At 44.9% G+C, this 72,089-nt stretch overlaps 2 protein-coding genes across 2 annotated transcripts; both read left to right on the top strand.

The window, feature by feature from the left end:
• The first annotated feature begins 17,774 nt into the window (after positions 1-17,774).
• Positions 17,775-19,357, top strand: LOC146200044 (uncharacterized). Its single transcript, XM_084592262.1, has one exon. It carries the CDS (start codon positions 17,775-17,777, stop codon positions 18,933-18,935), a length of 1,161 nt encoding a protein of 386 aa, XP_084448388.1. The 3' UTR covers positions 18,936-19,357.
• Positions 19,358-57,984: 38,627 nt separating this feature from the next.
• On the top strand, positions 57,985-63,867 carry LOC146200043 (uncharacterized). The gene is made up of 4 exons (XM_084595327.1): positions 57,985-58,120; positions 58,449-58,496; positions 61,925-62,064; positions 63,257-63,867. Exons 1-4 carry the CDS (start codon positions 58,015-58,017, stop codon positions 63,569-63,571), a joined length of 609 nt encoding a protein of 202 aa, XP_084451453.1. The 5' UTR covers positions 57,985-58,014; the 3' UTR covers positions 63,572-63,867.
• The last annotated feature ends 8,222 nt before the right edge of the window (positions 63,868-72,089 follow it).

Raw genomic sequence — 72,089 nt, 5'->3', positions numbered from 1 at the left:
TCTGCGGCCCGAACATTTGCAGCAGACTTTGTGAACAATCCGTTTGGACTCATGTGTATTGTGCGAGAGACTATACAGCGCATTGCACTATTAGAGGCGCGCTGTAGAATGCTGCTCCCTGCTAAACCGCGCATTTCTCGCAGTTCGAATTTCGCACAGAAATAAAATTTTGTAGTTAGTATTTTTAATAGCAAATTTGTTAGGGTGCTAACCTGATTCAATCAGCAGAACTTGGATGTTCTTACTGTATGCGGTGGTGTCGGCGAAGCAAAAGAAAACGTCGCGCCAAAGCTAACACTAGAGGTGACATCTCCTAACCTTGCCACAACAAAACAAGAGGTGATGGATATTTGAAGAGGGATATTTTGTTATAACTGCCATAAAGAAGGGCACATGGAAAATACCTGCCCTAATCCGGCAGCTGTGGCTGAAATGAATGAACCAACAGCTCTTTGTGCCCTATGCAAATCGGTGGACCATGACATACGCTCCCACGCTTGTCCAAACAAGAAACGAACGAGGCCGTCGCGCATGCCGCCTGGAAAAACAGATATTCCTATAAGTAATCGTTTCGCTGCTCTTACATGTGGCGAAACAGACTTCCCTGCACTTCTTTTACTTGACCCACCTACTCACCCTACGTCTTCTCAGCATCGTTCATTCGCAGAAGCGACTCACCCTCGTGGATGAAATGGTACCCCAAAACGGCCAGTGCACCAATCACGTGTGGATGCTGCAGATGAAGACGCTGTTTTAGACAATGCCATTGCTTGATGAACATTTAAGTAGCCGCACTGTTTGTTCCCATTTGGCGGGAACTACTGTACTTCCACAGATTTTTTTCTTTTAGAACCACCAGTATAAAATGCTTTGCATTGCTTGTATGTTTCATATACTGCGAAAAACACCTGTAATGTGTGTTCACGTAGGCTTTGCTTTTTTATGAAAGCGTGTTAGCTTCAAGTTGCATACATCGGGAAACCATGGCGGAAGTAGATTAGATGTCTGTGCAACATTCGGAAGAGCATTCAGTATGTTCAAATCTCTACGTATTTCTTCAAAGCGGAGGATTAGTGGTCTGAAAGCATGATGTTTGTTGCTGAATAGTGTTCTGTATGGTGCTGTTGTAACGAAGTGTAACAGAGGTTTTTCGGGAGGGACCTTATTTTTATTACGTACGCACAGGTAAGCATCCTTCTTAGGTAAGGGGCGGTTCATCAGTTTTTACATACAGACTACTTAAGGGGGACGTTCTGTATGCAACGGTTGACAGTCGAAGGCCTACGTTATGTACTGGGTCCAGTCTTTTTAATTATGTGTTGTGTTGTGTTGTGTTTTGTGGCACATAGGCAGCTAAGGCCATCATGCACCAAACTCGGGGTTTACATATCTGTTTGGTGAAAGGAAGCAAGCGATTATTTCAATACAGTAGAGTAGGTTTAGGATGTTGGCATGTTTTAGGGAATCAATGACAGAAGACGTTTTAACCAGCGATTTTTCTCCTAAGAGTAAGCTAGGATGTAGTGGAATGTAGTTGTCATAGAACTGTGGGAAATGCTTGGTGCTAAGTTGATCGAGTTTTATACAGAATATTAGGATGTGGTTTATGGTGACCACCTCTCTGCAGTTTTCGCATATGGGTTTGTCTTTCTTTGCTCGAATGAAGTTTTGATTCAGGTTTGTGTGTCCGATACGAAGGCGGCATAAGATTACTTCAATAAAACGTTCTTGATGGCTGCATGTTTTCCATTCTTCTATAACTGGCTTTACTAGGTGCAGCTTGTTATTAACTTCATTATCCCCTGCAGCCTGCCACGTTTGTCTCAGTGTTCTTCGTATTAATTGTATGGCATCATTGTGTGGAATTTTAACTTTCTGTACTTTAGCATTGCAGGCGGCCGCGGCTCATGCATCAGCCCTCTCATTACCGCTGATTCCAACGTGGCTTGGCACCCAGCAGAATCTAATATTAAGTCCTTGTGTTTTTGCTATTAATACATAATGGACTATGTCCCCTACTAAAGGTTCTGTAGCATTTTTTTGATGGGGTGATGCGAGTACGCTCAGAAGGTCTGTATAGATGATACTGTTTTTGATGTTTTTGTTGACTATTTTATCTATTGCTAGGGATACGGCGTAGCATTCGGCAGTAAATAGTGAGGCACACTGTGGTAACCTTACTATTTTTTCCTGTTTGTCTTCTATTACTGCACTGCCTACATGAAATATTGTCTTCGAATCATCTGCATAAAGTGCCTTGTGATCACTGTATTTCTCATTTAATGACAAGAACTCTTGTATAACGTGTTCATTCGGTGTTTGCGCTTTGCGAAATTGAGTTAATGTGAGGTCACATACAGCAGTGAAGTTCTATCAAGGTGGCAGTGGATCAGGTCTCCGTGCAATATCAGGATGTGGATCCAGCAAGTGGAGTTCCCGGCTCTGCTCTTCAAAACGGAGTATGAGAGGTCTGATGGATCAAGGTTTATTGATGTACAGGGTTCTTGAGGGGCAATTTGTAAGTATGGAGTAGCAGATATGTTTCGGTAACGAACGAATTTTCAGAAGCTATGAACGTGTAAGCATTGTCCTTAATTCTAGTGGCGGTTCGTTTGCTTCTACATGTCACCGGCGATGTCCTTCCTATATGCACCGATCGAAAGACGCAGGCCTAGGTTATGTGCTTGGTCCAGTCGTTTAAGATATGACAGTCTTGCTGACCCATAGATCACGCACTCGTAATCTAAACAGGAGCGTAATACTGAGCGATAGATATGGAGAAGACATGTCCGATCAAAGCCCCAGTTTGTCCTTGAGAGTACTTTAAGGATGTTGAGAGCTCGAGAGGCTTTGCCTTTCAGGTTGTTTATGTGTGGGAGGAATGTGAGCTTCTTGTCAAATGTTAGTCCTAAAACTGTGTACTTGCTTTATTGGGAGTATGGTTTCATTTAGGTGCAGGGTGGGATTGAGCTGCAGGCCTCTCCTGGGAGAGGAAAGAACGACAACGGTTTTCTGTGGTGAAAACCTAAATTCATTTTTTTCTGCCCTATTACTAAGTGTCTTTAATGCTAGTTGCATCTGTCGTCCACACGTCGATAGGCTGAATGATGTGCATGCGATTTGAAGGTCATCAACACAGAGTGAGTACAAAAGAGACTGTGGGATTACTTTGGCTATGGAATTCGTTTTTACAATGAGAAGTGTAGTACTTAATATGCATCCTTGCGGTACTCCGCTCTCTTGTGTGAATTTCCTCAAGAGTGTAGAACCGAGGCGTACTTGGAACGAGCGGTCGGACAAAAAACCTTTTAAGCAGTTCAACATTCTGCCGCGGATTCCAAGGTCTGCCAGATCGCGAAGTATCCCAAATCGCAAGGGGGTGTCGTATGCTTTTTCCATATCAAAGAAAACTGCTAGACAGTGCTGTTTATGTATGAAGGCTTCTCGGACTGTGTTTTCAAGCCGAACTAGATGATCCAATGTTGAACAAGTTCTCCTGAAGCCGCACTGGTGGGAATCGAGGAGCTCACGAGCTTCAAGAATGAACATTAACCTTGTATTGCCTATGCTTTCGAATAATTTGGCAAGGCAGCTAGTTAGGGCTATTGGCTTGTAACTAGTAGGAGAATTTGGCAGTTTTCCAGGCTTCAGAAATGGTACAATGACAGCCTTTTTTCAAGCATCGGGCATTGTGCCTGACACCGAGATTTTGTAAAAAAATTCAGGAGTGCTTCTGCTGCAGGTTCGGACAGATGGGCTAGCATTTGATAGTGTATCTCCTCGGGGCCTAGTGCAGTTTTCTTGCCATTAGTTAATACTCTATGGAGTTTCTGAACTGTAATTACGTTATTGTAGGGTTCGGTGGTGTAACCACTTGTAGGAAGTCTGTTTTTCTGCTGTGTTTTTATACTTTAGGTAGGAGTCTGTGTAGCGTAGGGAACTAGAAACATGAGAGAAGCGTTCTCCCAGTAGGTCCGCCTGCTCGAGAATACTTGTTTGTGCATCAGGGGGTGTAAGGAAAGGAACTGCAAAAGGAGAGAATTTGCCATAGAGTTTGTGGACTTACTCCCACATTTTCTTTGCTGTGACGGCACTGTTTATTGAAGACACATAACCTTGCCAAGATGATTTTTCAGCATCACGTCGGATATTTCGAGCCTTAGCCCTTGCCTTTTTATATTCAATTAAGCTTATCTGTGTAGGTATCGACGAAAAATTCCCCAGGCCTTGTTCTGCTTCTTTTTGGCCTGTCTACATTCTTCAGTATATCATATCTTTCCATTCCTTCGTACTACTCCCGAAGTCTGGAGGATGGCTAAATAAGCAGCGGCAATGATACATTCTGTGAACTTTTCATTTTGCTCGTTAACATCGAGGCTGTCCGAAAAGAATTTTTCTGAAGCGGCGTGTTTTTGGAAGAGTGCCCAGTCGGCTAGATACAGTTTCCAACACCGTGGTTTAGTAAAGGTGATTGATGGTGACGATGTTAGACTGATAATGATGGAAAGATGATGGCTTCCATAAGGGTTGTCTAACACATTCCATATAAAATCAGTGAAAACACCCGGTGAACAAAAGGACAAATCAATGCAACTCATTTTTCCAGTGCTTGAAGAACAGTAAGTGTGTTTGCCCGTGTTCAGGAGGCAAACGTTGTTGAGAATAAAATCTAAAATCCGACCTCTGGCGTCCGGTTTTTCACTTCCCCAAAAGGATGAATGAGCATTAAAATCCCCTGCTTAAATAAATTACTCCAGTAGTTGCCTTAAAATTGCTTGTAAATCAATAAGTGTAATAGTGAAATCAGGTTCGATGTATAAAGAACTTATTGCTATTGTTTTAAAATGCACAATGGTGACTGCAACAGCTTCAACTGAGGTTTTAAGGTTGATTCCTCGTGTCGCAACGCCACCTTGGACCACGAGAGCAGTGCCTCCAGAGAGCCTGTTTGAATTCTGTCGGTCACAACGGAAGGCTTGATATTTTTTAAGAAAACTTTTGTTCTGTGGTCCGAGATTGGTCTCCTGGAGACGCAAAGCAAATGGAGAAAATGAATTTAAAATGTCAGTTATATCAGTGTAGTTGTGTAAAAGCCCGCGACAGTTCCAGTGAACTAGAAATGCTTGGTGGCGGATTAGTTGGGGATAGGGTTGAAAATCTATGTTGTTGGGTCTTTTGAACACGTTATTGGGACTTTGCCCCTTCTTTTATGCTCAAGAGAGCTTTGCCGCCGCTGCTGCGGGGGCGAGGGGAGCGACGTTTCCATCACATCTTGAAATGTGCTGGACCTTCGTGCAGAAGGCACGGGTACACTTGTTTTTCACCTCGCCCCTTGCGATAAGGCCTTTAGGCCTGCTGACCTGGGGGTCGGCGTGACCTGTTTTGGGGGTAGTGGAGTAGCACTAGCTACATCCACAGATGGTCTAGTGTAGCCATAGACAATGCATCCATAATCTAAACAGCAGCGCAGTAGAGCGGTATATATGTAAAAGGCAAGTCCTATCAGAGCCCCAGCGTTTTCATGACATTATCTTCAGAATGTTAAGGGCTTGAGAGGCCTTTTTGTTTAGCTGGTTTATGTATGGCAAGAATGTAAGCTTTCTGTCAAATGTTATACCAAGAAATTTGTGCTCTTCTTTTACTGGCAGTTCAGCTTCATTTATGTATAAAGTTGGGTCCTTCTGTAGGCCTCTCAAGTGAAAAAAGGACAGCTACTGTTTTTTTAGGGGAAAATTTAAACTCATTCCTGTCCGCCCATGTAGCTAACTTATTCCATGTCATCTGTATTTTTCCTCTCACAGGATGATATGTTGGATGATGCACAGGCAATTTGCAAGTCATCAACGTAAAGTGAATAAATAACAGACTTCGGGATTGCTGCTCTTATACAATTCATTTTTACAACTAACAATGTAGTGCTTAAAACACATCCCTGTGGTACGCCATTCTCTTGGATAAATGTTTTTGATATAGCTGTGCCTAGACAAACATTAAATGAGCGGTTAGAGAGGAAGTCCCTCAATATGTTTAACATCCTCCCATGGATGCCCAAGTCTGCAAGGTCACGCAATATTCTGAACCTCCAAGTTGTTCGTATGCCGTTTCGAGATCGAAGAAGACCGCTAGGCAGTGCTGCCTGTGTATGAATGCTTCTCTGATGGTATTTTCCAGACGAACAAGATGATCAGTCGTACAACATGCCTTCTTAAAACCACATTGATGAATGTCAAGAACTTAGGATTCTAGGGTAAACAATAATCTAATATTAAGAATTCCCTCAAATGATTTAGTTAAGACAGGCCGGTAATGATATTGGCCTATAACTGGTCGCCGAAGTTGGCGGCTTGCCAGGCTTCAGGAATGGTACAACAAGAGCCTTTTTTCACGCCTCCGGTATTTGTCCTACTACCCATATCTTGTTGAAAAACTTTCGAATTTCTACAGATGGCTCAGAGTGGTGGGACACCATTTTGTAATGTATCTCGTCGGGGCCTGGGGCACTTTTTGCCAGTAGATACAACTGAATGAATATCTTGAATTGGGATTAAACTCTTCATCAGTTCATTGCAGCCACCGCTAGTTGGGAGTTATGTCTTAGGAATGATTCCGTGCAGTGACTAGAACTAGACTCTCAGCAGAAATGCTCCCCGAGTATATCTGCTTGCTCCTCCAAGCTAGTTTGCACACCTGGAGGTGTTAAGAGAGGGACTGTGTAGGCGGAGTAGGTACCATTTAGTCTGAGAACCTGTTCTAGTAAAATGAAATTGCCTACATGAGTAAAAACACACCTTACGAGCAATATTCGAATGACGCACGCAGGAACATGCACTGGCAACAATTTTCGCCTGCGCAAGCGAATCTAAAATAACCTCTTCTCCAAGAAGTGTGTCCGAACGGAATGCTCTTCCTCCTCATAGTTTCAAAGCGAATGCTTTATAATCACTCCATTAGAAGAAAATTTGGCGGCCAGCATGTGAACTCGACGGTACCTCAAATTTACGGCGTCTTCATGCCGGTTCTGACCGGCGGCGACTGCGTTTCGATGTTGTTGGGGCTGTAAGAAGAAGGGAAAGAAAATGCATGGGCCTGCTACTGGTTCTGTAGCTGAGCCAACTCCGCTTAGATCATTTTTATTAGATCACATTAGATCACTTTTTATTGTTTTGCCGCCGCTTTACTACGTTGAGAAAACAGTTGATGGAAAGGCCATTGCAACAGCTTGGCCTTAGTTTAAGCAGTTTTTACCGCCATGCAAAATTTTTTACTGGACTCAAATCGTTTGCCTTGCTAAATATTTAAACATCAGTTGTTCTACAATTATAGTGTCAATCTCCCGTGAGTGTTACCACTTTTCATTTTATATTTCACTTATTTCCCGTTTTGTTTCCTTTCCTCTACCCCTAAAATCATTTTTTTTATGCAAGTATATTTAAAAAAAAACTTTGCTACCCAATTCTTGGCCGATCCCCCTCTGTGGGTATGTGCCATAAGTTATTTGGACAACAACAACAACAACTCCGCTGCCTTGTGCGGACAGAAGAAAGAAAGTAGAAAGAAAAAAATACGAAAACGGAGAGAAAGACCCGCGCCGCAGCAGCCGTCGTTCTCCACCTAAGCGGTGGCCGGCGCAATCAGTATTGACCTCAGTCCCAGCCTCGTAGGTCCAGGAACAGCCACCCTTCACCACCTCCCTGCGTTTCGATGGAGGAGGAACCAACAACCGTCCGTTTGCCGTGCGACGTCAGTGCACGCTGTAATTCCACTTTCACTACCGCCTTCCTCCCACACATTACGGTGCGGTCCACCGAGAAATCTGACAGGTACTGCACCATTCCTTCCTGTAAACCAGTTATTGAAGAGAAAGCTTCACTACGCCAGTGTTTCGAGCCGTCAGCGTTGTGTTGTGTTGTGTTTTGTGGCACATAGGCAGCTAAGGCCATCATGCGCCAAACTCGGGGTTTGCGTACCTGTTTGGTGAAAGGAAGCAAGCGATTATTTCAATACACTAGAGTAGGTTTAGGATGTTGGCATCTTTTAAAGAAATCAATGAGAGAAGACGTTTTAACCAGTGAATTTTCTCCTAAGAGTAAGCTAGGATGTAGGGGAATGTAGTTGCCATAGAACTGTGGGAAATGCTTTTTCCTAAGTTGATCGAGTTTTATACAGGATATTAGGATGTGGTTTATGGTGACCACCTCTCCGCAGTGTTCGCAAATGGGTTTGTCTTTTTTTGCTAGGATGAAGTTACGAGTCAGGTGGGTGTGTCCGATACGAAGGCGGCATAAGATTACTTCAATAAAACGTTCTTGATGGCTGCATGTTTTCCATTATTTTATAACTGGCTTTACTAGGTGTAGCTTGTTATTAACTTCGTTATCCCATGCAGCCTACCACTTTTGTCTCAGTGTTCTTTGTACGAATTGTATGGCATCATTATGTGGAATTTTCACTTTCTGTACTTGAGCATTGCAGGCGGCCGCGGCACATGCATCAGCCCTCTCATTACCGGTGATCCCAACGTGTCACGGAGGTTTTCACCTTCAAGTGCTATTGACAGATACATCGCCTTTCCTTCTTATATACCAGTTTATAATGCAAGCGGAGGTTTCACGCTAGGTATTGCAGGTGGTCTTCGTGTGGCACTGAACATGACCTTCAAGTGGCTTGTCCTATTTTACGTGCAAGTGCCCACGACTTCGTGGTGTTTTAACCAAATGTATACTGCGCGTTCGCATCCCCGAAACCGAACTTAAATGAAGAGACAGTACTGGGTTATGCAATATCTGCGGACGTTAAAGGCCCAGAGGCGGCCAAATTGCTCCACAGCCTTCCACTATGGGGCCTCTTTCTCTAGCTCCGCTTCCACTCACATTTTCCTTCATTCAAGTCTGGCATATACTGCGCCTACCCATTTTTTATAAACCGAAGTAATATACAAGAACAATAAGAGAAGATTATGTTGACCTGGTTAGGTGTAGGTGTCCAGAATTTCGTGGCATGCACTGTAAAGTATTAGGCTCCTTACTTTGCCAAAAACGTAATTTAAATACAAATTATGAACTTGAACAAAACGTTGCGGGCTAGTTTGCTCATCGCAAGGAGGAACAACGCAAGCTACACACGTTCCTCCTTACAAATTATTAAAAAAAGCCGCGGATTGAAAAGCCGGTTTTCACAAGGCCATCGCAGCAACACACAACTTTCGCTCTATCGATAGGTGCAAGCAATGCTTAAACCCGCACTATTTTGTTAGAGCGCAGCTCTAATTTAGCGTCCGTTTCTGCGTTTCGCGTCGTTGCCGTTGGCGTCGCCATCGATGTTGTCGTCGGCCTGGTAACAAGCTCCGCACCCCTCTCTACTTCAAATTCCTCCGCGGCACTAAGCAGTATAAAAGGCTAATTCAATAACTAGTACTGACTAATGATTAACTAGTTATTAACTACTTCTAATTAGTCATTCGTTATGGCTAAATATTGATGAGTAATGACAGATTACTATTACTCCAGCACATGGTGACGTCCTCCGCCGTGACATGACCGGATATACGTCACACCCGTCCATTCCTTATAATCGGAAGGGATCATGACGTCATGACTGGTGATGACACCAGGAGATAAACGCATATACAGTGTTCTGCAACTTCATCAAACCCCCGTTTGAAAAATTATCTCGCCTCAACCGGCGGCTCATATGCCCTGAAACTGCCTAGAAAGCTTGTGCGTTTTTTCCCGTTCTTTACGAGGTACGTTTGACCTTGGTGCTTACTTGGTTTGGCCGCGCATAATTGGAAATCAGAACCGTCTGCGAAGAGACTGAGGAGCAAAAGACGCAAACGTAAATTTTCCGCCGAGAGGCAGCCGTGGCGCAATCTAGCACCATTACAGAATAGATAGATAGACTAAACTTTAATGTCCAACGGATAAGACGACATGCTTACCCCTGACGCGCAGGTGAGGGGGCGGGTGCCACCGCCTCAGATGCAGGCTTGAAGGCCTTGGGTCCCAGCAGCCTCTTCAGCCAGTTGGCCGAGTAGGAGTTGGAGCTCAGGGTCCGAGCTGCGCAGCAGGGTCTCCCAGGTGTCTACTGCCTATATTGTGCGTCCTTCTGGGAGAATACGGGCATTCCCATTTTATGTGGTCGAGGGTCCCTCTCGCCCCACAAAGAATGCACTTATCTCTCCTGGCCTCAGGGAACCTGTGGTTCGCTATAACTGGGTGCGGATATGTTTACGTTTGCAGTCACCTCCACGCGACTGCTTTTTTTCTGTTTAATTTCGGGTCTGGCGGGGGTGCGAGTCTAGGATCCAATCTATATTGCTGCGTGATCTCGCTATATTTTAGCAAGCTCACTCCACTCCCTCGATCATCAAGGGGCCATGTAGCGGCTCGGCAGTAGAGATCTCGATCCAGCTTGTGGGCCACCTCGTTGCCGGGGACGGCTTCGTGCGCAGGAGTCCAAATTATTTGAATTTTTTTATTCAACTTTTTCTGGCCTAGGATTCTGGCTGCTAAGGACGAGAACCTGCCCTTGCTTGCCTCGGTGGTTTTTAACCGCAGTGCTTTGCTCCAGAGGCGTCATATGACGTCACAGCTGTGTTTTGCAAGAAACTTTTCGCTGCCGTTTTTTGTCCTATAAACTTTGTGCTGGTGTTTTTCTCCTCAGTCTCGTCGCAGAGGGCTCTGTTTCTCATCATGCGCGGCCAAACCAAGCACCATGGTCAAACTTACCTCGTAAAGAAGTGGACAGCAACACGCAAGCTTTGTGCGCAGTTTAAGCGCAAATGAGCCTCCGTTTGAGGCGGGTAAATGTTTCAAAATGGGGTTCGATAAAATTGCAGAACACTGTACGAAGCTGACCCCGCCTGGCGTTCGATCCAGGCGTCCGTGCGGCGCCTTTGATTTGGCGCTCCTTTGAACGACGCAGCACACAGGGCACATAGACATAGACGTAGTACGGCAGGCATCAGCGGCGTTTAAAATTCGTTGACAGTAAAGAGAAGGCGTGTATCTGTCATAATTCTGCGCGAACATCTTAGTCGAGCTTTCCTGTAAAGAAAAAGAGAAAAGTGACAGTGAAAAAAGATAGAATGAGGTGCCGGTAATGAAAGGCTTCGAACGACCACACAGCTTCCTTCATGCCGGTCAAGAATTACTACTGAAGCCTCTCTTGAAGGAATGTGTGTGAAAAATTAAAATAGTTGTGTGTAAGTGTACATACATGTCCCCCTCGAAATCTTGACCTCAGGAGAAACAGCTGATGTTGTGCGCTCAAATTTTGCACAAGGAAGTAACGTAATTGTCCGCAAATTTTTATTAAATAGATGAGTTCTCTCCTAGTTTCTGCGCCCTCCCCAAGGATGAGATACGGTGCCAAACACTCGCGCAGAACAATGTCTATCACTCGTGACAAGGGCCACTTGAACAGCGTTCGGCTCTTTGGAATCAATTCTTTTATTGTGTTCCGGCATCAAACGCCCTTCTCTATCACTTGGATGGCAAGCACTCGAACACATTTCTTCTACCTTCATGTGTAGCCAACGTCTTTGTTCTCACTAACATTTGCATAACTCTGCATTTTAGTGCCGCCTTTTTCAGAGCTGTGTACGCTGGGAAATGGAGCCTGAAAAGCTGCGTTGAAAGCGTCTTGCTCAAATCGATTGGTCTCCACCAGGTGCACGCTCAACAGATACGTGGTCACTCCTGCCGACAACATCTTGATTATGCGACCGTCCACGAAGGGGACTACGGTGGCAAATACCACAACTAACTACCTGAGCGGCATCACTATTGTCGTTTGGGTTGTAACTGAAAGGAGGGAAAAAAAATGCACGAGCCCGCTACTAGCTCTGTAGCTGAAGTACCTTCTCTGTTTCATCAACACCTTCTCGACTTTTACCCTCATGCGGACAGAAATAAATTATAGAAGAAAGAAAAAGGGAAAGGAGAGGAAGGCGCGCGGCAAACAGCCATCGTCCATCACCGAAACCGAAACCGTAGCGGGTGCAATGGCGGCCTACAGCAGATAAAAAATCGGAGAAGTCTAACAGGTACTCAACTCCTTCCTGTGAACTATTTATTAGGGAGTTTTATTGTGCACGCTCTGTTACCACGCACTCCACTGCGCAATCCCAGATCCCCTTGACGCCGATACATGGCGCCACGTATTGGATGCCGGCTCATAGGCCTGCCGCGACAGGACCAATCGGCGCGTGCGCGCCACCGTGCTCTATAGAGGGTAACGGTGGCGGATCGCAAGTCACGGTATACTAAATCTCTTATTTCAGGCGATCGCTTCAACGCGAAAATAAAACCATGTGAAATACGCAGTGCACGCTTCTCTTTTGATAACATCTGTGGGGTTTAAGCATAGCTTGAGCCACGAGATACGCGCTATATCTCTGGAAGTATAAACGGCATCTCTATTATAAATTGTGTTTAAAAGGAGGGTACACACTATGTGGGGACTTGAACAACAACACCTGGCGCTGACCTGAGCCGCGCTGTAAGGCAAATAGGAATATGCCAGCGAAAAAGAAAAGAGAAATAGGTGCCGCAGGTGAGGGCTAAGGAGTATTTTTGATCACTTGGACATTATTAACCTCCACTGACATCGCATAACACACGGATGCTCCTCTGTGGCCCCTCCAAACCGCAAACGCCAGCTGTCTCGTTTGAACTCTGGTATTCCGCAACAGTAGTCGGGCGTCTTAACCATTGAGCCACAGCGACAGGGCACGTGTTTTGTTTTTCTCTTGGCTGCGTCACGCCGCGAGCAACAAAAACGTCGCCGCTGCGTTCAGCGCCACTGGTGTTCACTTCTGAATTCAGAGTGGGAAAGCGCCCGCAAGTAATACATGTGCACAAAAGCCTTAGAAGCATTTTTCTCACTTCACAGAGCAGGTACGACTTGGGGCCCTTCATTAAAAAAGGCCTAATATAGCCTATAACAGTATGAAAAATTAATGAACCTGTTTTCGAACGCACAAGTTTTATACACGTGAGCGCGTTGTAGTGCACCCAGAAGCCGGCACTGGAGGGGAGAGTAATGCATAGAGATGTCCAAAGAAACGTTAGTATATGCTTTACAAAATGCATCGATAAAGTATGCAATGGTATTTAAAATTTGTTTTTTTAACTGCCCGAGCAGCATGCTCCGAAGCGAGGCATAGCCCTAATTAGGCGCTGTAATGTTTTGTCAGCTGGGAGTTTCCGAATTGCACAATTTCCTGGATTCAAAAAAGCTCTCACCTGTGCTAAATTGATTAATATAGTGCTTAAAACTGGGCAGCCTGATACTCAACGCGAAAAGCAGTTCTAGGCCTCAACAGGCCTAGAACTGCTAGAAAAAGTACAGGTTTCGAACGCATTACAACGCGGGAGCGGATTCTGAAAGTGATCGTACTTCGCAAACTACATAAGAAATGTTGCCATTTTGAATGCATTGTAACGCTGACGCAGATCCTTAAAGTTGCCTGAATACGCACAGCATATTGAAAATTTTAAAAGAAAAACATTTCTTGGCGCATGGTCAAAATTTTTCGTGCTCAAGATCTGTTTGCGAGAATCCTCGAGATGTGCTTTCCTTGTCTAGCGTTCCTGGCATTTTCAATACCACAGCTGAACGCGCGCCAAGGAACGCCACCCGACAGGCCTGACTGTGTACCGTCCAAACACTTGCCAAACAAAACTAATATATACGCGCCTTTCCCTTTAAGTAAACGAATTATAAATTCAGCATGGAAACGAACCCGCGCCAAGCAAAATAAATTTGTACTGTCGTGCACCAGCCCTGGCCTTGCTAGCAAAAGCTCTCCAAGGAGCAGCGACATACTGTTTGCAGTAGCAACGGTCTGGTCTTAGCGTTTCTCCAGTGCGAAGTCTGCAGCGCTCTCGATTTTTTTTTCGCTTAGAATGAAGTGTAGTGCAGCCCCTGACCATTACAATCATCTGCCATGCAAAGTACAATAGAAATATTTGCCTGTAGAATTCAATGCCACATGGCCACAGATACTTAAAGCGCACTCACTCCACACAGCACACAAAACATGTTCGAGTTTTTAATGCATTGGAACGCGTTCGCGGGCACTAAAGCGATATGACTTCGCAAAAATGAAACCTTTTTCGAATTCACTACAAAGCGGTGAAGGATCCTCAAAGGGCACACAAGCGGCGCGGATGGCCCTAGCGGCAGGCTTGAACATGGGTGCTCCTTTCCCTTAAGAGCGTTTCAAACGAACAGTGTACGCGAAGCTTTCCAGGGCAGTTTAGTTCTTTGGTTAGCGGACGATTCTATGCAGCTATGAATGTAGTCTCGAAACCTTTGCGATTACTTTGAAACTCTGCGCAAGTTGAAGTAGTGTCAATTTTCCAAACTTCCGGCTGTAAGGGATGCTCTAGGGGAAGGCTGCGGTAGTTTGTAAGACTTCTTGCACACTTCTTACGTGTATTAACAGCTCATGGCAACCTGTAGCGCTTCGACTCCATCCACATACCGGAAATGGTGCGAACTATTGTACTACCATTTAGTAGGCAAACGCCCTAACCACCGAGATAGCATTGTTGGGAGCCAAAGCACTAGGCTTAATTGTTAGGGCCAAGCCTGGGCAAAAGGAGTCGTGCTCATTAGGAACGCTGGCGACAAACGCCTGCGCAATGGGATACCCCCGATTTCGAATCCAAAATGTACTCCCTCTAGTCGATATGAAGGCTATGCATTGTACTATCTGGTTGAATATGAGCAGCGAGGCCCGATACACGGTTAGAGCTTTGTTCTACACGATTAGAGCTTCGTTCTAGTCTCAAAGGAACCATGATACTACGAATCTCTCTACTTCACTGCCAAATATGGGAATAAAGACACTTATTTTACTATTTAAACAATCTTTTGTGAATGCCCTTCGATTCCACACACAGCGGAAGCTGTAACTGGTTCACTCGAGATGCGTTTGAAGGCATGAGCGCGTTTCCATGCATTCATATTCCTACATATAGCTAGACAGCCGCTAACAAACGCGTTAGATAAGGCAGCCCCTCGGTAATATTTTGAACTTACTGCTGAGAAAATAGCAGGCCCATAGCATTTCCGTACACATATTTCTACTGGGTTCTACCGCACTGTTGAGAAAAGGAAAACTTCAACACGTTGTCTGCTCCGCATTTTCCGAGAAATCTACAAAGCAAAATGCATTGCAGAACGCGTTCAGCACCTGGCCAGTACGCTCATTTTAATAGCAGCTGGAAAGCAATCGGTACTCACTGCTTGAAGCCCCTCTTCCAGCATTGTCGCTGAATGGGTCGAGATGCGACATGTCGACATGGGTCTGCAAAGTAGGCTTCCAACTCAATAACTCACGATCTGCTAGAGAGAAACAGCGTCTGCTCGTGTCTCGTGCCATTCCCACTTTGTCACGTGCGCCTCACCACTATCAGAAGCGCCACTACTCTTGTATCAGTTATGTAAAGGCATACGCTTCGCAGAGGGAGAAAAATTATAAAATTTATATGATGTCATACAACTTTCTGTTCATAATAATATTAATAATTGGTTCAAAGGAAGGAAGAGGCGCATTATATGCCACACTTGCTCAGTGGAAATGATCGATGATTTATAGGAACGAAAAGGCGCGGGAACTGTTGATTGATTGGTTGGTTCACAGGGAGGGAAAGGCGCAGTATCTGTCACACTTGTTTCTGTGGACACCTGAACTGCGCCGTAAGGGAAGGGAGGAAGGTGGGAGTGAAAGAGGATAGAGAGAAAGAGGAGCCGTAGTGGAGGGCTACGGAGTAATTTCGACCACCTGGCAACCTTTTTGGATTAGGGTTGCCACCTGGGGATCTTTAACGTGCGCTGACAACGCACGTTTCACCTGTTCTCCGTGGACGCCTCAACCGCGCCGTAAGGGATGGGAGGAAGGTTGGAGTGAAAGCGGAAAGGGAGAAAGAGGAGCCGTAGTGGAGGGCTACAAAGTAATTTCGACCACCTGGGGGGATCTTTAATGTGAGCTGACATGGTGGTACTGCCCTGATGGGGCTGGGAAGGCGGTGTTGGCTGGGACAGGTATAGTTCACCGCCGCTTGCGGCTGGGACTAGCCCAACACCGCCTAGACTAGGTGGTGTTGACTAGCCTGCAACCGAATATTTATCTGTAGTAGGCCGTCATTGCACCAGCCACCGTTTCGGTGATGGTGGACGACGGCTGTTGTTGCGGCGCGCGTCTTTTTCTCCCTCTTCCTTTTCTTTCTCCTCTATTTTTTCTTCTGTCTGCACGAGGCAGCGGAGGTGGCTCAGCTATAGAGCCAGTAGCAGGCCCGTGCATTTCTTTTCCTTCTTCCTACAGCCACAACAGCAACAAAAACGTGGACATCGCACAGCACACGGACGCCTCTCCGTTTCACCTCCACGAAATGCAGACGCAGAGGTCGGGTTCGAACCCGGGTACTCCGGCAAAGTAGTCTCTAGTCGGCAAAGTCCCTCGTAATTTTTATTCGTTCCTCTCGAGTATGTGTCTTCATACGTGGCTGTGTCTAGGGCAGCATATGCTTTCTCAATTGTCTAGACCTGCGGTTACTTTCTGTCCTAAGTAGCCATATTTTGACTACAACTTGCAGTGCTTCGCTAAGTATTGTAATCTGCTGTTCCTTCCAGAGGCTACTGAATATTACCTTATTGCCTAAATATTGATTTTCAAAACTATTACTCTGCTATTCCTATATATGCCATCAATCACTCTTTGCAGTTCATCCCCTGAGTTACTTAGCAAGGCAATGTCACCTGCGAATCGCAGATTACGGAGGTATTTTTCATCTACCCTTGGTGGGCTCGGTAGCTGTGCAAAAGCGCAGACTACTAATCCGTTTGTCTTCATAATGCAGGCGCTTACAGTCACCGTTCACCTGCTGCTTGTTACCCTGCTGCATGCTTCACCTGGTTCCCCGCTCCACGTGGCCACTCGCCATCATGAAAATGCAGCTTTCCTGCCTGCTACGTCACCGGTCCCGGACCTACATGCGCCGCCGCCGCCGGATTACCTCATCCTGGATCCATGGCCATCCCCAGCGAGACAATCATCATCGACTGAAGCATCTATAAATGTGTCGCATCTGTCGCCGCCGCTCTGTGGGCTCGGTAGCTGTGCAAAAGCGCAGACTACTAATCCGTTTGTCTTCATAATGCAGGCGCTTACAGTCACCGTTCACCTGCTGCTTGTTACCCTCCTGCATGCTTCACCTGGTTCCCCGCTCCACGTGGCCACTTGCCACCATGAAAATGCAGCTTTCCTGCCTGCTACGTCACCGGTCCCGGACCTGCATGCGCCGCCGCCGCCGGATTACCTCATCCTGGATCCATGGCCATCCCCAGCGAGACAACCATCATCGACTGAAGCATCTATAAATGTGTCGCATCTGTCGCCGCCGCTCTGTGGGCTCGGTAGCTGTGCAAAAGCGCAGACTACTAATCCGTTTGTCTTCATAATGCAGGCGCTTACAGTCACCGTTCACCTGTTGCTTGTTACCCTGCTGCATGCTTCACCTGGTTCCCCGCTCCACGTGGCCACTCGCCACCATGAAAATGCAGCTTTCCTGCCTGCTACGTCACCAGTCCTGGACCTGCATGCGCCGCCGCCGCCGGATTACCTCATCCTGGATCCATGGCCATCCCCAGCGAGACAACCATCATCGACTGAAGCATCTATAAATGTGTCGCATCTGTCGCCGCCGCTCTGTGGGCTCGGTAGCTGTGCAAAAGCGCAGACTACTAATCCGTTTGTCTTCATAATGCAGGCGCTTACAGTCACCGTTCACCTGCTGCCTGTTACCCTGCTGCATGCTTCACCTGGTTCCCCGCTCCACGTGGCCACTTGCCACCATGAAAATGCAGCTTTCCTGCCTGCTACGTCACTGGTCCCGGACCTGCATGCGCCGCCGCCGCCGGATTACCTCATCCTGGATCCATGGCCATCCCCAGCGAGACAACCATCATCGACTGAAGCATCTATAAATGTGTCGCATCTGTCGCCGCCGCTCTGTGGGCTCGGTAGCTGTGCAAAAGCGCAGACTACTAATCCGTTTGTCTTCATAATGCAGGTTGGTAACAAGTTCTCTCTTTTCGCTAAAAAAAATAGTAATTACTTCCTAATGCAGCTGCCGAGCCTGCAGTGCTGCGCTGGTGGTGTTGTTGATTGTTCACGTGCCATTCGTTTACTACTACTTTTGTCGGGAGATGTGGAGACCAACCCTGGGCCCGAGAATTCTGAGACTATACTGTTCGAACTGCAGAAATTGACAACTGGACAAGCAACGCTAATTTCCGACTTGCAGGACATCAAAGCACAGCTCAAAACAACTGACACAACCTTAGCCGATTTAAACAAACGCATGATTACCCTCCAATCGCACTACGCCACTCTTTCTGCCCTTAACTCTGAAATAGACAGCCTGAAAACATTAACAACTGAACTGAGCCAGCAGATCATCAAACTAGAAGAACGCGTTGATGACGCAGAAAATCGTTCCCGGCGCAACAATCTGATATTTTATAATATCCCTGAGACTAATGCGTCCGAAAACTATCAGGACTCAGAACAAACAATCATTCACCACTGTTCCACGACTCTAGATTATGAAATTGACCCGAATCATATCGAGCGCGCTCACCGCCTCGGCCGTTATTCCACAGATCGCATAAGGCCAATCATTGTAAAGTTCTCATCATCCAAAACCAAAGAAACCATCCTCTCTCATGGCAAAAAGCTTAAAGGCACAAATTATAGCATTGGTGAGGACTTTTCCCCTGCGGTCCGTAACGTTCGAAAACAGCTAGTTACCTACGCACGAACAATAACAGATAAATTCGCCTTGCGTTTTAAAACCCTGCACATTGGTCCTAAGCGTTACACTTACGACGAAGCTTCACAAACCATAAAAGAGATTAAATAGCAGTCATTCCGTCAACATTCGGCAAACAGTCCTAAACATGCACCGCAACCTACTCTTTCTTTATCAGCGATTTTCACGAATATCCGCAGTTTTATTTCAAAGCGCGACATCGTTTCTAATCTGGTCTTATCATCATCCAGCAACTTACTAATCTTGACAGAAACGTGGCTGCACTCTGACATCTCTGACAGGGAGGTCCTAACTGACTTGCCAAATTTTCGTCTTTTCCGCAAAGACCGTAAAGACAAGAGGGGAGGGGGAGTACTCATTGCAACTAGGCAGGAGCTATCATGCACATACATTAACTTGTCATCAGATATCGAAATATTGTGGATCTTACTTCACTCTTTACCACACTCAGTTCTCATTGGCGTTTGCTACAACCCCCCTAATAACAGTTCAGATTTCCCTCGTAAATTTAACAATGCATTGAATGAAATCAGAATCAAGCACTCTAATGCCACCATTCTACTCTTTGGCGATTTCAATTTTATTACCATCAATTGGGAGACTTTAACAGCTATAGGTAACAGCGATGCTAACGAATTTCTGGATATTTGCCTTAATTTCAACCTCGTACAAATAATATCCGAACCAACTCGTGTAACCCATGACTGCGCTAATACCCTCGATCTCATATTGACGGACCGTCCTGATTATGTTAAATCTGTCACATATCATCCAGGTATCAGTGATCACAAAATAATACATGCATGTTTCACCATTAAGCCCCTTTCTCGCATAATCAATAAGCAAACAATTAAGCTATATGATAAGGGAAACTATACTGCCATTAACAACGGTCTTCGCGCGTTCCAACTTTTTTTTTAGTCAAACTATAACCAAAGAACAGTTCATGACAACTGGTCACTATTCACAAGGAAAATTGGAGAATTGGTTGAAAAATTTATTCCTAAAATGACCGTACGAAACAACCAACAAAACCCATGGTTCACCAACACATTAAAACGTTTGGAAAGCAAAAAGAAACGCCTTTACCGCTCAGCTAAAAACCAACACACTGACAACTCATGGAATAAGTATTACGAGGCCGAGAAAGTATACCTAAAGAACATTCGTGAGCCAAACGCACCTTTTTTCATTCCGATTTACCTAAAATGCTGACCACTAACCCCCGGAAGTTTTGGCAACTCATTAATACACAACATGCGCGTACCATTTCAATCGCTGATGAGTCAGGTGAAACAATCTCTGATACAGACTGCGCCAACATATTTAATGAAGCGTTTTCATCCGTATTTACTAACGAATGTGATCCACCTCTTCCTGTACAACAGACATTTATTCACCACCCTATGCCTCCCCTAATATTCTTTCCTGCAGGAATCTTATCCTTGATAGAAAACATGAAGCTGTCATCTTCTGCCGGTATCGACAATATCAACACTAAAATACTGAAAAACACCAAAGACACATGTGCGTCTTTATTGTCATTGTTGTTCACGCAGTCACTACTCACAGGCCAACTACCCAACGATTGGAAACGTGGGAAGGTCGTTCCAGTCTTTAAATCAGGTAACAAGAACTCGCCATTAAATTACCGCCCCATTTCTCTAACCAGCGTACCCTGCAAAATCATGGAGCATGTTATCTATACCCATATCATGGCCTTCCTTGATTCTAACAACTTTTTTCACCCCGCGCAGCATGGGTTTCGTAGGGGCTACTCTTGTGAAACCCAACTGGCTATTTTCGTGCATGACCTGCACATTAACCTGGATTCTAATCAACAGTCCGACGTCATATTTTTAGATTTTGCTAAAGCCTTCGATAAAGTACCCCACAAACGCTTAATGATAAAACTTTCCCTATTAAATCTGCACCCCAACATTTTAAAATGGATTGAAGAGTTTCTAACTAATCGCTCCCAGTTTGTTACTATTAACAATAAGTTCTCTAACTTCCTTCCGGTGACGTCAGGTGTTCCCCAGGGATCAGTACTTGGCCCCCTACTTTTTCTTATATACATTAATGACCTACCAACACATGTAACCTCTAACATACGCATGTTTGCTGACGACTGTGTAGTTTATCGTACCATCACTGGTCCCACTGATCAATCAACACTACAAAATGACCTTAATGCTTTACATAACTGGTGTGACCACTGGCTAATGGAACTTAACCCACATAAATGTAAACTTTTATCCTTTTACCGTCGTCGTAATCCTTTTATTTTTTCCTACGTAATCTCTGGAGTGCCCGTACAACCTGTTCAGTCATATAAATATTTAGGCGTAACACTTTCTAGCGATCTTTCTTGGAATTTGCATGTAACTAACACAATATCATCGGCCAATAAAACATTAGGATTCCTAAAACATCATCTACATTGCGCGCCTCAACATGTTAAACTCTTAGCCTATAATTCACTCGTAAGGTCTAAACTGGAATTCGCGTCACCCATTTGGAACCCCCATCAAGCTTACCTCATTAATTCTCTCGAGTCCGTTCAAAATCGCGCTGCCAGGTTCATCCATGCCCTGTATTCTTATGATGTTAGTGTCTCTGCCCTAAAAACAGCCTCAGGTTTATCATCACTATCTCTCCGTCGTCGCACTTCAAGCCTTTCTTTATTCCATAAAATATTCAACAGTCCCATGCGGGCAGCTCCTTATATTCTTCCCCCAGCACGCATATCACCCCGCACCAGTCATCGCCTGCACGTCGCCCGTCCATTGTCACGCACCGTTACCTTTTCGAATTCCTTTTTTCCCCGCGCAGCTGCAGACTGGAACGGCCTTCCAGGTGACATCGCTGTTATCACCTGCTCATCCAAGTTTCTTGAAAATGTCAAAAAATATCTACAATAACTATGTTTTTATAATGTTTCCCACCCCTTATGTAACACCCCTTCCTGGGGCCTTTAAGGAAATAAAATGAAATGAAATGAAATCCCTAACTGCTACCATTCCAAGTCTCTGAATACATCCTCTAGACAAGATGTGATTAGTACTGGGGAGATTGTGTCTATACTGCTCTAACCTTCTTCTTTGCAGAAGTTTTGTGACTTTCATTATGCAGAACTATGGTTGCTGAGCAGCCACTATAAATATCTTCCAGTACATTTACAAACGACTCATCTCCACACTGATTTCGCAATTCCTGCATGACTACCGAGATTTCTACTGAGTTAAATGCTTTTTCGTAAATAATGAATGCTATGCATAAGATCTGGTTATAATTCTTCGACCACTTGGTTTATTGTACCAATAGACCGATAGTTAAGTACCCTTTCCGAAAACCTGCTTGACTTTCATTTAATAGAAGTCTGATATTGTCCTGATTTTGTTAGTGATTACCTTAGTAAACACCTTGTAAATGACACAGTAAGTAGACTGATCTGTAATTTTTCAAGTCCTTAGTGTCATCTTTCTTATGAATTGTGATAATATTAGGGTTCTTTCATGATTACAGTACAGTCGATGACACCAGGCAATTCGTATAGAGGGTTGCCAGTTATTCTAGCTTGATATCCCTAGTCCATCAACCAATCTGTAGTTACCTGATCGTTTTAACTGCGTTCTCCCTTTTCATAGTTCCTAAAGCTTTTTTAACCTCATCCTTCACCAGTGGCGGAACGTCTGACTGCTCTTCACTACTGCCAACGTCAATATTGTCCAGACTACTCGGCTACTGGACAGGTTAGTATAGAATTCCTTGGGTACTTTGGCTTCTTGTCCATATTTGTGATGGTATGGCTCGCCTAATCCGTTAGCGCATATATCTACTATTTGCCTATGCACAATTCCCTCTTCACTGCATTAAGGCTGCCCCTTTTAGGTCACGCTGAATTTTCCCCAAATTATACTTCCTTATGTTGGCCACTTTATACTTATTCATTAGCATTTATTTGTCACGCGCCTTCGTAGAACGTCGACGGAAGATGAAGAAGAGCGGTCGGGTAGATCGGTAAAGAAAGAAGAGCAAGGGCAGAGGAACGTTTGTACGCTTCGCCGCAGTCCTGTTTGTACCGATCCCTGTAAATAAACCCCCCGTGCGTACAAAGCACGTAACAATATATATCTGCTTTTTCTATCCTCTTTATTTGGTTGCAAGCTTTCATCGTTTGACGTTTCAAAAATTTCGTGTCTTTAGCTGGAAAACAGTATCCTCTCTAACTTTTACCGAATACTTCTACCACACACTCAGTAGTGATATTGTTCATTACTTCTAGGCTAAGGCCGCCATCCTCGGTTAAAGCTAAGTATCTATTCTGTGCTATCTATTGAGAAAAAGAATGAAATGAAATAACTAGGAGAATAATATTGAAATAGAGTGCACTTGGAAATATTATGATGGGCAGCTTACCGGCATCGCTCAAGAGGAAAGTATATAAAAGTTGTATCTTACCAGTACTCACCTATGGGGCTGAAACGTGGAAGCTAACGGCAGGGGTTCTACTTACGTTGAGGACAACGGAGAGGGCTATGAAACAAATATGGCAGATGTTACGTTAACAGCTAGGAAGCGCGAAAAGTGGGTCAGAGAAATAACTCAAGTTACCGACATTCTAGTGGAAATTAAGAAGACGAAATGAGCATGGCCAGGACATGTAGTGCGAAGAGAGGATAACCGATGGTCGCTTAGGGTAACGAACTGGATTCCAAGAGAAGGAAGGTGCAGCAGGGGGCGGCAGAAGGTTAGGTGGGCGGATGAGGTAAGACATTAAAAGGGGTCAGTTGGATAGAGCTACCAATGGGCCGCGGTAACTGGAGGAATATGGGACAGGTCTTCGCCCTGCAGTGGCTGTAGTCCGGCTGAGGATAATGTTTCTCAATAGATTCGGCCCTCGCTTCTTTTCCGCCTCAGTGGAGGTTGGGGTTCATATTCCTAGGGACTGGCACTACCTACAGGTACTTGCGACGCTTTCAGAGGTCGTTTATATTTTCGCCATTTCTCGAATCTCTTTGCGGTATCGTAATCTGCAAGATAGCTTTTCCATTCTTTTTCTGCGGCTGCATGAGAAATGTGGCTCAAGCTAAAAACTGTCTGTTATCTGTTAAAAACTGTTCAAAACTGTCTGTTTTCCTGTTTTCTAAACTTTGTACATATGGCACGCAATTCCATGCATGCACAACTACAAAAAGCACGATATTTCCTATTGTCTTCCAAAATTATTACGGTATTTCTATAGTTTTTATCTTTTCATGTCTCAGTCACGGGTACGTTATTTTATATGTTCTAGAAATGCATACAATTTTACGCACCTATCTCACGCCAGGACGAACATTTGTGGCAAATATAACTTGGGCTTAGACTGTGCATGAAGCTCGTGGTTTTCATAGCTTTTTAAACAAATCAAACACGCTATAGCGCAAGGTCTGGGATGTATGCATTGCAATTAGTCCTGTGGATAAATACAAGAGTGGCAAAGGCCAGGCCTCATCGTCGTCGGTATCGTGTATGTCTGTTCGATTGGGTATGCTTAAAATGTGCAGCAGTTACAATGGTCGGTATGTTTAAATTTGATGTATAGTAACATGAAGTCAGCGAACAGGTCATCAGTATGGTGGGAGTATCGACCATTTGAAATGCAGCAAACAGCTTTTTTTTTTTAGCATATATAATGCTGTTATATTTTTATTTCGTAGCCGGGGCCCAAAGCAACGTGCTGTAGTTTATGTGTGACTGAGAGAGGGAGTGAAAGATTTGAAGTTCAGTGCCATTGGAAATGTTTCCAGATTGATGTATTAAGCCGTCAGAAGACGAAAGCTTTTTAACTAGCTGCTGAATATATGCATCGCACCTCATACGGTGTGGAAGTACCCCTAAAATCATATGCTTTTCTACTATATCGACTGGAGTGATGTCAAAGCGCAACCCACCAACCAAGCTTTCGAGATTGTTTAAAAAGCAAACATTATAGCTATTTAAATTTTAAGGCTATTACTTTTTGCTCGACCAATCAAGCAACGTTCAAAGAGTATCATTGTCGGTATGAAAAAGATCGACACTATTCTCTGATGTGAACAATGAGCAGGTGTCATCAGCTTACAAAATGCATTTGGGATGGCAGTCATTACCCGCTGTACATTACTCAATAAAAGCGACTAATGCCACAAAATCAGATGGGTACTAACTAGAAAAAAGGCTATGCTAAATATAGAAAATATCACTCATTTAGCCGAGATTGGACGCACAGTGCTCTAATAGCTAAAGAACCACAGTCAACGCCATTGGTTTTGCTCAATTGTCTTTTGCATCCGATCTGCTTTCACCCTTGTCTTCGTTGTCATCTGCCCTGCGCTACGCTAACTTCCCCTCCGAGCACTAAGCTAAGGACGTGGTAGTTTAAGATGCAATATTGGCGCAATAAGGCATTTACGCAACCTAGATTTAGTCTGAATTGATGCAGTCTTGCATGCTCACTCTGTTGGCGATATGCGCAAGAAATAAAACTAAAAATGACATAGATGGAGACATGAACAGTTTCCCTCCAAACATCTAGACGACTGGCGCAAGCGTAAAGTTGCCGAGTCACGTTTCTTATACCGTGCTTACGCGGTATTCTCACCTCACGCTTCTAACTGTACATCAGCCTTGACTCTAGAATGCGATTTTAGGCCATACATATCTTTAGGTGCAAAATTTTACAAGAATTTAATAAGCATTGTTCATTCAAAATACGAACGGTTTAATATAATGCAAGGCAGAAGTGGTATCCTGCACCTGTAAACATCCCTGACTTAGTTTCCGAAGAAATGTCCTTGCATAGCTTATAGCAACCTGATAATGACGCCTTTATTTTGGCTTTTGGGTCGGGGTCAATGAAGTGTTGGCGAATTTTGTCATACGGAAAGAAAGTTACCTTCGAACTTTGACAATATATGGGTTAAAAAGAGTGATCTAGCAATTTTTTGGAGGTGAAGCGTTCCTGCCAAGCACATTAAAGTAATTCGAAAAGATTGATAATGCCTGGTCTGAAATGACTACGTTGTCTGCAGTCTGCCTTCAAAATGAACTTTTGAAATGTTTGGTGACTTCAGAAACCTACATAGGTACGTGGTCATTGAAAACGAACAGGACCGACCAAGTGTATAGAGGCGAAAACCCGTGCAGGCAGCGATGCCAGGTTAGAAAACGCGTGCATTACTATGTCACATGTCATAGTCAGGTGATTAAGACATGCAGGTAGAGGCACATAGTCGGTTCGAAACCTTGTTACTTAACATGACTAGCACATTATTGACTGTTAGGCAGCGAAATGGCGTGCCAGCGCCCAAATTGCTCTGCGACTGAATATAGCTCCATAAGTATTATACAAAAAACGACAAAAATGGTACGTCATGGAGGTCCGTTACTGACAAGTGAATGATGTACCAGAGGTAGATGGAGGAGGTGTCGCACGTCATTCGCTTCTCAGTAACGGATCTCCATGAGGGGCCACGTTTGTTACATTTTGTATAAACCTTGCGGCGCAGCGATCAGTAGCGGAAAATTTGGGCGGTGGCATGCCATTTCGGTTTTTTCATGCTGTTATCTACTGGCAAGCTGTAGTCAGAGCGACGCCGCTGTTATTATGACAACTGTGAGGCGAATGAGGAACTCAGCCCACTACCTTCTTTCAAACACGAGCATCTGATAATACACTAGTTTCAAACCCCAGAGTGTAATTTAGGACTAGAACCCTTGATCATAATTTGGGACTCCGAGTCTGTAACTTCGCGCTATATATTACGACCACTGAAATTATCCCGTTACACTGACATCATAATCTTCCGGTATCATTTTATGCGAGCAATCAACGCGACAACATCGACGGGCAAATATTCGCCATAATCTCATGCTTGCAGCACGTTCTGTAGATTATGAATACTGTCGCATAAAGGTGACAACGCCGCTGTCGACAAATATGAGGAGGCATAAACTACCCTTGAATGAATTCTTTCCTGGGCTGACTTTCGCGTGCAAAAATGGTAAGCAATTGGCGGCACCGATAGCAACAATTGTGCGCGGCGGTCGTCGCGCAAAGAATGCCCGTTTCTCTAATCAGTGCTCAATTTATATGCGGCGAAGAAGCATACAGATAAAACGGCGAACGGATATTAGCATCACCTGGAACATTGTACAAATACAAGCGCGCACCTCAAATCCTTGGATATACATCTCAGATCATCTGCCGCGTCAAAGGAAATGATTAAGCCGCTTCTCGCGAGAACGAGCATGAAGAAGCAATGAATACACAATATATCCGTCAGTTCAAATCAGAATCATATGGCCGCATGCCGGCGGCTCCCGAGAAAGAACAAATAAACATTTGAATGGTTCGCGGCAATAAAGTCTGAAAGCCAACTTCTCGCGAAGCAAATACAATGGTACAGGGCAGGCGGTCGCTAATGATTGAAACTGGGCTTTCTTAAGGCATGACAACGATCCTGTAGTAAAATGGTGCCAGCGCTGGCGGGCACCTAAGGAAAACAATATCTGCAAATATTTTAAGTAGTAATGTAGATAAGTAATTTCTGTTACCTTATTACCTATTACAGTTATGCACCTGGCTCTTTTCAGAAATTTGACGCCTTCTGTTGGAAATGATATCTGTCTTTTTAGTTTCAGAAACACGACTATCTTCGAAAATGTGTGTCTATTAAATATTTCTGCCTTATGACTAAATTCGCGCGCTTTCCATAACCTGAGTTCTAAGCGATGCGTCCAGCGCTGTCGATCAATGGTGCAACTACAGCCTGGCCTTCTAGGTTCTTCTTGCGTGGCAGTGCTTGCCGCTGCTCACCAATAAGGCGAAAGCGGAGCAGCGCGCTGACTAACGGTACTTTGGGCGTCGCGTAGTGCTGGTTTATTGGCATTGCTTCTGTTGGCGTGAGCCAGCAAAATTTTGACCAGCCACAGTGCCTAGGGCTCATCAAAGTATTTAAAACTGTAGAAATTGATAAGGCCGTTGTTAACCATCGGCTAAAATCTCTGATCACAATCAAACAGAAGTACTTAAAAATTGTTATTCATAAATTATTTGATCCGCTTACTAGTGAACAGTGAAACAGAGGGGAAAATACAGGAACAGAACGAGCACGACAACACAACCTCGTGTTGCCGTACTTCTTCTATTCCCGTCTTTTCCTTGTTCATTCTTTCATTCTTGATACATTGCCACAGACATAGACGTAAAGGTGCACATAATCATTGGGTCTCCTCTTTGAATATGGATAGAAGAAGCCAAAGCTCAATGCTTTCTGCTGTTATTGTGTTTACTGCAGTGACCATTGCGGCCCATTTTTTTTCTTGTGTTCTCCGACATAGCCGTAAGGGTGCTGGGGAATCCATCTTCATACCTCAGAAAAACATTTTGTTTGATTTCTAGCCGGCTTCACTAATAAATCTGGTACATTTACAGCCGTTGTCTGTTTAGAAACATTTGCATAAATACATTCCTAGATATCCCAGAGGTGAACACTTTAGACTTCACAGCTAGCCAAAATATAGTTTCTTTATAAAGCTATAGAAATTATTGTCTTCCCGCTATTTGGTTTTATTAGTTTTCTGCCATATTCAGTACGCTTAGTGAACTTGTGCTAAAGAGGGTAAAAACTTAGGCTGTGAGACCTATAAAGCTAATTTCACAAAGATATTTATATAACAGCAAAATTGAGAATAAACATAACGTCCGTAACTAGCCAGATACGCCTATTGCATACGTATTTATTGAAGTGAACACTGCTAGTTCGCGGAGATGCAGAAGGAGAACGATTCCTTGAATAAAATAGCTCAGGCGTTTTCCCAAAGACCAATGTCGATTTGGAACATTTGCAGGTTTCGGGTATTACAATGTTAAAGAACATCGCACATAGTTCTGTAGAAGATTACTAATTGATCTCCTGTGAAACAGATAGACTTTAAGGTGACAATTGATCTCTTACCGCAAATACTCTACGTGTAAATGTGAAATATGTATGTAACATCGGGGTGTTTTCAACTGATCATTTAAGCAAGAAATATTTATGGAAGCCGAAAAGGTAAGGTCGGTTTAGTTTAGTGTGCAGAGCGCTTAGTGAGACAAAGAAAAGTTGAAACGTTTAAAGAATGAGAAGAGGAATTTGTTCTATATGCAAAATTGTCATTTGCGGGCCCTTTTTTCAGACTGTTCGAGTGCTGTAGATTCGAAGTTATTCACACACTCCTCAGCGTGCATAAAACATCGTCGGTCATTTGAGTCGAAACGGTAGCAGTATAATTTCCTGCGTAGGCTGTGTGCGTTCTATGCAGACCTTGAATTTTCCATCGGGGTAATACTGATATTTATACTACTTGGCATCTTCGCAGCGTTTTAGGATTCAGAGCCTGCCTAAATGTCATGGCTGGTCTAGCTTTTCTTCCTTCAGTGAAGCCGTCAGGGCTTTTTCATCTTACTTATTTTTTTATTTGTTTAGTTCAAGTTAACAAGAACGGCGTCTTGAACTTACACAACATATGCGCACTGCTCCATTCGATTGCAATTTGCCTACTTAATTTGTTCGTGCCACAAAAAAAAACCTTAATTCTAATTTGCAGTATCGGCTGTCGCGGAGGAGGCCATGAACGAGCATACAGAGCTCCAACCGAGCTAAAAGTTCTCTTATCGGGAAGGCGGCGACGGTTGTCTCCGAAATTCCCTCCCACCCCAATTCCGATAGGTCGGTGGGGACTGCTTTACTGCAGTTTCCTTTGCACGATTCTTTTTGATAGCTGTCACTTACGGGCCCCGCGTAGAATGAGACCGTAGGTATCTGCCCAAGTACGTCGAAGTTTTGGGCTCGCACTGCAATGGTTGTATCGCAGATGGCTGATAAGGAGCACGTTAGCTTCGTATTGTGGCCGGGGTGCCTCGCCGATCGAGACCCCGGCATGCCCTGAGGCGTCGCGTTGCCCCGTTGCTTCTCGTAATGTTAGACCATCGAATCCCACCTTGCGGCTACTTAGGCGTGTGCCATCAGAAAGTTTTCGCGTGCATTTACTGCTGCCCATCAAGAGTTGCTTGCAGCGCGAAACATTCGCTGTGTGCGTCGGCTTTCGTCTCTGTGTCTTGCCTTGTTGCAGGCGCAGGAGAGCGAGGTGACCTCTGCCCCTCACAATGCTAGTAGCGATGGCGACCAAGCAGCCATTCACATTTGCGTCGTGCGATTCTTCCTCTAGTCGCATTTTCTCTGGAAGGCAAATAGTATGTTTGTTTTTCGCTGAAAAGCACCTCACTTATTATAGTACTTCGCCAACTCACAAAGTGATTTCAACGTCAGAAATGGACAGGAATCTTGGTCTGACTTAAAGAAGGCCGGAAAATCGCATACAAGTTTTGTCTCGGCGGGAAAAATTTTATTCGAGTCACTTTTGTTTTGCATTCAGATATATGCGTGCGTTACCTTTGCATAGAAGTTTGTGTTTAAGCCAAACAAAGTAAGGAAAATGTCTAGACGTGTTTTGCCGGGGGCGTTGCACGTGCGAGCGGTGCTTATAGAAAGAAGGGTAACAGTGGAAAACAAACGTTTTGATCTGAGATGTAAAAGTTGTAACTACAAAAAATAATTTTGAAATTTTATTGTCACAATTTTTTGAAGCAAGCAGCCATTAAACTCTACTTTTTGCTTTCTTTCCTATGTGAGAGCACCGAATATGATTTCTTATATTGATTCATCTTACTAAACTGGTTAGATAGCACATCATCACGAGTTCATTCTCTGGCGGTCTATAAAGGCTGGAGCATCCACTGTGCTTTTTCTGGGTGGTTTCGTTCTGCTTTTTTTTTTAACGGTAATGTCCATTTTTTTTTTTTTTTTTTTTACGAAGCAAACGTTTCTACATCAACCCCGAAAGAAAATAACGGTAGGTAATAGTTTGGAAAACAAGCATCTGAAAAAAAAACAACAAGGAGACAAGGCGCTGCTTCCGAAATGACCTGACACTCACCGTGCATACTGTTTCAGGCGCTGCTGCTGACCGAATTCTGTTTCAGGCTAGTTATTATGCATATCCCTGTTACCGAGATAATGATGTTTGCCTTTTAGCGGTATCGTGGCCTCCAGAAATCCTGAACCGTTTTCGGGCATTTGCAGTGTACGTACATATGGCGCTTTCTGGTTCTCAGTGGGAATACGGAAACGAACCCAGGTACGATTGCGAAGGCTCAGGAGGAAAAGATGGCGTTAGTTTGTGCCGCTGTCAAAGCCTTATGATGTATCTAACATTCAATTGATGTTCTGGAAAACCGTCCCCGCTGGTCCAACGTTCTAGTTTATGGCGTTCCTGATAAAGGTAAGGCTGCAACTAGGAAAGACTCCGAGCATCTTGTTAAACAATTTTGTTCTGAAAAACGTTTTCTTACAGTGTCTTCATTATCCCAGACTCACCGCATAGGCCGTTTTGCAGACTACAGAATCCGGCCAATTACTGCTAAGTAGTTCAACGAAAAAGAAGTTTAATCTGTCATAAGCAAGGCTATAAGCTTAAGAATATGTACTTCAGTATTTCACGTGATTATTCTCAAAGCGTTCGCGGCAAACACCGCTAACTATTCAAGTATGCAAAATCAGTAATATCTGAAGGTGACAAAGGGCGTTTGGTTTTTGATAAACTGTATGTGAATAGTAAGCCTCATTTCTGGGATATCGAAGCCAGTCGCGCCGTGTGGGTGAACCAGAAGTGACGCAGACCTTCCACTCCTCATAAATTGGCAGTTAACCCACCCTCAAAGTACCTCGCACGGCGCTGCGCTTTCTCGGTACTAACGTCCTTTGCATCAACATAAAACATCTTCTTTCTAAAAACGTGGCTGTTTCTTTTCTGATCGATTCGTGCTGTTCGTCGATCATCGCACTTACTGAGACTTGGCTAAATTTCATGACTCCTTACAATGTCTTTTTCGTCTGAGATTCCAAGTTTAACATATTTCATTGTGGCCGCGTGGACCGTAGGGATGGGGGTGGATTTCTAGCCATTAACAAAGATATCACCGCTGTCCTTATTTACGTTGCGACGTGCCTGGAGTCAGTGTGGGTTCGTTTGAAATGTGGCCCTTCTGATATCATTCACGGTTAATACATCGGCCTCCTGACATTAACATTTTATCCTCAAGTCAACTTGGTCTAATCTTAAGCGCACTTCCATTTCTGTTTCCGAAGTCAAGCTTCCTATTTCTAGATGATTTACTTTCCGACAAACGACTGGTCCCCTTTATTTGGTCCAGCTAATGATCCTAAAGCTCAGGCTTTCCTCCAGTCTTGCCTTGACTTTTCATTTCAGCAACTTATGTCTGAACCGTCTTGTTCCCCATTTCTACAAATCTTGTGGATCTTGTCTTCACTAATAATCCTTATCTTTGTTCTAATATTGCGCTCTTAGGAGGCATTTCAGGTCAGTCCATAATAACCGGGAAGCTTAATTTCACACACCGCATATAAAAACAACTCGCAAGAAAGACAGGTGCTACAACCGAGCAAAGTTCGGTGAAAAAAACACCGAGTTGTCAGTTTTTGCTGAAAACTTTCTTCTTGATTTTGCGACACGTTCAGTTGAGGACAGCTGGAACCTCTTCAGAAACGAACTTGCTGAGCTTATTGACCGATTCGTACCTGTTATCACTATACCTCACACTAACACCGCACATTGGTTTAACATCCACCTACGCCGCCTGAACAATAATTAGAAACGTCTTTACAGACAGCCACCTTGTCAAGCTGTCGCGAACGGTAGCTTCTTGTGGCTGCTCCTTCCTTGCGCACAAGAAAAAAAAATGAGTTTGAATTCGAAAAAAACAGGCTCTCCACTTCCTAGCAACACTACTAAGTATGAGATAAGGAATATTAGACGTTGCTTAAATCTGCTCGGTGCCATTTCTTCACCCATGATTTACCATCAATGTTAAAGAATAAGCCTCATTAGTTCTGCCAGATAATTAACTCTTTGAGTCATCATGATATTACTCTAAATAATGCCGAAGGAGGCAGTGCTGCCGTGGTTGAATGCGCACAAGCTCTCAAAGACGCATTCACATCAGGCTTTACCGAGAAGAGTTTTATTTAGCCCCGGCTACTACTAATAATTCTAATAGCGTAAAATTCGAAATGATTATTAGTGAAACTGCAATCCTTTCTTGACTAAAGAAGCTTAAAGCAACATCAGCGTCTGCCCGCCTCAGGTTAATAACCTGGGTTAAAGGTTTTCTCTTTTCCAGGTTACAGTTTAGCACTGTCAATAACCATTATTTGTCTCTCAGCCAAGTTCACTTTGGCGTTCCACAAGGAAGCGTGCTTGTCCCCTTGCTTTCCTTGATATATATTGACACATATGCCATTCATAGACGACGAAGATTTGAACCGGCGATTCGGAGAAGACGACGAAGCGAAACGGTGCTCCGCTTTCGTGCTGCCCTGACTGGCTGTTGGTGTTCTTCGGCGTCACAGTGCCACAGCGCCTTCTGTGTAACGTTACGTTACAAATCTGGTGGAGGAATTGCCAGGTATCGATCCAGTCCTGCATAATCAACCTGTCAATACGGAGCTTACCCCCGTACATCAACGTGTCGGCCGCCGCCTACGTGGAGAGCCCCCTGAATTCGGACCCCTTCCGGCCGCTACCAGGACGACGCATCCTCAGACGGCCGTAGAACCAGCTGCAATGACATCTGAGAGCAGGCTTCCCACCCACATCCTGTGTCATCAGCCGCGAACACCCCCCTCCTTTCATGGTGACGTGTTCGAGGACGCCGAGGACTGGCTTGAGAACTACGAGCGAGTTGCTCGTTACAACGGGTGGACTGATGAGCGCAAGCTCCACAACGTGTACTTCGCTCTTGAAGAGTCTGCACGGACATGGTTTGAAAACCATGAGGCTGCCTTCCCATCCTGGGCAGCCTTCTGTCGTGATTTCAAAGCCACCTTTCCTAGCGCCGACCGCCGGGAGCGAGCAGAAGCTGCGCTACACTCGCGCAATCAGCGCCCGAACGAGAGCGTGCGTATGTTCTTTGAGGACATGACACGCCTTTTCAAGCGTGCAGACCCACAAATGCCTGAAGATAAGAAACTGCGTCACCTGATGCGGGGCGTTAAACACGAACTTTTCGCGGGACTGGTGCGCAGTCCACCGCGCACTGTGGCGGAGTTTCTCAGCGAGGCAGCGACTATGGAGACAACGCTGCAACACCGAGCCCGTCAGTACAATCGTGACGTGAACATCATTGGGTCCGACGCACCTCCTGTGCATATCGGCAGCGACATGGACGCACTACGAAATCTCATCCATTCTGTCGTGCGGGAGGAACTGCAAGCGCTCCGGATGCCTTGCAACACAACAGCTTTTCCTTCACTGGCTGAAGTCGTCCGGGACGAGGTGCGTATGGCAGCTCAGCAAGTTGCTGACGTTCCCCAGCAGCGCGTTCCCCACCAGACGATCGACGCGAGGCCCACCTACGCGTCCGTCTTACGTAGGGCTCCCCCGCCGGACCATAGTATCAACGCCGCAGCTCCAGCAATGGAGCCGCAGGGTCCTCGCATGGAGGGCCTCGCATGGAGCCGCATGGGGCCTCACTACTCCCCTCCGCCAATCTATCAGCGACCCCGTCAAGTATGGCGGCCCCGGGACCGTCGCCCCTTGTGCTATCATTGCGGGGAAGCCAGTCACCTTTACCGGGCATGCCCGTACCGCCGCGTCAACATGCGGGGTTTCGCCTCGGAGGAACTCCACCCTCGGTATGACGAACGGCCTACTCAGATTGCAAGCGACCTTGCAGCGCGACAGTATCCCGTCACGTCCGGTTACCAAGAGCGTCGGTCTACGTCCCCGACGAGCTACCGTTCGACAAGTCCCCACTGTTCCCGACGCCGCTCCTCTCCCAGCCCTAGCCGGGAAAACTAATACCAGCGGCCTTCGGAGGCAGGGTCGCTGATGTCGGGAAATGTGAAGATCCTCCGTCATCGTCAGGCCGACCCGACGAGATTTCGCTTGTGTCAGGTACCGACAGCATCCGGCATACTACCTCCGATTTATGTGTAACGATTGATGGAGTGGATGTCACCGCGTTACTCGACACTGGTGCAGATTATTCAGTAATGAGCCGCGGTCTCGCCCGAGAATTGAAGAAAGTTTTGACACATTGGTCCGGCCCGAAAATTCGCACGGCGGGAAGCCACTTGATCGAACCTGCAGGCAAGTGCACAGCGCGGGTCGGCATCCGTGGTTTTGTGTATGTCGGAGAATTTATCGTGCTTCCTGAGTGTTCGAAAGACTTGATCCTTGGTCTAGACTTCCTGCAGACCAACGGCGCTGTCATTGACTTGAAAGAAGCGCGTGTTTCCTTTTCGACGAAACGAGCCGTGGCGCGCATTGAAAACGAAGATCCGGGTCTGAACGTTTTGCGTATAGTCGACGATGACGTGAGGGTTCCGGCACGTTCTAGTGTGTTGGTTCTTGTAAAGCATGACTTATTCCACGATTACGAGGGCATCGCGGATGGGCACCTTCCGCTACTACTCGAGAAGGAATTAGCCGTTGCTCGAGGACTCGTACAACTCCAGAACAGCTGTGCTACTGTCCTCCTGACAAATTTTGCTAAGGAGATGCGGCATCTCGCCAAGGACACGGCTGTTGCCGTCCTTCACGATGTTACTGCCTTGCCTCATTTATGCACCACCGGAGCGAACCCTAAAGAGGAGGCCGCACCTTGTCATGCTCTGCAGACCGTTAAAATTAACCCCGACTTGAGGCCCGATCAGAGGAATCTTCTCTCGGCTCTTCTGAGCGATTTCGCAGACTGCTTCGCCACAGGCTCTAAGGTCGGTCGTACTCCTGTCGCCAAGCACCGCATCATCACCGATGAGACCACGTTACCGGTATGCCAGCGCCCGTACCGGGTTTCTCCTAAGGAACGTGACGCCATTAAAATGCAAGTGGATGAAATGCTTGCGGACGACGTGATCCAGCCTTCGACGAGCCCATGGGCATCGCCAGTGGTCCTTGTCAAAAAGAAAGATGGCACCTTGAGATTCTGTGTCGATTACCGAAAGTTAAATAACGTGACTAAAAAGGACGTCTATCCGCTGCCCAGGATTGATGATGCCCTCGACCGACTACGCGACGCCAGGTACTTCTCCTCATTAGACCTCAAAAGCGGATACTGGCAAATTGAGGTGGATCAGAGAGACAGAGAGAAGACTGCATTTGTGACGCCCGACGGCCTATACGAGTTTAAGGTGCTTCCGTTTGGTCTTTGCTCTGCACCGGCCACGTTCCAACGTATGATGGACACGGTTTTATCAGGTCTCAAGTGGCAGTCGTGCTTGGTGTACTTAGATGATGTTGTTATTTTCTCGCCTACTTTCGAGCAACACTTGGACAGGTTGCGCATCGTGCTTCAAGCACTCAAAGACGCGCAACTAACGATCAAACCTGAGAAATGCCACTTTGGTTTCAAAGAACTACGCTTCCTCGGCCATGTTGTCAGTGCACAGGGCGTTCTCCCTGATCCCGAGAAGACTACCGCAGTGTCAAATTTTCCACGTCCTACCGACAAAAAGGCACTTCGACGATTTCTAGGTCTTTTTTCGTACTATCGACGCTTCGTCCAAAATTTTTCTAAGATAGCTGAACCACTGACAGCACTAACCAGAGATGACATACCCTTCCTGTGGGGAGACGATCAAGAGCAAGCCTTCCAGGAGCTTAGAAGCCGCCTACACAAACCCCCAATACTCGCCCATTTCGATGAAGACGCCGCAACAGACGTACATACTGATGCCAGCAACGTTGGCCTCGGCGCGGTACTCATTCAGTGGCAAGGCGGAGTAGAACGGGTTATCGCCTACGCGAGCCGAACACTCTCACGATCAGAGGCGAACTATTCGACAACGGAGAAGGAGTGCCTTGCGGTAATCTGGGCCATCAGCAAGTTTCGACCATATTTGTACGGACGACCCTTCCGTATTGTCAGCGACCATCATTCCTTGTGCTCGCTGGCAAGCCTTAAAGACCCGTCTGGACGCTTAGCTCGTTGGAGCCTCCGTCTTCAAGAGTATGACGTTACTGTTGTCTATAAGTCGGGACATAAACACCAAGATGCGGATTGCTTGTCACGCGCGCCATTGGACTCCACCGCAGTAGAAAACGCCGACGAGTTCCCCTTTATTGGGGCCATTACTCAATCCCATATGGCTGACCTTCAACGCAAGGACCCGGAGCTGGCGCCGCTCATCGATTATCTGGAAGGACGCGGTGGTAGAGTACCGCTTGTTTTTCGTCGTGGCTTGCAGTCATACGCTTTACGAAGTGGAGTTCTCTACAAGCGCAATTTTGAAAGATCAAGAGAGACATTTCTACTCGTAGTACCTACGCACCTACGGCCTGACATCTTGAGCGCTTGTCACGACGAACCGTCCGCCGGCCACTTGGGAGTTAGTCGTACGCCTGCAAGAATTCGGGAGAAATACTATTGGCCGAAATTATTACCTTCAGTACGATCCTACGTTAAAACCTGCCGTGACTGTCAACGCCGAAAGACTCCACCCGTGAAACCAGCTGGATTTCTTCAGCCGATCGCTCCACCGCAAACTCCATTCCAACAAGTGGGAATGGATCTTCTCGGTCCTTTCCCGAAGTCAACTAATGGAAAGCGTTGGATTGTTGTCGCGACAGACTACTTGACCCGATATGCTGAAACCGCGTCGCTCACAAATGGAACTGCCACCGAAGTAGCAGAGTTTTTTGTCCACGACATCGTGTTGCGTCATGGCGCTCCGGCTGTTATCATTACCGACCGCGGGGCAGCTTTTACGGCCCGCCTGACTAAGGCTGTACTGAACCTTACACATACTAGCCATAGACGGGCCACGGCATACCACCCGCAAACTAATGGCTTGGTGGAACGGCTAAACAGAGCTCTGGCCGACATGCTGTCTATGTACGTGGATATTGAACATAAGACCTGGGATCAAATCCTGCCATATGCCACGTTTGCATATAATACGGCACTTCAGGAGACGACGCGGCTCACACCCTTCGAGCTTGTCTTCGGCCGTCGAGTGACCACTCCACTGGATACAATGCTGCCCGTATACACCGACGACGAAGGTGAGCTTGACCTGGACATCGCTAGTTTTACCCAGCGTGCGGAAGAAGCACGGCAGCTGGCAAGGCAGCGCATATACCTACAACAGCAACTAGACGCTGACCGTTACAACAAGGGACGGCGCTTCGCTGCCTACGAGCCTGGAGACTATGTCTGGATTTGGACGCCCGTTCGTCATCGTGGGTTGTCTGAAAAATTGCTGCGCCGGTACTTCGGCCCATATCGTGTCCTCCGCCGCCTCAGCGACGTTACTTACGAAGTTGAATCCGCGACCCAAGATCCCTCAAGCCGCAGACGACGCAAGTTCACTGATGTTGTACACGTCGTCCGGATGAAACCCTACCACGATCGCCCCGCTGACTATTCTTGAGACTGATGGTGCCCCGTTTTGTGTTGTGGTATCCCACACCAACCTAGCATAACATCTGTCAGCTCATCGCATCAAGCAGCATTTGCAGCATCGAGGCGATGCTGCCAAGAAGGGGGGCAATGACACATATGCCATTCATAGACGACGAATATTTGAACCGGCGATTCGGAGAAGACAACGAAGCGAAACGGTGCTCCGCTTTCGTGCTGCCCTGACTGGCTGTTGGTGTTCTTCGGTGTCACAGTGCCACAGCGCCTTCTGTGTAACGTTACGTTACAATATTGATGATTTGCCTAACTCCGGTTCTGCCCTAATCAATCTTTTAGCTGACGATTTAGTGATTTATCGCAAAATTTGTAGTAAAGAAGATCGCCTAGCCCTTCAATCCGACCTCGACATATTAACAGCATAGTGTTCTACTTGGCTCATGCAACGTAACCTTTCTATAACAAAATTTGTCTTTTACTAACCGAATGTCTCAGTTTTAAAGAGCTTTAAATGACACTCTAGTTGAGTTTGTAACCACGTATAAATACCTCGGTCTTCACTTTCCTCCAGACCAAACATACCTCAACAATATGAACCTTAATCTGGCATCCGCAAAGCTGTTTTTAGGTCTCTTAAAGCATAAAGCATAGCCTGCTCTCTCCCACATCCGATTGCGTGCTTACACCACTCTTATTGACTTAATATTGAATATGTTTGGCTATTTTGGGCGCTCATCAAGCATAATTAATAAATAACATCGAACCTTTGCAGAATCGCGCAGTTCCGTTTATCTTCTTTGATTGATCGCGGCATAGAAGCAACACAGCACTGAAGAAACACGCTGATCTTCAGGATCTATGTCTCCGTCGTAAAGCTGCCCATTTAACACACTTTTATAAACTTTGATTATAATAGATTTTATAATCTATTGGATGCCACTACCTCTGCTTAAGTGTTTTGGGTACATTTTTAGCTTTTTAGGTCAGTTTATTTCTGTCTTGTATTTCTGTTATTTGTGATTCTCGTTTTTCTATGCTGTCGTTTGTGAGATATTGTATAGCTTGTATTAACGTTACTGTCTGCTGCTCTGTACATATTTTGTTTACACCTTTGCTCTTTAATGTTTAATTTTATGTTTTATATTTTTGCAAACACAGATGATGCTCTCTTGGTTTAATTCTGTTGTGTGTGTATTGTGTTTGTGTATAACCATAAAGCGCCAGAGGTCTTCTGAGTCGTATAGCCTACTAACCCACTCCCAAGTTCTAGGGCATTGTATAGTACGCGACTGTTTCTGAAAAGTTGAAGCTGCATTTAACCAAAACCTGCCGTTGCAAAAACCGACATCGGTAGCTAGCGAACTTACGCAACTGGCAAAAAAAGAAACATGGAATCCCTACAACCCCTCACCCACAGGAGCAATACGAATGAGGAATAGTTAACGATCACAAATAAAGTAATTGTTCAGCTCTAACTTATGGCAAGCAATCAATGCACTGCGCATTAATTTGTCTTGTTCTGAAGAATAAACACACTGTGGCACTTTTGTGTGCAGGAACTTCGACAATAAATCTAGAAGCGGAAATAAAACGTCTCTTTTCAATATTCAGACACGCGACTCGATTTCTTTGTATTATTTTCTGTGAGAACTCTGCAAATATGTGATTCGCATTGACAAGTGCGTTTCGTTTTTTCATAGAAGATTTGGCAGCACGACAGCGCTGTAGCGGAAGAGCAGAATGTAGTGGTGTTATTGTGATATCGTTAAAAAAGAAGTTCACGCGTTTAATCATGATATGTGCTATTCCTGAACTTTACGCTGCGGTTAGTTATACAAAAATTGCTCGCAACAGTGATGACATCACACATTCCCTTATCATGATGCAGTGCTGACTGAGGGGCCAAATGTGTGACATCATCTGAAAACGTGACGTGCCCGAGTTGGTAGATACAATGCCGGTTAAAGATGGCAGGCGATCTGGCGGAACCTTCCATGGTCTCCGGAGTACATGACGTCATGAAATAACGTGGCATGGTACAGCGTGGTGGCTGCTGGGTTTCGTTGGGCAGTTACGCTTGGTTTTAGGAAGATGTATATGTAGACGCTCAGTGGACATGCACTAGAACGCCTTCATTGGAGGCTGTGCCACACGTACCTGCCGCCGTGGAAAGTTTTGCAAGAGTAAAGGGCAACCACGAAGAAGCATTGCCAGGTACACAGGACGAATGCAGGCGGCGAGCAGCCATCATGATTGAGCCAAAATAGACCCAGGGACTGCAGATTTAATGCTTTCGCATTCGGAGCCCGTAACGAAATTAATTATGCGCCCTGGAAGTCTTTTTTTTTATTGACGGGGAATAGTAGAGAAAAATTCCGTCGAATATTTTAAGCCCCTCTACAATAATCCGCAAAACAGTGGGCCCGGACTGGAATAAATAAAGTTTGCACATACGGTTCTACTAGAGGGAATTGGAAATTAATAATCTGCAGTATGCAGTGAGAGTCGTTAAGCTGAGTTGTGGATTTCTGCTTTTTTAATGGCTTGGTTCAGGTCACCGAAACGCCCTGCATTGCATCCCGATAACATATTTTCAGTTCATGTTTCTAATGTAGTATGCCGAAGAACACCAAGTATTTTGAGGCAGTCAGCGTTGCTCAGCATTGACTTCAATTGGTATTTTGCTTTCAAAGGGTATCATTGTCCTCAGCAAAATGCTTCTTGTACGACCGCATTTTCGCCTTGTGAGTGACGCGCACAGAGCCTGCAACCTGGATCTGCGGACAGAGTGTCGCCAGAGTGAGTCCTCATTAACTGCAAACCACCTAGTGCAAGGTTATTTAATGAAGTCGCTTCATAATAAGTACGTAATTAGGTGAAATAAGCTACATGAAAAAAAATAATCTAATAATTTATCAATTTGAGCAAATTATTTTTGAATGAAAAATTTAATCAGTGCAGCACATGAAGCTCTATTTAATAAAATATCTGGTTCAATTTGTTTGGTAAGAAAAATAAATCATTAAAGCTTTTAATTTAAACATAAATAGTCATTAAGCAGCTTTTGCTATTTACCTATTTGCTAAATAACGAAATTAATATTGTCAGTGCAATAAAATAGATCCCGGCCTCGAAGGCAGCTTTTCGTTGTAGGGAAAAGGCAAGGAGCCCGTGTGCTGTGCGATGTCAGTGCACGTTAAAGAACCGCAGGCGGTCGAAATTTCCGGACTCCTCCACTGCGACGTCTCTCGTAGCCTGAGCCGCTTCGGGATGTTAAGACCCACAAACCAAATCGAACAATAAAATAGATAAAAAATAATAAACTCTAGGTAATTACTCCTAACCGATATCAATAAAGGAACTTCTGAAACACCTGTCTCATTATCATTATTTCATCTACTTGTGCCAATTAACTAGTACATGGAGGCTGCCGAGGTAAAAGCTACTTGTCCGCAGCTTGAATGGTTCTTGGCCTCCTTTACATATATTGGCTGACATATTTCAGAGAAGTTGACATATTAGAGAAAAATAGACAAACATAACTACAATGTAACAGTACAACGTAAGCAAATGATTTTGTGAGGCGGATGTGTTGAGTGGGGTTTATCTGCTATTGTGTCCGCCAAGGTTTAGCTAGAGATTTAGTACTCGAGGCAACGTGATAGCAATCACTTCATGGCTGTAATTGGTGCTCAAAACAGTGATGAATAATTTTTCATAGATACGCGTATTATATTTCCGAGCGGTCTGTCGTAAACTTGGTATATTTTCAATAATTTGTTTGAATGTTCTTTTAGAACAAAATAGTAGCTAATTAAAAGATTGCAAAGATGATTACTTTAGGGATGTTGTTTGTGAAGGGGCCTTCGGTTTGTGAATCATGTCATGTTTGCCGTTTCACGTATTAGTTTTTTTGCATCAATAATATTCAATACAGATTGCAGGCTGATGTGGTAAAAAACGTTGGGAATAGACTACATGTGAAGTCAAGAGTTGATGGTATATTCAGCAGTCATGGGTAAGAAACAGCGGTTTTCACTTAGGCTACCTGTTATGCGCCTTAGTTTTCGAACTACAAAATTCAGCAGAGAGTCCCTTCAGAGCGAGGAGCTGAAAACATACCATGATATTCCAAATATTTACGGATAAGAAATACAGACACTGCCTCGAGCAGACAAAATTCTAAGCATGAAAAGAAGAGGTTATATGGAGAAAGTTGGAGGAGGTCTTTCTTCCAACCCTACCGCACTAAGCAGATGGCATCCGGCGATACAGGGCCCGCGGTGCAATCACTGTAACGAAAATGCAGGCATGACACACATGGTGTAAAGATGCTTTAGATACAACGAACCAGACAGGAATTTAGAGTCTTGGGAGATTTTAATGATCAGCCAAATCAAAGACGTCAAAAAGACAATCATCCATCTGGCCCTAGACACCGATGAATCACAAGGGATTCAAGCCTGCTGAAAGAAAAGGAAGTCTCCTTGATTGGTGTAAATAAAGATATTCATCATTCGAGTGTCACACTGGCATCTGATTGGGAAGTATATATATATATATATATATATATATATATATATATTAGCCTAACTTTATTTATTATCCTGACTACATGATACCAAACATCTCAGGTGGTACAGATCCCCAAGTGATTACAACTTTTCCTCAGGCCTTCAATATAGTATTCTAGAGCACAATATCTACTCTCCACACGTCTTTCTATCTCTTTTCTGCCACTCACACTTTACACCCTTCCTTTATGGTCTAGTTCATGCGTCAACGGACAAGTGTTACACATACAGCGCCTGAACATTCATATCAACCAATTCGCAATTTTCCGCCTCTTTGGCACCGTGACGGCCGTGTCTCAATGGAGAGAAAGCAAAAAGACGTCGTATGCTATGCGATTCCAGTGCACGTTAAAGATGCCCAGGTCGTTGTTTTGTTATTTGCTTTACATTGACAGAGATTAATGCACAAAGCACACTCAAGTCACAAAATATTTGCAAACTTCTGCCATGATTGTAAAGAAAAAAAGTGCTTAGTGGACGCCCGACAAGGTTCGTCTCCGAGTACATTCCCCTTCTGGATACACAGTCTGACTTTCATGCCATTAACAAAAATATATCAGATAGTAGTGATCTCTTCCTCTATCCCCAAAAACAAATCGGAAATACACATCAAGATCCGTGTTTTACAGTGTAGTAAATACAGCCGAAAAAGGAGACAGTTCATATATATATCAGAAAGAGGGTAAGTATACAAAAACAGCTCACACAGTTACACAGTTCAACAAAATAGACAACAAAGGACATAGCATACGTTAGGCAGCCGTTTTGCGTGAGTGGAATCATGTGATTTTTTCTCATGACTGACTCATGAATTTCATGAGGGCCACGGACGACTCCTAAACTACACAATTATGTTCATTTCCATCTAAACCTTCCGCAAGCAGTCCTCCAAACATAGGGTCCGACTAAACAGCCCGAGGGTCAAGTTGGTGCATGATGGTGCATGATGGAATGACACCACATGCAAAAGCACGTGTGTTGTCTCTTTCTTTTTTTTTGTACTTGTTGCGCCGCCGTTCTTTTCATCAAAGGTTCTAACAACCAGTCTTTTCTAAGCTTCTGCAAATGCTCGACAAATCCAAGGTATCCGTACCGCATGCCCGGTAAGAGCAGGCTTCACAACGCCAATAACAAATGCTGCATAGATTAATCCAAACCGTATTCAGCTTGTTTCGATATACAATACCTTGATATCTTAGTATAAAAAAGAACTGAACAAGGGTAAATAGGGTACGCCTCAGGTCGCAGATGAGCCAACGTTTCGACAAGTGGACTTGTCTTTGTCTGAGCAAAGCGATCATCACTGGCAGGGGTTTAAATACGCTTTTGCTTCCGAAGAAGAAAAGCTGGGGAGGGGAAAGTGGGTGCGAAAGAGTGGGGAGGAGAGGACGGGTGAGAAGAAAGTAGGTCATGAAGTGGGGAAAATAAAAAGAAACATCTTGAGTATATACTTATCAGCCATGGAACCAGAGATTCTGTAGCCTGCAAAATAAGTAAAAGCGGCAGTACCAGGAAACAAACTACAATACCGCTTAGGTGATTAGTCACCACTAAAGACGGCTTGGTGAAGATACACCCTACAAAGGGAGGCTATGCAAAGGGCCCTGATAAGGCATATATCTAGGGGGACAATTCTTAAAAGGAGGGGGTAGGGCGGGGAGTACATAGTCACAGGATAATAACCGCATAGTGAAAAATAATAATAACCTTAAGTATGTATCTCAATCTGGAACCGGAAGACCCTGTGGCCTACAAAAGAAGTAAAAGCGGCAGTACCAGGGAAAAAAAATAATCACAGTACGGGGTAGATGATTAGTCACCACTTAGGCGGGTTTGGTGCAGATACACCTTACAAAGGGAGGGTTTGTGAAGGGCCCTGATAAGGCATAACTAAGGGGGACAATTCCTAAAACTTTCTGCAAAAGTGTGGGGGGGGGGGGGAATACAATGTCACAGAATAATAAGCGCACAGGGAACCACAACTGATATGAGAAAATAAAAAAAGGAGAAAAATAATTTTAAAAAAATAATATATAAAAAAATGAGGACAAATTCAAGCAACAAGTGATAAGGAGGAAATGTGCTTGGAGTAACGTGTAGGGTTATGCTATTGCAGAAAGAAATAGGGTGTACATGCGTTGTGAATAAACTGTACAATTAAGGCTATGTGCGATTATTTTCCCGAATAGTTATGGTGGAGAGGGAATACACCTGAGGGATTCTAACGTTCCCTTAGATATATTTATTCCTGCTGGTTCCAATGTTCTAAATTTATGAATCAGATACGCCTCTCTATATTTTCTGTCCCTTGCAGATATAAAGCCTGACTGGAGAATATATAATTTAATTTCTTCGAACTTATGGTCTTTCTGATTGAAATGCTGGGAAACTGCTTTCGGGAGGATTTTGCCTACGTCTGCCCGATGTTCATGAAGCCGCATGTTCATTGGTTGTCCTGTCTCTCCGATGTACTGTTTATGACAAAAGGAGCATTCTGGAAGGTAGATAACGTTTGAAGATGTGCAGTTAAAGCCTGATTTTATGTGAAAGGTGAAATCGCTTGCATTGCTTTTAACCGTGGTGTCTTTTTGTATATGAGTGCACGTCTTACATCTAGGCCGAGAGCAAGGGTGTGGTTGTGTTGGATGCTTGTTGTCGAGTTTAGAATGTACTAGAATATCTCTGAGGTTCGCGTTACGTTTGTATGTCACCCTTGGTGCCACCGGAAATATTTTCTTGAGGCGTTCATTACACGTTAGCATGGAATGGTATTTCCGCAGAATTTTGTTTATGTTTGGAAGGGCATTGGAGTATTTAGTTACAAAAGAAGGCTGTCGTTCGGTGTTGGCCTTTGGTCGTTTCGTGAGCACATCGTTGCGGTTTAAAGTGCTTGCTTTTTCGAGGGCCGTATTAAGGGTGTTACCGGGATAGTTCCTCTGGATTAGTGTTGCTTTCAATGAATGTAGTTTGTTTAGGTAATCACTATCATCGCTACATATTATTCTAAGCCGTGTCGCCTGTCCTACAAATATTCCTTGTTTACAATGTCTCAGATAATGACTCGTAAAATCTAGGTATTGTTGCTTATCCGTTGGCTTTCTGTACAAAGAAGTTTTAAGTTTTCCATTTTCCACTGACACCGTGGTGTCGAGAAAGTCGACTTTTTAATTGCGACGACTGACAAGTGAATTTAATGCTAGTGTGATGATTATTAAGATGCAAGGCGAACGACTGAAGTGATTCTGATCCGTGCTGCCATATCATGAAAATATTGTTACGGGGATGTACTTAATGTAACAGCACTGCGATGGGCTGAACTCGACGCTGAGACTTCAGTAGCCGTGCAGTGTCCACTCTGTCAGCGTCGTCCTCTTTCTCAACGCTTTGTCGTGCCCGTGTTTCTCGGTCGTCGTCTTCGTCAGTGAGCACATCACTTTGGTACCGCGTTTCCAGGTAACACTACCCCCTCGGCAAAAGGCAACGTCCCGGTGCGTATTATGCGTGCAATGTGGAGGGGGAGTAATATGGCTTTAGGCGGGTGACATTTACGATTTCGGAAGTGGGTGTAGCAGTCGGTCACTTTGGGTGGAGCGGTGAAATCTCATAGGTCACGTCGGTCACTGGGCGTAGTACACGGTAAGGACCTGTCTAGTGCGGAGAAGTTTTTTACACAACCCCACACGACGGCACGGAAGCCAGAGCAACACCAGAGATCTGGGAGGATAGTGCACATCGCGGTGGTGAGCGTCGTAGCGGCGTTTTTGAGTTTCTTGAGAGATGGTGAGATTCTGACGAGCAATCTGACGAGCAGCGCCGGCTCGGGCGATGGTATCGCGGGCATAGGTTGTGACGGGGCCAGCGGCGGCAAGCAAAGTGTCGAAGGGCAGTAAAGGGTCTCTTCTAAAGAGAAGATAGAATGGAGAGTACCTAGCAGTGTCATGACGCGAAGAGTTATATGCAAAGGGGACAAATGGCAGACTAATATCCCAGTCGCGATAACTCGGATACGTACATTGCGAGCATGTCGGTGAGTGTGCGGTTAAGACGCTCCGTAAGGCCGTTCGTCTGAGGGTGATACGCAGTGGTGAACTTGTGCCGAACGGAGCAAGAACGAAGTATTTCCTCAACAACTCGGGAAAGGAAACAGCGGCCACGGTCGGTAAGGAGTTGACGGGGAGCACCATGGTGTAGTATGACGTCGTACAAAAGGAAGTCAGCAACGTCTTTGGCGCAGCTGGTTGGAATGGCGCGAGTGATCACGTACCGCGTGGCATAATCGGTGGCCACAGCGATCCATTTGTTTCCCGACAAGGACTCGGGGAAGGGCCATAGGAGGTCAAGGCGAACACGAGAAAATGGCTCAGTCGGGATAGCATTCGGCTGCAGGTGTCCATGTGGTAGCACAGGGGGTTTCTTCCGGCGTTGACAGAGGTCGCAAGCGGCTACATAACGTTGGACAGAGCGGTAGAGTCCAGGCCAGAAGAAACGCCGGCGCACGCGGTCGTATGTGCGTGAGAGGCCATGATGACCAGCTGTAGGGGCGTCGTGCATTTGTTCGAGAACGGCGGAGCGTAGGTGTTGGGGAACGACCAGCAAGTGCTCAGCGCCATCAGGTCGCATGTTGCGGCGGTATAGCGTATTCCCATGAAGGAAGAACAGGGCGAGGGAAGAGTCACGGCTGTGTGTGCGGAGGCGGTCGATAAGAGAACTGAGGGTTGGGTCCAACCGCTGTTCGTCGGCTATGTTGGAAAAGTCCGATATAGAGAAGACACAGGGGTCCGACTCATGGCCAGTAGAGGAAGGGGGATCGAAAGGATAACGGGACAGACAGTCTGCATCCTGGTGAAGCCGACCGGATTTGTATACAACGGAAAAGGTATACTCCTGCAAACGCAGTGCCCAGCGGCCGAGGCGGCCAGCAGGATCCTTGAGGGAAGAGAGCCAACATAAGGCGTGGTGATCGGTAATTGCAGTGAAGGGTCGGCCAAACAAGTAGCGTCTGAATTTTCCAACGGCCCAAACGAGAGCCAGGCACTCCCGTTCTGTGAGAGAATAGTTCTGTTCCGCTGATGACAGGAGACGACTGGCGTAGGCAATAACGCAATGTTAGCCGCGTTGTCGCTGTGCAAGAATGGCACCAATCCCGTGGCCACTGGCGTCGGTGCGAAGTTCCGTCCGGGCAGACGGGTTGAAATGGGCCAACACAGGAGGATTGGTGAGAATAGCGATGAGGGTGGAGAATGCGTTAGCCTGCTCTGGTCCCCATGAGAAAGGAATGCCTTTCTTCAGCAGATTGGTGAGAGGACGAGCAACAGCGGCAAAGTTTGGGACGAACCGGCGAAAATAAGAACACAGTCCTATAAAGCTGCGGACATCACGGGGTGAACGGGGACATGGAAACGCACTGACAGCGCGAACTTTGTCGGAATCGGGTTGCACGCCGGTTGCATTCACCAAATGGCCAAGCACTTTAAGTTCGCGGCGACAAAAACTGCACTTCTTTGAGTTCAGTTGAAGTCCGGCACGGCGGAAAAGTGCCAAGATGGAAGAAAGGCGACGAAGATGGCTTTCAAACGAGGGCGAGAAGACAATCACGTCATCCAAGTAACATAGATAAGTCGTCCATTTGAAGCCGCGGAGTAAGGAGTCCATCATGCGTTCAAACGTAGCAGGGGCGTTGCAAAGTCCAAAAGGCATAACCTTAAATTGGTAAAGTCTATCGGGTGTGACAAAAGCTGTCTTCTCGCGGTCTTGTTCGTCAACAGAGATCTGCCAGTAGCCGCTACGAAGGTCGATGGAGGAAAAGTAGTGGGCCCCATGTAAACAGTCCAAGGCATCGTCTATTCGCGGCAGCGGGTAAACATCTTTCCTTGTAATCTTGTTCAGATGTCGATAGGCGACACAAAAGCGCCAACTGTCGTCTTTCTTTCTAACGAGCACGACAGGAGATGCCGAGGGGCTGTTCGAAGGGTCGATGATATCGTTGCCCAACATCTTGTCGAACTCCTGCTGGATGACTTGGCGCTCAGAAAGGGACACACGATAAGGCCTCCGATGTACAGACTTTGCATCGCCGGTGTCAATGCGGTGAGTCACAACTGATGTTTGGCCCAGAGAACCGGCAGCAAAGTCAAAAATGTCGGAGAAGGATAACAAAAGGTTGTGCAGGTCCTGAGCGTCTTCGGGGCTGCGGTCAGAGGCAATCATTGCGGAAATAGGGTCGGTAATTGTGGTGGAGAGTACGGGTGTTGGAAGGACGCTTGAATGTGGGCGAGGAGTGAGTGCACAAATGGTACAGTCTGTGAGAGGGGACAAGGTAGCAAGGGATATTCCTTCGGGAAGAACTTGGGGTGACAGACTGAAGTTCAGGATAGGAAGGTAGGTGCTGTTCTGTGTAACGCGTACGATGAGATGAGGAAGAACGACGTTGCGGTCAAGAAAGACCTCGGGGATAGGGCAAGCAAGATAGTCATCGTCAGGCACAGGCGGGAAAGGTGACAGAGGTAGGTAAACAGCAGAGTCAGGGGGCAGACGAGCGAACTCAATGGAGCGAAGGCGGAGCGCAGATGGAGGATGTTCTGAGCAGACAGGTAGGTCCAAACGAAGAAGGCCGCTGTAGCAGTCGATAAGGACAGAGTGGGCCGTTAAAAAGTCAAGGCCGATGATCACATTGTGAGGGCACTGGTTGAGGGCAGTGAACAAAACAGGGATGTGATGACCGGCAAGGGTGATTCGGGCAGTGCACTACCCAGTGACGGCAGCAGTACTGCCATCGGCAACACGAACGGTGGGTGAAGCGGCAGGGGTCTGTACTTCCTTGAGGCGGCGGCAAAATGATGAGCTCATAATCGAGACTTGGGCACCAGTGTCAATGAGGGCAGAAACGAGAACACCATCCACGAACAGGGACAGGAGGTTACAGGGCGAAGAAATGGGCAGTAGAGGATTTCCAGGTCGGGGTACCAATGCAGCATCACCTCCGGGAGATGCATTGGCTAGTTTCCAGTGAAGCGGCCGGCAGAGGACGGCGAGGAACTGCGGCCAGGAAGAGGTGAACGGGAACGGCGGGCTGGCGGGGAAGGAGACCGACTGGACACAGGAGGAGGCGGAGTAGTATCGGTGCGGGGCGGCTCATAACGAGGCGTGAAACGGGGGTGACCGTAATTGGAGTAGCGGTCAACGTAAGGAAAACGTCGAGGTGGTGATGTCCAGCGGCTGCGGCAGTGGCGAGCGATGTGGCAAATACGCGAGCACGTGAAACAGATCGGCCTGTCGTAAGGGGTGCGCCACTCATCAGGATTGCGGTGTCGGTAGCGTGGCGCGCAGGTGTTGCGGGGTGTAGCGGTGGCGACCATGGGAGGGACGGAGCTCGAACTGTTTTGTTCTACGGCGTGGCTACAGGGGACGCCCAAGTTGGCAACCTCTTGACGAACGACGGCTTGAATGAGGGATATCGTCGCTAGGTTGCGGTCCGAGGAAGGCGGGTTGGATGCAGCAGGGGCGAGCGCTTCTAGTTCACGACGCACAATGCGTGTCACATTTTCAGTGTTGGAAGGTTGCCTTAGGGTCGGCAGATCCTCGCACGTGGAGGTAGGGGCCGTGTTGGGGAGCCGATCGAAGCGATGTGCAATGCGTCTGTGTTTGGCCTGCTCGAAATGTCGACAAACCTGCAAAACGGAGTCAACCGTAGCACAGTCCCGACAGAGTAGAAGATTGAAGGCATCGTCGGCTATGCCTTTGAGGATGTGCCCCACCTTATCAGGTTCTGGCATGTCTTTATCAACTTTTCGGCAGAGGGCCAGAACGTCTTGTATATACGTAATATAAGGCTCGGTAGATGTCTGGGAACGTTTGGCGAGGTCCCTCTTGGCGGCGAGTTGACGGCCAACCGGTTTTCCGAACAGGTCACGGAGTTTTTGTTTGCAAATATCCCAGGAGGGTATTTCTGTTTCATGCGTTTCGAACCAAACGCGTGCCGTACCAGTAAGGTAGAAGATGACATTGGCCAGCATCAGCGTGGCGTCCCACCTGTTGTGCTGGCTAACACGCTCATAAAGCGAAAGCCAGTCCTCGACGTCGACCTCATCTGTACCGCAGAATGGGCCAGGGTCACGGGGGTGGGCTACGACGACAGTTGGGGTTGCGGAGGTAGATGGAGCCGCGTCGGTTGTCATCGTGACGGTTCTGAGGTGACGGTCACTGCGGAGATCCAGCGTCAGATTGTGTCGAACCCGCGAACTCCACCAAGATGTTACGGGGATGTACTTAATGTAACAGCACTGCGATGGGCTGAACTCTACGCTGAGACTTCAGTAGCCGTGCAGTGTCCACTCTGTCAGCGTCGTCCTCTTTCTCAACGCTTTGTCGTGCCCGTGTTCCTCGGTCGTCGTCTTCGTCAGTGAGCACATCACTTTGGTACCGCGTTTCCAGGTAACAATATCGTCAATATAGCGAAGGTATATAAGTGGCTTTTCCGGGAATGAATTTAGTATATTGGATTCTAGAACTCCCATGAATATGTTCGCGCAAGTCGGCGCGCGTGGAGTACCCATGCTGGTTCCAAATATCTGCAAATAATAGGATGAATCGAACTCGAAATAATTTAAAGTTAGGACTAGTTTAAGGAGCGAGAGATAAACTTCAGAGGCATGCGGATGGTGGTTGTTGATTAGTACTTGGGAGAGGGCGTCGATACCTTCATTGATAGGAATATTAGTGTTGAGTGCCGCGACGTCAAGTGTGACAAGTATACAATCATCTGCAAGATTGGTGGTGTTATTAATACGCTCAATAATTCGGAGAAAGTGAGGTGTGTCCTGCACAAACGAAGGAAGCTGGGTCGGGAGGTCTGCTAGGTGGTGATTTAGGAATATTGAGAGGTTTTCTGTGGGCGTATTATTATTAGAAACAATTGGTCTTCCTGGTATGTCTGAGGTAAACAATGCTTCTGCGGAAACCTTATGGACCTTGGGTAGTAGGTAAAATCGACCTGCTTGTTTGTTTGACGGCTGAAGAAATTTATAGTCCATCTCGGTAATTAGTTCTCTGGCTAATAGATCTCTTATTTTATTCAGGATGACTTCACTGAACTATTCTGTCGGGTCGGTATTCAACTTTTCGTAGTGGAAAGAGTTGTTAGGCTGTCTATATGCCTCTTTTTTGTCATTTTCAACAGGGAGAATCACTATGCTACTACCTTTGTCTACAGGCTTGATAACTAAGTCAGTTCTAGAAGCTAGGTTTTCAAGAGTTGCTCTTTCAGTTATAGAGAGGTTTTTGGGCTTTCGAGCTAGCTTTGTTTTTTCAATAATTTCTTTTGAGACGGATTTAATGTATACGTCTAGTTCGGGGCTGCGCTCTGCATCAGGAAACCATGGGCTGGGGGCTCTGAGGAGATTAGAAGCTTCCGGTACATTGTTTAGATTTTCAGCGAAGAATTCTTTAATGCGCATTCTTCTTGCGAATTAAGTTATATCTCAGTGAAGTTCATATTCATTAAAGCTATTATTCGGTGGGGAGAAGGTCGGGAAGAGATTTATAAATGTCAATGATGTTGCTATCATCAGTGTCCTGTCTCGTAGGTGATATCCGTCGTTGGGAAACTACAGGAGGTATTCTTCGCTGCCAAGGTGTGTCATTATCTACCGACTGCTGATCCCTTCTGAATTTACGCTGTTTTTTAACCTGAAGCTTTTGTTCTTTCCTTTTCACGAATTCTTTTTGTACTTGATGCTCGTCCGCGGTTAGTGCTAGTTTGGCCATTTGATCGTTAAGTTCATCTACTTTTTCCTGACAGTGTTTCCTAACACTGTCAGTCACAAAGGAGATTCATTTGAATGGACTGCCGAGTGCGATGCCTTATAACGCCAGCTGAAGTTTCTACTGACATCACATCGCCTTCGCCGGCATTTTGACCTCTCTGTACCAACTGAAGTTCGTACTGATGCTAGGGGTGTTGGCATCGGCGCTGTTTTTGGTTCAGCGCAGATATGATCAGGAGCACGTAATTGCATATCCAAGCCGCTCCGTCAGCAAGCCAGAGCGCAACTATACCATGACAGAACAAGAATGAATTGCTTTGATCTTCGCTGTGCAGAGGTTCCGGTAATGCTTGTATGGGCGCCCATTCATGATTGTGACCGGCTCCTTGTGCTGGTTTACCAATCTTCGAAATCTACGCGGTCGCCTCGCGCGCTGGGCCCTCCGTCTACAGGAGTATAACTTTAATGTTGTCTGCAAGAGCGTGCGTCGACACGTCGATGCAGACTGTCTGTCACGAATGCCGCTGCCATCAGAAGAGTGTGACAGTGACAATTTCGACCACTAAGTTCCAGCCGTCGTCCCACACTTTCCTGACATTAATGTATTTAAGGGCTAGCGACGCGAAGATCCTGCTCTAGAGTCTTTATTTGCCACCGCATGCAACCAGGGAGTTAAAGGCCGTTTCTGTATTCATGATGGTCTCGTGTGGAAAAACAACTACTCTCCTGTGGGCTCACGGTACCTGCTTGTTGTTCCAAAGGCTTTGAGCTACTCAATTTGCGTGTGATGCATGACGACCCCGCATCTGGACATCTGGAATCGGCTCGCACGCTTGGTCGAGTTCAAGAGCGGATTTATTGCCGAGAATGCGTTCCAAGACAGAACATTATGTGGCCCGCGGCACGCAGTGCCAGCGTCATAAACGCTCTATATCCGCTCCACCTGGCCTAATTCACCCTTTGGCGCCTCACAGCAGTCCGTTTGTGCAGGTTGCAATTGAACTTGGACTTTTTACCAAATCTCCAAACCTCAATTGGTAGATAGTGATATGATCCGACTACCTTATTCGCTATTGTGCCACAGCTGCTCTACGATCGGCTTACACGCATCAAGTGTCGCTGTTTCTTTTGAACTCGGTCCTCTTGCGGCATGAAAATCCACGAGTAGCGATCAGTAACCGAGGTCGCCAATTCACAGTGATATTATTAAGGAGCTGTTACGTCGTCACCTACAGGCACTTAACACCATAGCATACAGAGACAAACAGTTTGACCCAACGCTTCAACAGTACACTGACCAACATGCTTGCCAAGCATGTGGACTCGGAGAATAAGAGCTGGGACGCCGTACTGCCCTACATCACATATGCTGTCAATAGTGCAACTCATGAACGCCACGCTACACCCTCGACACAATCCTGTAGTTTTCTACCAGTCAAAATTTGGATGTCGCCGAGATACTGGCCTTAGCTGAAGAACCTCTTTGGATTGCCCGCTTGCGATCGAAAGCGTCACAGAAGCGTTTGAAAGACCGCTACGATTGACACCGCCGGCATTTTACCTACACTCCCGGCGACATTGTTTGGCTTTGGCGTCCAGTCCAGCGCCGCGGCTTGCACCAAAAGCTACTCGCCCACCATAATGGCCGTTCTGTGATCATGGCCAGAACTCAGGACATCACCTATGAAATTACACGCGATACCTCAACTGGTCACCGTTCCGTAAAAACTGAACTGTCGCACGTCGCTCGGCTGAAGCCATGCAACTCTCTTAGACAGCATAACTCGCCCAGCGGCTTCGGCTGCTCGGAGGAAAATTGTGACGGAGGAACGAAGACGAGGTAGTGGAAGAACTGAGGCGTGCGTGGTGAAATAACTGGAAGTGCTGTGCTGAACGAGACCAAGATCTACTTTCCAAAGTCATGCATGAGCCCGCCCTGTGTGAAGGCTTACTTCACCTCGCAACAATATGAATTTTTAAATCTAAACCTGTTAAATGAGACAAAGTTTTGCAAACTTCGCAGTATTAAAAAGCGGTGTTCAATGTACGTTCCCATCTACCGTATGGCGAAACTTAATTAAGCGTCCTCGTAATTTTAATTCCGACTTTTTGCTCACAAATAAATGGTGGCACAAAATCTGGACCTGCATGATACCCACACCAAAAAGGAGCGAATTAGGTACAGTCAAAGGATGCAATGTGGCATCCTCATGTCGAGAGTTGTGGCTAATGCCGAGGAGGCTAATGCTGAAGACAGGAACAGTTTTACGGAAGTTAAATATTTAAGTAATGTTAAATATTTATCAAACTAAATCAGTATCTCCTAAAAGCTACACTAAGGTATTATTTACGTGAACAGATGGATCTTTACGAAACACAATCAGCATCGTCGGAAGATCTAAAACGATGGCGCAGATCGCGAAAGGCATCGCCACAGCCGTAACCTCAGTTCGGGGAAACATATTGGAATAAATTGCTCCGCAGTGGGGAGGACATCAGCAATAATCGAGACCTCATACCTATTTGCCAACATGGATGGTCACTCCGCGTTGTACATTGTTGCCAATACACTGGGCGGCTCCGAAATATAAGTTTGAAAGCGCCTTTCTCCTTTGAAATGACGTGTCGTCGTCGATTTTGAACACCCCATACGGTCATAAGCTGCATCGCTTTTTAAGCGGCGTTTAATGCCTTTATTTTTGTCTGTGACAGGTTCCCACACACTTGGGACACTACATTAGACGTTTGTCCTCACTCCACGTCTGCTATAACATATGATGTGATCAGAGTTGTTTGTGGTGCTATAATATTTTGTGAACTATTTTCGAAAAATTTAACCCGCGAGCGTTAGAAACTACAGTTAGGAAAGCACTGTCAGGCTTCTTCGATCGTTGAAAGCTAGGCTCACAGTCTAACAGAACTTCTCGGTCACGTAAGCGGCTTCGGCGGCGACAGCCGTTTGAAGCCTCGCACTGTCAAAAAGCAGCAGCATGCATTTGGTAGTAGGGAGATGGCGAGGAGCATGGCCACACACTGAAGTGTGGACCGGTTCTGTGACTTAAGAGACCACCTGATATTGCCCCTACAGCAGACGCGCCTCAAACTGGGCTTCTTCTTTTGAGGTTGGAGGACAAAAGAAGGATAGAAACCAAAAGTACCCTTACGCTTTGTGTCACACACGCTACATCTGGCCCACGCAGGCATCTTTATACAGTTTGGTGGAAAAGCGGGCTTATATCTTGGTCGGACGGGCTTTTTTATATAGATGACAGCTTTCGGCTGTGTGCACAAGATAATTCTGAACACTTAGGGGCATAAATAGACTAAGTTTGATGCGATTATTATATACGACAATGAAAATTCGCGAAGGGATCAAAAGACGGGAACGAATACTGCTCCGAGGTAATTCCCTTAAATGCGTAGCTTATGTGATGTAAATATCTGCCTTATTCAATTTCAGATTATCTGCGTGTGCCCGACGAAACATTTGCATAGACCTCACCTTTCAAATCCAGCAGCATATTGAAGTGTTTCGCACAATAACGTCAACTCCGTTGACTACAAACCTACTTGTCTGGTATTTTTAAATTGAATTGACAATGACCCAATCATGCAGTGTGCTGCAGAAAAGTAGGTCGCGGATGTATAAGCCGCGTCAATGTGTTTGACCGTTCATGTATTATATTTCTGGCTGTGTAGGTGCAAGGTTGTTCTTCATGAGTAGCAATGAAATATTAATCGATACGTAGAATTAGCCATTGAAGTCTTTTGTACCTCGAAAATATTCTTTTCTTTTCTGCCTTAGACGTGATGTATCTCCTCTTCACGAAATTGAAAGCCTGGTGTTTTTCATATACAATAGTGAGGTGACCCTTTTATATTTCTGCAAAGGTTAAGGCCAGTCATTTATACTGGTGGCAGCCTTGAATGCTGTGCGCTCAAGGTTTAGGCATTAAACTGCAGGTCTTGGTGTTTCTTGACATTAATATGTCAATTTGGAGGTATTCGGTGTTCAGCTGTGGATTGCTTCTTCTAGAATGTTCAGACTGAAATTGAAGGGAAAAGCCTATGCAGTACTACGAACGAATCTCCCACCAGTAAAACAGTTGACCACAAATAATGTGAGGGTGTTGAAGATAGCGTAGCAGGCTGGAAATCCTCCGCAAAGTCGAAAGTACATATGCGACAAATTCGGCAAAAATTTACCACGTGGATTGGAATTTTAATCTCTGACGGGCTGTGATAGCCCCGCTTCGTAACAGGTGATATAAAAAACCACCTCCTGGACGTTCGCTATTGGCTGAGGTTACGCATGCATTAAAAAACATCATTAGAGCGCTGGGCTTCAGTGTTCCTCACAGATTATGACGTTGTTCGGAGCAAAACATTCCAACTTTAATTAACAGTAAAGCCTGAACCGAGTTTCCAAAGCTTTCCCTACTGAAAAACCAAAAGTTCTAAGGGTCAATAACCTCATACATTCTCATTTAATCGCATTGAGTCTCATACGGTGCACATCATTATCATAAAATATCGTACATAATTTATGATAATGTACAAGAAACTCTGCGAACTTATGCAATTATACGCGACTTGTACGTGATTTCTTATGTGAATTGAGTGAGATTGTGTGAGAAAATGTGAGGTTATTGCCCCTTACAGTTTTTCAGTAGGGTTGTTTTATGTAATATCCATCAAAGCACTACTTAAAAATGTTCTTCATTACATTCAATGTTTTTCAACTTTTTGATTGCAATGTGATTATATCGTAGACAGGTTATGCCCAGGAGAAGTGTACAGAACATTGCCTATTTCAACACTAAAGGATAATAACTTACTTTTTGCCGAAAAGAAAAGAATCCTCGGTCATCTAAAGATACTGCTACAATTGTACTCAGCACAATATAACAGGGATTGCACTCGTATTGCACACATCATCAAATTGCCAACGAATGAGACGAGGAATAATCTTTTGGAGTAACTGCCTTGTAGATTTCCAGATGGGTGTTGCTACAATTGGATGTCAGTTTTCACGGAGGTGCCATCTAATGAGACAAAGCAAGGTAGCACACTGTTGTATTTATCAGTGATGATTAAGCGACAATACCGCTTACGGCAGCGTGACACTCAAATCAGTTCGGGAGCCATATCTCTGACGTGAGTCTTGTGACCGCAGCAAAACAGTTCCTTAACCTGAGAACATCCCAAAAGATATCGTTGAATCGAAATTGGGGCGTAACTGCGCCATGCTTTTTTTTTTCGTGTCTTTTTGTGTAGTCGAAGACAGCTTTCAGTGGGCGTTGAAGGGCACAATATAAAGATAAATGAGAAGCCACTTAGGCCCTTCGATTCGATTCCCTATAAATAAGGAACCGGGTTCGACCAAAATCATTACAACGGAAAGGTCTCTCTACTTTGGCACTTCAAACAGTAAGTACTGCTTCAGATCGTGGAAATGTTCCCGAAGCTATGTTCAATGAAACATCGCAGCATTTCGCAGCTGCCCTTGGTACAGATGTAGCGGTCATGTATAGCATTGTTGCTAACCAGAAGTTTGTCAACTCAAGTTTTCTCTCAATATTTGCTAGCTATCTAGACTACACCATCACTTACTCTTGTCCCATTTGAAGTTTGCTGACAATATAAGATTTCATTTCGATGGTAATGGTACACAATGAAAAGTTTCGAAAACAATAACCAGAAGAAACCAGGGCACTCTTTTCTGTCAAAAGTCAATGTTTTTCATTCTTTTCTGCAGGTATCATGAGAGGAGTCGTGGTTACCTTTTGCGCTCTTATTGTGGCTGGTGAGTAAATGAATATCCCTTATGACATCTGTTTTCGACGTGCAAAGTAAACTGTACACTTGATTAGAATATGAAGTGAGAAGATCCGGTAAATATAAATTCAAATATATATTTGCATCTAAATGGCGTGACATCCAACTCATACAGGTACGCACGCTTAAGTTGTAATGAATCAAGTTATTTATGAATAAAATAAATTAGTTAGTAAATATTACATAATTAATTAATATATGAATTAAAATATGATTGATGGTTTCCTCTTTTTACGGGTAACTTAAAGATGAAACGCCGGATTCCGAAGTACACAGAAAATCCTTAAGGGAGAAGATGATGCAATGCGTTAGGACGGCTTAAAATTATCATGAGCTCGAATTTTGATACGTGTTCACATTCTTGCTTCCTCTCTAAAATGCCAAGTCCAGCTTTGTGCGACACTTTTTATTTAAGGCAGCTATATTTTACATAAAGATGTTACATCTGTGTTAAGGGCAATTCTCTAACCTTCCAGTCAGTAGCAAATTGTCGTTGTTGCATTAGTCGATACGCTCACAGCGAATAATAAGGCAGTCGCTAGGGTACCCGCGGAGATCGCCTTTAATAATTGGGAATACGGTACGATCAACAGACATTGTTATTATTCATTATTAGAACAAGTCGGGTCACTAAATGTAGATAGGCAGAAGAATAAAGTTCTTAACGATCACACATGCCCCATTGTTTAAGAAGAATAGCGACAGTTAGCAGTGTGTTTTGGTATTCTGGAAATAAGTAACATATGCATATTTCTGCGATAGCAAATCGACGTCACCAAAGGCCTCCCACTTTTCAAAAAAAAAAAAATAAAGCGCCGCCAGCATTGGAAAAAGTTACATCAATTAAGAACAGAAGGCTTTTAAACTATAAAAACGTAATGCAGATGTCCCCTTCACGGGCCCCTGTGTTTTTTCCATATTGTCCATCTCAGGCTACACCGATATGTGACAACTTCACAGATAATAAAGTAGTTTTCATTATTTACGCAAAGAAGTTTACCGAATAGTGAAAAAAAGAAGAAAATTTATTCATGATTGTTCAATGAGATGTGTACCTTTCGCTGGCCATACCGGAAATATCTATAATGCTTGTGATATTCGTGAATAGTGGGTACGAAGATGTATTATTAACGTTCGGAACGTGGGTTTGGGCATTATTCATCACACTTGTGCGACGATAACTATGAACTTTACATGAAAGAGCAATGAACAAGGGTAGAGGGGGAAGTCTCAGTTCGCAGGTCGAGCGAACGTTTTGGCAAGTGGACTTGTATTCATCTAGATGAACTTTGTGTGCTTTGCGGCATGATTATTTGACGCTCTTTATTTCTTTGATTATTCTTCACACCGCACTTCCCAAAACAATCTGTATATCAGAATTAGTCACAGTAATCTATGCCTTAACAAAAGTACTCACAAAGTATTCACCAAGCCAGTGAAAAGCCTGACTTTTGAGCAGCCATTTGTAATCTATAGAAAGGATGCTATGTTAACGGGAACTGCTCGGACGCTGGATATTACTCACACAACACAAGAGTCCTTCCAATCTGTAGCAAATTGTTGTTTTTGCCTGTCACTTTTGTAATTTGTACGAGGGCTAGTTGTGCGCTACACCTATACGCTCAAATGCAGCTGGTTCCTTAACCGGCGCTGAACTAGCAGAAATAGTATATATATATATATATGGATATGTATGGGCTACTTCTTACTCGAATTTCCTTCAGACGTGACTGATTGTAAAAGCAATTCATCACTGAGAAGTAGCGCATGAATAAAATAATTACATTTGTCAACCCTTCACTGTTTTTCAGTGATTAATGTTTTTTTTGTATAAAGAGAGGTGAACAATTCCAATTCATATTCGCTCTCGATGATAAAGGAACAGCAGCGAAGAATGTGAAACCCAAGCAAAAAATGGTTTAATGTGGTTTGGTTTGGTTTGGTTTGGTTTGTGGGGATTAACGTCACAAAGCGACTAAGGCTATGAGAGACGACGTAGTGGAGGACTCCGGAAATGTCGACCACCTGGGGTTCTTTAACTTGCACTGACATCGCACAGCACACGGACGCCACTCCGTTTCGCCTCCACCGAAACGCAGTCACCGAGGTCGGGTTGGTTCGAATCCGGGTGCCGGAGTACCCGGGTTCGAACCCGAGCTCGGCGGCTGCGTTTCGTTGGAGGCGAAACGGAGTGGCGTCGGTGTGCTGTGCGATGTCAGTACAAAGCTCACGCACGCCATCAAAAAGAAAGATAGCTCCGGAAAAAATACGAGTCCCTTCTTCTAGTGAAAGGCTCAGTTGTCAACAATATCCTGCCCATATTCTGGAGACAAGAGTATCATACAGTGACTTTTGTGTTGCCGCCTTCGTCTGCAGTTGAATCCATAACAAGTATCGTTTTAGAAGGAATGTCTTTGCAGCAGGTAGAAAAACGTCGAGGATGGGGAAGCTAGTCCTCAACTCATGACCGAGTTTAAGAGCGTGTTTTTCTGTGTTTATTCTGATAAGATTGCACAGCTTTTCGCACATAGCGCGTGTGCTTCGAACGTATCTCGGTAATAAATGGTTTTTAGACGTTATTGTCGAGAAAAACAGCTATGAATTTAAAGCTGTGACTTATTTTTGCATGTAATTTCATCTTATTTCTTTCTGTGGGATATTTTTATGTATCAGCAATGCTTTCCTAATTTTATTTGGTATTATTGTGCTGTATTTCGTAAAGTTTCCTGGTTTCTAGCCATATTGCTGGTTTTGTTTTGTAAGGACGTGTTTAGATAATAGAATTTCAATTCATTTTTTTCCTCTCTGTCGTACTATGTAAACTTTGTAATGAGGGCAGTGTCCCGTCAAGGTGTTTTATCATATCTTATTCTGTCCCCGCACCCCGTCCGGTTTTCTTGAGCTTGAACTTACTTAGGACAAAGAAAGAGGTTTTGCGCTGACAGTTGGTATAAATCTCGAAAGATGTTCACTTCGCACTCTTTCCTGCCCCCAAATATATGTTAGATAATGTAGTTATATATGCAGATTATCCAGGGCTGTTGTGTGCATGCAAGAACTAATCTTTCCCTCATCTTACTTGAATAAGCGGTCGGTCTCCTGATATGCAATTGCAAGAGTCAGTGTGCATTGCGGAAATAAGTGCTTCATCTCAAAACTCTGACGAAGACGCTTTTATTACCTCCTTCAAATCGCGCAACCTATATGTATGAGCGCGTTAAACTACAGGTAAATGTATTTCACTCAGGCTGAAGGTTTTCGAAAGACTCGAAAGCCATTAGGGATCCAAAAATTATGCATGGCACTATTTCAAGAACGCAAGTAACTGAAAACTTCAATTTTTCACTTCAGTTCCTTGTGTATAGTTAAAATCCATGATGCATTCTTTTATTGCAGCATCAGCGCACAAGCTTCTTAAAGATGACGCGGCGATCGACGCTGACACAAATGCCGTCGCAAAGGAAGCCATTCTAGTGGGGATGGCTCTTCGCGAAACGGCTCGCCAGCTGGCTGAAGACGAGAAGCTTGACAGCGAAGTGAGATTGCAGATCCGTTCTGCTTTTAACACGTCGATTGAATGGGCTGCGGCTTATATCACGCTTGTGATAGCGCCCCTTATTTAGCTGGTGAACTCCGCCTGATCGCTTCATAACAACCTTATCGACAGCACTTTATTGTGGGCAATGAAGAGAAAAGCTCTCAATTCCGCGCAGTAAGATCAGTGCAGATGGCCGTAGCAGCGCTGGCGCACGTATACAAATGTACAGGTCAGTAAAAAACGATAACATTATTCGCGCATAATCATATTTAAAAGCGGTTGGCTGCAATTGTCTTCAAAATCTCATCAGAAGTAATTATTGCCTGCATAGCATGGTCTACAATTCAAAGTTGGCTACTGGCAAAAGTGTCAATGCAGTGCAAAAGCTAGCATTCTCTTTTATTGCTCACCAGCTGGTAACAAAGGTATTATTGTGCCTCTTTCCTCAAATATAGAACCTCAATCGAAGGTCTTTTCTATTGCGGAAAATATCGAAATATTGCGGAATAGTGTGCGCAGAAATAATTTAATTAAAAATATTATAGCCCAATAGTTTAGTATGAAACCACAGGTGAATAAATGTCCCTTCAGTGTAGAACAGGAAATCGACACACAACTGCACGACTGTTATTCTGCTTCCACACAATTTAATTTTGCATCGGCGTAAATAAAATACACGAATTTCGCAAACTTCCCAATTCGGAGCTTTCCGCTGATTGTCAGCTTCTATATATTCCTGGGAACCCGGGAAATTGAAGTTTCGCTTTGGCAATGTAAAGAGAGAGGCTCTGTATAAAACATTTCTAAATTGCGTTAGGAATTTCTATAAACCTAATACCGATGCCTTGAATAGTCCACTTCAAAACATATATATATATATATATATATATATATATATATATATATATATATATATATATATATATATATATATATACCTACACATGTACGAAAGTGCGTACGTTGATGCGTGCACATGTGGTTGTGTGTGATGTACAGGAAGCGTCAGGTACTAATCATCGTATCAACAAACACATCGACCTTTAAATGTTCGCGGTAATATTTAAAGGTTTGCGCTGGTTAAGGGCGATGTGCAATATATTGATTGCCTATAATTAGGGCACAAATAACGTTACACAACTAACTTGACATAATGTGTTTTTTGTTTTATTTCCTTTTTCCTATTCCAGGTCGATGAGTACTTCATAGGAACAATTTTCGAAAAGCTCAAGAACGCTGTAGGAGCCGTGATTGCAACAGCGGGGGACATTCTCAAGGGAGCCGGTGACAAACTCGGTTCCTTCAACGCTCAAGAGAAAGTCGAAGACAAAGTTACCAAGATTCTTACGAAAGTTTTGGAAAAATCAGAACCCGCTTACTCTTCTAAGGACGCTGGCACTGGGGCGCGATTTGTCAAAGATGTGAGCAAGCGCTTGGATAATATAGGGCGCCGGGTCGTCGAACAGGGTAGTGAGATTCTAGGTGTGTACGATGTTGATTTCTAAACTGAAAGGCTGCCTATACTCGGGGATTGGGTTGAAGAACCGTTATTTTGTTTTTTAATGGCACCTCTGTACAGGAATCAGCGCAATTGCGGAACCGTTGTTCACGCATAAGGTAACAATATTATACTTCTATTATATTTGCTTGCCTCTCACACTTTTAATAAATAATCAAAGAAACACAACCATTACTTCGCTTGTCTGTTTGTATGCTTTATGAAACCAAGGTGGGGGTGTCTCGCTTTCCGAGCTTGCTAGTTTTGTGTGAATAAAGGTTGTGTAATTTTGTCAGCTTTGCACACAGTTTGTCTCCTTGTATAGCTAGAGCACTTCAAGGTCACCTGCATCATTTTAGAGCTTGCCTCCCTAATATGCGCATACGTGGTCATGAAATCCAATTGTTACACTGTCTAACCGAGAGAACTGCAAACAGTTTGCTTCGGTACTCATTAAGGAGTCCTTGGAAAATAGAGTTCGCAAAAAATGAATGTATTTCATTATTCGACATAGGCTCAACTGAGCTCTCTTAAGAAGTGAGCCTCTATGCTTCCATAAAATTATGAAAACCATTATATACTTGGTACAAATTTTGATGAAAATCCAGGGTACTGACAGAATCACCACGAAAAGCAATGAAGAAATATATAATAACATTTCCTTGTAATTGAGCCCTATAATAACATTGGTCTGAATCATCTTTATGCGCGCATTGAGCCGTATTCCTTGGGCGCCATACTCCAATTAACCCGGTTCTGTGCTAGCTGCATCCACTTGACCCCTGCGAAATTCTTAACCTCATCCGCCCACCCAACTTTCTGCTGCCCCTTACTACGCTTTCCTTACCTTGGAATCCAGTTTGTTACCCTAAGCGACCATCGGTTATCCTCTCTTCGCATTACGTGTCCCTCCAAAGCCCATTTCTTCTTCTTGATTTCCACTATAATGTCAGTAACTTGAGTTATTTCTCTGACCCAATATGCACGCTTCCTATCTCTTAATGTTATCCCTACCATTTATCGTACCATAGCCCTCTGAGTTGTCCTCAACTAAAGTAGAACTCTTAGCTCCACGTTAGCATCTCAAATGACAGAACTTGATAAAGAATTCGGTTTTCTCCAGATGTTATTTTTGCAGGTGGTATTTTAAACCATGTGTATGGTCCTTGTCCCGCCCAAAAAAGATGGTACGACCGTCCCTGAGATGGTACTGCACTAAGAGCTTTATCTCGCGGCCTTTAGTAGTGAATTGATACAGTAATCTAAAGCGAAACTTTTATTTTTGTCCAAAATTACAGGTGGCGTGCTGATCTGGTGAATCTTCAGCACAGAATAATTGTAATCACAAAGTATTCCCTAAACCTGTTTTGATACTCTCCAATTTCAAGGGTTACTTTTTCTTCGAAGCGTAAATGGCAGACAGGAATTATTTTAATAATTATGCAGCAGTAAAAACTTCGGCAAGATGTTTAAAATTACCTTGAATTATCCTACATTATTTCTACTGCTAAATTGCGGTATTTTGTTTTTGTACTTTCGCATGTGGGTTCCTCACATTTAAGATCTCCCGTTTGTCGTATCTGGTATTTATATACTTCAATATCGCGGGCCCACCCTGCAAAGTTCCTGTGAAAAGATCTCAGTATCAATAAATAAATAGATGCAGTACGAACACCTTGAACACCTCATCATTGTTGTGAAATACATCGTTGCCATGTTCTATGTCCACTACGAAGCGCCGCCGTGCTCTGCTGGCGCTTTGAAGAGCCGTTCAATAGCTGAAAAAATAACCTTGAGATGTTCCCTCGGAAACATCACGCGCGGATTCTGACGTGGAATCATTCAACATCGCAATTCCAGGTGAATGATTTGGCTGAAAGGTGGTCGGGGTCCTCACATCGTTCTGCAATGCTGGAGCTGCTGACGTCGTCTGCCGACGGCTTGCATGGTCAGGCGGCTATGTGTACCATCATGTGGCCCAACTATTTTCACGCGATTATACTGTCACGGACGCTTCGCCCCTGCGGCCTGCTTTGCAGACTAATTATTAGCATTAACAAAATATATTAGACACACAACAATATTTCACAACATGGTACTAATTGAAAAAACTTATCGAATAAATAACGAAATTACGCAAAAATGTTACTGACTACAAGTAAGAGACTACGTACAACGCTGAGCTGATGCAGTGCTATGCCGACGTTCTTAGCCCCCGTGCATTGTATAACGTCCCGTTACTGAGTGCGAGCTGATATAGAAACGGAGATATGGCGTTTTCATGTAAGTCTAATGAGACACAAATTGGCGTATGATACTGAAGCAGCACGAAAGTGAAGCTGTGCATCGCGAAATCTTGCGCCAGCAAACGGCAACCGGTGTTATCAATAGCACCGAATGCACTATAGTCCTTTACCAGTAATAACATTCTCTCCACTCTTGGACGACAGCTTCGCCTGACCGGACTTCTAAGCACTGGTAAAAAGGAGGAAGCGCAAAAAGGACGAGGAGAGAAGAAAGATGCCATAAACACGAACGCTTTGTGGCAGCATTCGTGTTGGTTGGTTGGTTCATAGGAAGGGAAAGGCGCAGTATCTGTCACACTTGCTCTGTGGACACCTGAACCGCGCCTCAAGGGAAGGGATGAAGGTGGGGGAGTGAAAGTGGATAGAGAGAAAGGGGACCGTAGTTGAGGGCTAAGGAATAATTTCGACCACCTGGGGACCTTTAACGCGCGCTGACATCGCACAGCACACGAACGCCACTTCGTTTCGCCTCCATCGAAACGCAGCCGCCGTGGTCGGGTTCGAACCCGGGAACTCCGCCACAGTAGTTGGGCGTCTTACCACTGCACCACCCCGGCGGGGCTAGCATTCGTGTTTGTAGTCTCTTTCCTCTGTCCCCGTTTTTTGCTCTACCTTTTTATTCTAAGAATGGGTCGCCAACCAGCCCAGAAACAAGATTTATTTAAATAATGTCGAAGTTTTCTGGATTTTTATAATTGCCACCCCAAAAGATACAAAAAAACAAAGATGCGTCCAAGAGCTGGGTGATAAGGCCATGTGCATATGTGCATTAAGCAGGTGATATGGAATAACAGCAACAATAATTAACAGCAGATGCTATCTCCTTCGGTTCACCTGGCCCTCTCTGGCTTCCCGCCTTTCAATAAAGCCCGTTTAGAAACTTAAGAATGGCACACAAAACATCCATTTGCAAAGAAGTTGCGTAAAACAATTCCACTGAAAAATCTGAACGATTACAGAATTGGCACTCTAAAGGGTATAAATTCAAAGCTTATAACTATAACTCTCGATCTACTTAACATATGGCGACAGAAACCTATACAGATGAAAAACTTCAGCCCCGCCGGGCTGGTGCAGTGGTAAGGTTCCCGACTACTGTGCCGGAGTTCCCGGGTTCGAACCCAACCGCTGTGGCTGCGTTTCGATGGAGGCGAAACGAAGTGGTGTCCGAGTGCTGTGCGATGTCAGCGCACTTTAAAGATCCCCAGGTGGTCGAAATTACGCCGTAGTCCTTCACTACGGCTCCTCTTTCTCTCTTTCCACTTTCGCTCCCACCTTCTCCTCTTCCCTTACGGCGCGGTTCAGGTGTCCACGGAGCAAGTGTGACAGATACTGCGCCTTTTCCTTACTGTAAACCAATTATTATTACGAAGAAATTCACACTGCTATGCGCAAAAATGCTATGGCTTGCCCAAATTGACCAAAAAGTACGCCCCGAACCGCATGTCGGTGAGAGCGAAATGTTCCGGACCTAAATCTATGTTGGTGTGCAACAGCCATGCATTACAGTGCAAGCTTCTAGCGAGGTTTGCCGCAAATTTTATTAAACAATGGACACGCGTATGGGTAAATTGTGGTTGGCTTCAATGCGGCACACCTGCGGTGCTCGTCCTCTAGTCTTGTAAAGCAAGTACCCTCAGACTCTGCCACACAATCACTGTGAACATGTTCACTCCTGAGACAAAGACAAACGAGCACAGCTGGTCGGAACGGTATGCGGAGTATGCACACATGATCTTAAAAGGCAATATTTATTCAGATAACTCTGTAAGCGGTTGACGTATTGTTTCCAATTTAGTGCAGACGATATAGGCCATAGGAAACACTTCCCTGATGCTTATGATGATTACCGGCTTTAATTCCTTGCAACCAATAGACAACATCCGTCCCGACGTTTATCGCTATCTAAACCCGCATATAGAAAAAATATATTCCTTATACCACTCATTATCGTGGTTATCTCTTTTGTCAACAAAGTAAACCCCTTGGTTTCCTACAATATAAATGCGCAGCGCAACATGGGTCAAATCAGAAAAAGAGGAGAACAGCTTCTCTGAGCACGGCTGAGATTTTTACAGGTGAGCACACAGGACATACTGCTGCAGAGCCTTCAAGGCTAAGCTTGTCGAAAAATTTACCCGCGGTAGGGAACGGTGCAGCCTCGTGTACTATGAGCGGCCAGGTCTGGCTTGAACTGTAATAGTCTGTTCTGGTGAGTAAGTTTGGTTTAAAGGGCCTGCCCACGCAAAGCGACTCGGGCTATGGGGGACGCAGTACCGAACGTTTTTGACCATCTGATCTGCTTTGGCATCGTAAAATGCACGGGCGCCTTGCTTTCCGTCTCCAACACTTTGGCACGATGAAGGGAGAGCATTCAGCGCGGGCTTGATAACAGATGTGTGAAAGCTATTTATATCCTAATGCCCGCTGCTGCATGTGCAAAATGTATTATTTTGGGAGGTTACTACCTTACACTATGTCTGTGTTGTTTGCCTAAAATGAAACCAAGCCCACGGTTGTCGCGTTAAAAGGTTTTGAAGCACTACGATGAATGGGGCGCAAACTCGGTATTCTGACCAATGACGTATTTTGCGTCCCGTCTTCAAGGTCCGGACGGCTCGTTTTTGACAATCAATACCATGAAGACTATTTTGTCTCTTTGTGCTCTCTGCTTCATGACATGTGAGTAGCAAAGTTTCGTGATTAACCTTTGCATGGTTTTGTTAGATCGACCGCAGAATAAAATTTGTTTCTTCTTCAAGCGGCTGAGGGCAGAAAGTTAGGTTAGGAAAAGGTTAGGAACTTTTCGTGCATTATGTGCTGACGGCTGGCACGAGACCAAATAAATTAGCCGGACATAACAGAGGCCTTTGACTTGCATTGGATGGAGTAGTGATGATCATAATGAGAAACAATAGGGTTTAACAACCCAGAGCGATTCGGGCTTCCAGAAACATTGCACGCTGGAAATTTCTACAACAGGGGTTCTGGCGCGTGCTCACATCGCACATTAATTAGTATGGGTGCCTTGCTGTTTGCATCCATTGAAAAGCACCTGTCTCGGCTACGATTACAATCGAGCCCCCCCTCTCAATAGTCGAGCACTGAAGCTAAGGTGAAACCCCTTGCGGCCTATGTGTGTGATTTATAATAATGTCTTTAGGTGAAGAGCAGTCGAATTATAGTGCAGAAATTATATCCTTAAATCATAAATAAATTCTCTTGAATTCTATATCTGCCTTTGTTTCAAATTTAATTATCTGGTCAGTACCAGACCAGAAAGGCGCTTTATTTCAGTAGTACCTCTTTCTGAGAGATAAATATTATTTTCATCATTTTCAATAATGCTGCCTAGAAACAAATGATATAATTATAAACGCCCTACAAAAACACTCTCCATGAAGTTTCGAGCTGTCAGTCTCGCCTCGGGTTGCAAGTAAATGGTTTGGTTTGGTTTGCGGGGTTTAACTTCCCAAAGCAACTCAGGCTATGAGAGACGCCGTAGTGGAGGACTCCGGAATTTTAGACCATCTGGGGTTCTTTAACGTGCACTGACATCGTAATAAACAAACACAAATTTAAGCAGAACTATACGCGACAAGTGTATGTATTTGTGGGCGAATTTAGACAAATATGACGGTTTTGTAACCAGAGCAAGGAACCAAATCTTTCAAGCCTGGGCTTTGAATATCTTAGCACATTAAATATAAGCCGTCTATTCCTTTTTTTTTTCTCATTCGAGATGTTTGCCATAAGGTATAAGTTTAGAAAAAGAAAATGCAGTTGATATTCAGGGATTTTTTATCGACATGAACGTTATACGTTGCAATTTGGCTTATTCGCGGTGGCTGGAGTGCGAAATATCTCCAGTGACCATTTTTGTTTCGTCTTTCATACGCGGTGGCTCTCATATCTCACAACGAGGTCGGAGATTTTCACCTCGAGAGAGATAGTTTATAACCTATGGTCTAGTTCTAAGCTTTGGAGGCAGTAATGTCTGGCATTAAAGACTATTTTCTCGGACTTTTATTAATCGCAGTGCAAGATCTATCAAAAAAGTGGTACCTTATTAAACCCGAATAATAATTTTGTACATTTTGTAGCAGAAGAGTTTTTAAATTAGCATTTGCTTGGTTGTCGGAAATTTCTCTTGAAGCCGGGGATATATTTATTTATTAATATTAGGTATTTCTCAAGTTTCCTTGTTCGTAATGCCACAAGGCGGAGGGCATCTCGACATGAATAAAGAAATCAATGCATCATGTCAAAATAACAGCTTTAGGGGCAAGTTGGTGCTGCATAGTACCAAGAAATGTGGCGCAACAAACACAATCACATGAGAAGGAACACAGCACATTATCAACGCATCATGTCTTCACAGCCAAAACAAAAATAAAACTGGAAGCCCTTCTCAATATTTTCATATTAAAGCATTGTTGCCAATACTTTATTAAAGCTATAAAAGGAATACACCTCCTGCAACAACGGCAACTTCACAGAGCCTAAATAAAAGGTAATGGCCATAAGCATTCTCGAATACTCTAGAAATCTGCGTTTCTCACTTCCATGCCAGGCATTTCATCTGTAACCAGTTGACGGGCTGGTTCCCGTAGAACCTGTCCCACCAGTATAGCTTCCGTTGCCACGGATTTGGAGTCAGAGTCGACAACTGCATCATCTTGAGGAACCCTGTATTCTGACGCTACATTTGGAAAAGGGCAAAGCGTCATCAAAGCTTGGAAAAAGAAAGGGAGAACCCGAATGCATGTTTCATCTTCGTCTAATCGATCAATCATTGCGGGGATGATTCTCCTCCTGCTTAAGAAATTGCATCGTTCTCGAACCGTGCTCGCATTAGCAAAACTCTTTCCACTGCTGGAAGTATTTTCAAGTGTCGAGTTGGAATTGGGTGTTTTCAAGAGTCCAAGAAATGTGCGAAGATTTTAAACTTTCTGGCAAAATAATACCCAATCTAGACCAGGAAGTAGGTCTCGTTATGCGTGCGAATAGTTCAGAAAAAGTAGCTAAATATACGGAGTCCTCGTAAAGACTCCTGATGAATTTCATATTTTACTATAATCCTTCCTATCTCTGATAAAGAGAAATGCACGCTGTGCGCGTTTGAAAGAGTATATGTTAAAAACAACTGATGAGTAGACGAAAACAATTGGTTTTGTCGTCAAAAATTCAAGCTTAGACGTGAATTAGATGCTTGCTCTAAATGGGTACAGGTCAGTGGAAGCTTAACAAAATTAGGCACTCATCAACACGATGTCTACCTTATGGCTTATATCGTGAACCAATAAACAACCTTGTCAAGTGAGGACGCTTTCGTGCTTCATACGATTTAGTGTTGGTAAGGTATTCCGCAGTACATATTCCCGACTCACTACTCAAAACACTACGAGCCGCGCTTTGTCTTCAGCCACCACCACCTACCCGATCTTTCCGGCGTCCAGCCAGAAGGCCAGCAGGTGCATTTGGATGTTAAGTGGATGGAGTCTGTAAGCGAACAAGGTCTCCGCCGCATAGGTCTGCCCCCGTTGTGGCATTGAGGGTCACATCACTCGTTACTGCCGCAGTTTCCCACTGACCCAATACGATCGCCCCGACAACCACGCTCAGCCACTTAACGGTTTCTACGGATCTTGGCAAAGGTCTCCATCTCCGTACGATTTTCCCCAGAGCCATGGACCAGCGCAGTCACTCTCCAGTCTCCGACCTCAGCTTCTCATAAGGTATACTATCTCTTCTGCACGTAGCTTTTCGTCACCCCGGCTACGGCGTCTGTCTGTATCGCCTAGCCGGAACCCTTGTCAGCGCGACCGCTGGAGGTGAGGCCGCTGAAGATTATGAGCTGCCTGCAGGAATTCCTCCAACTGTTATAATACTAAAAAACACTATTTCTGTGCTTATCGATGGTGTGACGACATTGGCTTTAATAGATATGGGAGCGTGAATTTCTATTATGACTTTATCCTTTAAAACGCTCCTTGGCCGCAAATGTATGTTTAAGTGGGACAGAAATGTGAATTTTCATGATGCGGGTGGTGAGTTGTTGGGCCCTCTGGGATGCGCTATGCTACGGTGTGCTTTGGTGGAACGATATTCACGCAAGTGCTTTCGAAATGCACGCGTGATGTAATTCTTGGTATTGATTTTCTACGCATATGTGGCGCAACCGTAGACTGGCGAGCAGGCGAGATCACAGTGCGACTG

Source organism: Amblyomma maculatum, chromosome 2, assembly GCF_055883805.1.
Source record: "Amblyomma maculatum isolate TAMU_Amacu chromosome 2, ASM5588380v1, whole genome shotgun sequence".
In the NCBI taxonomy this organism is placed as follows: Eukaryota; Metazoa; Arthropoda; class Arachnida; order Ixodida; family Ixodidae; genus Amblyomma; species Amblyomma maculatum.
The sequence above is the reverse complement of the archived record's forward strand: the minus strand, read 5'-3'. Positions and strand labels throughout refer to the sequence as shown.

What these genes read in the sequence shown, in the direction of transcription:
- LOC146200044 (XM_084592262.1), top strand. Translation starts at nt 17,775, where the DNA reads ATGCAGGCGCTTACAGTCACCGTTCACCTGCTGCCTGTTACCCTGCTG.
- LOC146200043 (XM_084595327.1), top strand. Translation starts at nt 58,015, where the DNA reads ATGAGAAGCCACTTAGGCCCTTCGATTCGATTCCCTATAAATAAGGAA. An exon ending in CTACTTTGGCACTTCAAACA is followed by an intron (nt 58,121 to 58,448) that starts GTAAGTACTGCT and finishes TCTTTTCTGCAG; the next exon opens with GTATCATGAGAGGAGTCGTG. An exon ending in TTGCGCTCTTATTGTGGCTG is followed by an intron (nt 58,497 to 61,924) that starts GTGAGTAAATGA and finishes CTTTTATTGCAG; the next exon opens with CATCAGCGCACAAGCTTCTT.